Here is a 72,089-nt window from a genome sequence, read left to right as displayed (position 1 = left end):
TCTTGCATTTAAGGACTTTCCGACAGAGCGAGGTCGTAGAGTTGGCTTTTACATTTTTAGGAGAGCCCAATTGGGAGGACGAGGATTCGGTGTTGCGGGGAATGACTTTTTTGGCCATTACAGGAATTGAGGACCCTATCAGGGACGAGGTCCCCGGGGCCATCGAAAAGGTCAAACAGGCTGGAATTGTCGTCAGAATGATAACTGGGGACAATTTGAACACTGCAAAATCTATTGCCCTCAAATGTGGAATAATCATCTCGGGAGACGATTCTCTGGTCATCGAAAGCAGCGAGTTCAACCGCAGAATACGTGACTCTAACAACAAGGCAGTCTTCTCCCATGACATCGCAGATCAAGCAAGAATTATTGGACTCCATCTGGCCCCAACTGAGAGTGCTGGCCCGGTCTTCCCCCACGGACAAATACACTCTTATTAACGGAATAATCAACAGCGAACTCACCAACAACCGGCAAGTGGTTGCAGTGACTGGCGACGGCACCAACGACGCCCCAGCTCTCAAAAAGGCAGACGTGGGGTTCGCCATGGTATTCTGGGAGTGACTCAGGGCAGGGAATGGCCGGCACAGATGTGGCTAAACAAGCATCCGACATCATTCTGACGGACGACAACTTCACAAGCATTGTCAAGGCAGTAATGTGGGGACGGAATGTGTATGACAGCATCGCCAAGTTCCTCACCTTCCAACTCACAGTCAACCTGGTCGCTGTGGTTGTAGCCTTCATTGGATCTGCCGTGTCTCTGGTCATGTCTAATTTCCTGACTTGGTAGGATAGTCCTCTCTCAGCCATTCAAATGCTGTGGGTTAATTTAATTATGGACACGTTCGCCTCACTTGCTCTGGCCACCGAGAAACCGACGGAGAAATTGCTTAAACGACGCCCGTACGGACGGACGAAAGCTCTGATCTCTCGGAATATGATGAAGTCGATTGTAGGACATGCAGTCTACCAGTTGATCGTCATTTTTATGTTCCTCTTCCTCGGTAGTGATGTCAATCCTTACTTTTAGAGAACTACTTTTTGTCGTCTCCATCCCCCTACAAAGACTACACTGCCATCTTCAACGTGTTTGTGATTATGACTTTGTTCAATCAAGTCAATTGTCGCAAAATTCATGGAGAAAGAAACGTGTTTGAGAACATTCTTAAAAATCCAATGTTTCTGGCAATTTGGGGGTCCACATTTGTCGTCCATGTTATTATTGTCCAGTTTGGCTCGATTCTCTTCCAGACGAGACCACTTCCCTTCGTGGATTGGATGGTTTGTCTGGGATTCGGGATTGGGGGGCTACTCTGGGAACAACTCCTGATTTTTATCCCTACTAAAAAACTGCCCAGAGGACTTGCTGTCGGACGCATGCAACAAGACGAAATCACGTTGATCACGGAAGACCGTCAGAGCGCGGCAAACATACCCTCAGCCAAAATATTGTGGCTTCGTTCTGGATTGCGCATTCAGTCGCAGTTGCGAGTAATTAAAGCATTCAACAATATGGTCGCCCAACGAAGGGAAGGCAATGCAGTTCAGACACCCTCCGTGACCATCCTGTAATTTATATTGCCATATAACTAATCAACATTCACTCTCTTTGCAACCAGGAAACACTAAGTTATGCCTAATTTGAACAAAGTTGGCTAATTAGAACTAATAGTATTCGTTACAGCTTCAGGCATCCGAAAACTGACGATGTAGACTTGCATCTGTCGAATAGTCTTAATGAAGTACCCTCGAGTCGCCGTCCTTCAAGGTCGTCAGCGGAACTATAAACCCCTGTCCAGGCTCGTCCAGTTCTGCATCTTCACTTGTGTCAACGTGATCTTTCCAAATAGAGGCAGGACAGGCGAATTCGAGATTCCAAGAAAGACAGTTTTCGATTTTTCCCAGAATCTGAGACATTTTGACGACACTTCCCCAAACGGGACTTTGATCGGGAAACTCCTTTGAGCATGTGGGCTTGAGGTTTATTTCAAAGACGAGTTTTTCTATCAGAGTTTTTGAAGACCTGTCGAGCAAAATAACAAAAAAGAAAAATGGTTTCTCAAACTCGACGAGACTCAGAAAATCTTTGACAACCGACTTTATATAACCGACAAGTTGTTTATCCCCACATTTCTAGTGCAATTGGACTCACTCATTACGTAGTACTGTTGCTTGTGTAGTCGGAATGTGTCCGCATATATTTCTCGAAAATATAAATAGTTCTGTATTGTATGGATAAGAGTCTTTTCATATTTTTTTACTATAATTACGTGAATACACGAGACTACGCAACAATGATTTATTCATTTTAAATTATTTCTCTAATTTATCACTGCGTTCGAATCTTTTTGTATTCGTAAAATATATTGTGACTAATTACAATAAAATTTTCAAATTAACAATTTCCATATTTTATGCAATTGTAGATCGAATGGTCAAGTCCCTGATAAGACGACTGTTTAGACTATCAAATAACACACAAAGTAAAATGAGCAGGAAATAAAAATAGTTAACCAAATAATAAATGGGACAAAACATTTAATTTTGGGAATTACAAAACTGAATGAAATTTGCGAATGCTACAACACACTGGGTGCACTCTCGACTGAAGAAAAGGAGGCAGTCGGGCAGTTCCTTGGACGAGTCACACTGATTTGTGTCAGAGCGGTGTGTCTACTGACTAGTTATACGACGATTCGGACGAGCGGAACGATTTCTACAACGTGGGAATGTTCCCTAATGTCTCGACTCTCGAATTCGTCCAAATTGACATCAATTTTATTCACAGTTTTGATTTAATCCAACCTGGAATCAAAAGTCTTGTTTTCTACAAATGTCCGAGCAATATTTGCGTTTGCCTCACTTTGTCTCCTCTAGACCACTCTCAGACACTATTCCTGGCCTTTCCTCGAGGAGTTGAGCATCACTCAGTGCACCGATGCCTCCATTCTGTCTTCTTTGGTTTTATTTCCCAATTAATTCTCAGAGATTCCTCAATTTGAAGAAACTAGAGCTGGTTTTCTGCTCCCTCAGCTGCCTGGGCGACCATCTTGAGGTAGTCTTTTAGCTCTCCTTTAGCACATGAGTCATCTGGAGATCCTCGACTTGTCCTTTAATAAGTTGGAAAGTCTGCCTAGTCTTGTCGGGCCAGTTAAAATGTTAAAAATGAGAGGAAATATGCTCACATCGTTGGAAGGCATAGGAAGACTGCCCCTTCTGGTGCATCTGGACGTCTCCCTTAACTGCATTGAGCACATGAGCAGAATGGAAGACATCTCTCTTCTTAAAAACCTAAAAAACGTGTCGAGTCTTACTAGTTAGTCTAGTTCGACTTTTCGGGCAATCCGTTGGCCTATGTGCCCCGAATTCGCAGAGTCGTTCTGAAATGCGTGTTTTGGGGGACAGTCCAGCAACAAATGCCAATAACTGACTTTGTGCTCAACGGACGGCCAATTTCCCGTTGGGATAGGCAGGTTTCTGTCAAAATAACCCTCAGGGCATTTTACGATGTGACTATCAACTCAGTCTTCGAAGCAGTATTCCCCACTCCTTTATTCCACAGCCAAGAAAACCATCACACTCGACCTCAGTGACGCCCCTCTGCCCACCACAGACCAGCCTAGTGCAGATCCACCAAGGAAGATACCCCGACGGAGGTCATCAGCTTAGAGGAATTTCCGTCAAAAGTTTCTGTCGAGTCAGAATCTCTGCCGAGTGAGATTCGGCTTCCTCAAGAGGAGAGTGTGGATGAATCTGATGTCTCTGATATTGAGTTGGCTGCTCCATTCAAGGTCTTTGAGTACACTCCTGGGAGGAGGTCGAAGGAACTGATCCTTTCTTTTAACGACTGTCACTCTCTGTCTGTGCGAGATCGACTGGGGTCATATGAAATAAAGATTCCACTCGATGATGTCACGGTCGAAATGGCTGATGACGTGGTGACCATAAAAACTGACCCGAAAGTGGCCAAATTCCGTGGAGAAGAAAACCTCGACATGTTAAAACTGAGTTTTGAAGGAATCCGAGAACTCCGAGTTATTTGTGATTATTCATTGCAGAGATTTGAGAATCTGATTGACCTCGCCCAGGATTCTCGGAATAAGTGCCCCAATGTCCAGTCCACCATTGGAGTTCATTTCTCGAATTTGCCTTGTTCTAACCAAACCGAATCTATCCCTGAGTCATCTCCTCCCTCAGTGGTGTGCGTGAATGTTATTGGAGTGTCTTTCCTGTCAAAAATGTGGGGCGACAGTGTTGGGGGCAATTTGGGGGATCTTGAAGTTGTCAGACTGGTTGAATCCATTCTCCGAGGAGAGAAGGATGTCCCGATTTCCGTGGCTTTGGGGTGTGGGGACAGACTGGGGGATTCGATGAGGGAATATGTGGAAAATAATGTGGTCCGTTTTGGGGAAAAGTACATTCACGGAATTGAGACTCCTCTGCTCAATTGGGAGAACGACCTGCTTATCAACGGGTGCCTCATTTTGACGGACCGACGGATCCTTCTGGCAGAAAGACTGCGTGGGTTGATTCCACTTTTGTATTTGCTAGTTCGACTCGGTTGAGGCAACTCGAAGACCATTCCGTCGATGAGGTCATTAAATTGGCTGTTGGATTCGGGGCGGCCAGTTTCTACTTGTCTTTCTCTGGCACATCAACAAAGTACACAATCTTTACGGGCAATCGCACTGTGACCGGGGAATTCACAGATTCTATCAAAAATGGTTTTTTTATCACAAGAGGGTAGTTATGGAACTTTTGGTCGACAAGTCTCTCCGAGTGGTTTCGATGAAGAAGCACCTTATCAAGGCATATCTCTATCAAAAAGTAAACTTGCGGGAACTGGTTGTTTTGGGTTGTCATTTCACAGAAAAACCCAAGTGACTTGATCAGTGTGTACAGACTGTGGGATGGGCGAGGGAGTCTGACGGACGTGTCTTTTTTCTTACTTTTGCTGACTGTTTCGTCTATCACGTTGCTGGCGGAGTCGAAACCTGTTCGGCCGGAAGGAGTGCAGAGTGTCCCTTTCACGAGTTTGCGTCAACATTTCAAGACAACTCTCTCTTCACTGACAGGGCTCATTTCTTATCCGACGGTGAACGACTTGCTGCTCAGTGTGGAGTTGGTCTGCTCGCAATCTGTGCTTCGGAAGAAGGATTATTTACATTTGCTGTTCACTGGGAACGAGGATGCCGATGCTTTCTTGGAATATATCGACAAGGCTACTATTGAGAGTGCTTTGCCTCGTATAAAGCGATTGGAAAGAAACAGCTTTTTTTGAGGACTATTTTGTTATTTATCAAATATATTATTTTCTCAAGAACATTACGTTAAAAAGGCTTTTATTGAACACTAGGTGGTAAACCATTCGAGATCGTAAGTTTAATTTTTTCGCTGATCTGAAGAGGAATCAGATCTTTTTAATTTAATTTTCAAAACGTACAGATTGAAATATAGGGAGATATATTTTTTAATCGAAAGAGTTAGTTATATACCATTGGAACGTGCTCATGTCTTGTAATTCCTAAATTTGTGGAATGCTGAAATATGAGTTAAGTGGCATTTTCGTATTTTACTGTAAACAATGGGAATTATGTCACATCGGAACAAATAGAACCGTGGAATGAGATTTCCAACCGAGCCACCGTTTATACTGTCCAATTAGTCTTTAAAATTATTCATTTAAAAATTGAGTTTATTGAATGAACAGATCTTGAGGACCTATTGTCTGATCATTGGAAAAAGTCAATACATAGATAGATATATTTTCTAGAATGTTATAGTTGTTAATTTTTGTAGTCAATACATTATTATATTTTCGAATAACTCAACACGTTAATATTTATTGATTTAAAAACATTTGGCATTTTAAAATGTTCATAATTTTTGTTATAGATTTTTAAATTAATCGATTCTCAACTACAGGATACCCCCGATATGGACTGCGGATATATGACCAATAATAATTCTCCCTTCCTTGTTCACTTTAAAAGAAGTTTGTGCACAGATTCGACTTGGAAAAATCAATTAATTAGTTTAATAGACCAAGATTATTTGAATAAGTTGGTAAAAATAAATTGAGATGAAAAGATTTCTACTTCAAATGTCAATAAAAATAAATTGACGTCTAATCCCATAGAAGACTGAATTTTAAGTAGAGTGAATGGAATGAATTTTAAGTTTTATTAATAAAAGGACTAAAGAAAACTGGTCATTGGCAGATAGCCAGAGTATTGCCTCTGACTGTGGCTATTCGTTCGGTTAAATACCGGTGCTCACACGGGTCGCCGTTAATCCTTTCCATTAGTGAGCCAATCCGCTGGGATAGGCTCAGAGTAGAAGGCCTCTGCATTCCTGACGTCTCGACAGCCAGGGGGACAAACACTCTGCCATTCCCAATTCCAGCGAATTTCTCACTCTTTCTCTTCTCAGCCCGTGAATTCACGTCTAATCCCATAGAAGACTGCTCTGTCGAACGCGGAATAAAAACTAGTTAGTGTGAAGACAGATTAAGTAAATATTAGTTAGTAATGAAATGATCTGTAAGTCTAACACCCGAGTACATGACACTCTCACTCCTCATCTGCTTCTTGGACAAATAGGGGACTAGAATAACCGACCTGACTTACCATATCCCAGTCCTTGCAGCATCAAGGTGAAAGACTCCAATACTTTCAAAGGCTGTTCCTCCAATGGCATTCCCCCACAGTCGGAAATCTGCCGATCACTAAGCAACACAACCACAAACACTGAAGACAGTTTAGGATCCAATAACTCACTATTCAGACTAATTTGCTCAGACAGTGGGGCGAACTGTCCAGTAGCAAACACAGTGGGACATTTGAAATTAACCCCCCCACTCGATCTCTCCAACTGAATGCAGTTCCGTCTACACATCAACACACCGAATTAACGCGTTGAAAGTAGCAGAAAAAAGTGCTAAATTTTTGAACTTAAAAGAACAAAAAAGATCTCTGTAGAAGGCCACAAGTGGTTCCTTGGTCCTCTGCGTGTACTGCAAAACTTATAAAAAAATCACCTCTCCAAACCAATAGTCCATGTACGAATCAACCACAAATTTACTGGCCTGTCCAGACCTGAGATACCACTGGTTGTACTGAGAGTGAAGGAAGGGACCGCCTTACTCGACTGACCAGCGACTCTTTCCAGGAACTCTCTCCGATGTCACAATTTATGAGGTACAGTCCGTCCACACAACCAGGCCAACACAACTAAACACTCACAATATCAACTACTGCAAAACGAGCGAGAATGTTGGCTCCTGCTCCTACTCCGAACCCCACAAAAGAACGAATCCTTGGAACAACACCACAACCAACCCAAAAAAGTCAAGAACTGAGGACAGTGAGCCAGCAATCTCGTCCAGAGTGGGATATTGAGAGGAATCTTCATAGTGACTGCAAATTACACCAGGACTCACTATGCATCTCTAATCTTGAAAAAACTGTCTAAAAAGGAGGGGGTTCTGAAGTGAAATGAGTGGATTACTGTTTGTAGACTGTGGCTGCTCCCTGGTGTTGAGAAGGGGCATTCACGTGGTAGACACAGAATCTGGCCAGGAGGGGTTGGACGTCGGCGAGGGAGAAGAATCCCTGGAAGCAGGATATGTCTGATGTTAGAGGAAATGATTACGATTCATTCCAAGGTCGTGGAAGGTTAGAATTGCAGGATTTTGGACGTTTCCTTGAATGGCTACTCTTATAGGCCCATATGATGTGAGAACGTCGTGTTCCTGACTGTGGTTAGCAGTACTTACGTCTAGTGGCCAGTAAAGAGAATTTCCTTGAAATTGGCCCCCGTTTTGTTCTTCGAATGTCATTATTTTCGTTAAATCGTTTAATTCAATACTTGTCATCACCAAGATACTTGAGTTTGATCAATAACTATTTTATTACAATTTTGTTTTTGTATGAGTCGTCATTCTACTTTAAAAAATTAGCAATATAAAAATGAATATTAAGCATTTGGATTTATAAAAATCCTTTTGATAATAGATCCAACTCCGGACAAGGCTTTACAATGCCTTTGTGAGACTCGTGTTAATCTATGCGGACCTCGCTAAATCAAATCCTGTTTCAAGACTGGTGATGACTTGGACAGGCTGCGGCTCACAGCGCTTAACCGAGGAAAATGGAGGAGACTCGTTACTAACATTGTTTTGGTTGTTGCACAGGTGGGACTATAATTATGGCCCTACAATAAGTGCTTAATAATAATCATGTTGTTTACTGTGTAATATGTCATTATCAAATAATGCAATGAAACCGCCCAAATTGTTGGATCATCTTAGGATTAGATATTAGGGGGGTGAAAAAAATCAAAAGGTCGACAAATAAAGAAAGACTATGGATTATCATATTTCCAACTATTAGCGACTGTTTAGTATGCTATGTGCGTCAATAGAATCGTCACTTTTTGAATACCAAATTGAATCAATAACCTGTCTAAGCTATCAATGATCATGCCCTGTCGTTATACAATTATTACATAGTGATCATCGATGTGGAATTAACGGAGTTTAAAATTCTTGATCAGAACGTAGGTGGAATCCAAGTAAATTGTCGGTACATCTAATAAAAAAAGAGTATATTTATCATATTCCAACTAAAAACAAGATTCGTGTCAATGACACACAAGAGTGAATGGATATTTGTTTAGTAGAGAAAGCGGGGGAAAAGATGCTTTATTGTGAAATATTGTCGTTAAGTCAAAGAAAAAACATATTCCTACAATTGTAGAATATTTTAACGGGAAATATAAAATCGAACATTTTAGGAATTTATCGATGGGTTTTTTGATCAAAAGAAAGTCGCCGCATTCAATACTTTTTAATTATCTAATGGATACGAATGTGAACCTTACGGAGTCTTCCCGGTGGTTTAAGTATCTAAAATATTATTTTTAAGTTGAGGAATCATCCTCCTCGAAGTGAGGGAATGTTATGTCGTGTTTAATAGTGCAACTTTTTATTTGATACGCCCGTAGCTGAACCAGAAAAGAAAAATAGATGGAGCAGAGACACACTTCTTTGTTTGGATTAATTAGTTTCTTAATAACATGTTCTCTCTTTGTCTTGATCTAATGTGGCTGATCCAAGCGAGATGTTAACATTTCGTTCTCATCTTGCAGCAGGGCTTGTTGTTATACGCCCGTAACTATAAACTTAATTGAGACTGGGATCACTTACAAAAATAATTGAAATAAATTGAAGTCGAAGAGATGCATAAATACGACCAGTGATTTAGCAGTGATTTACAATGCGAAAGTGAATTTAATACCTTTGGTGCAAACTTGAAATGGTAATGTAAACAACTTTTTACAAACATCACCAAAATACTCTCAAAATAGATGACTCAATCAAAGTGTAAGTTCAAAACACTCTAATAACGAGGATCCTAGAAAGTATGCGGGTTAAGTGGATTGACAAAGACGACTGTCAACAGATTGAGATCGATGATTTGAGTAAAAGAACGCTCTAAAGAGATAACTACAAGAAAAACATTGTGAAATTAACAAGTGGGCAGGAAGACTCGGATTAAATATGATTTTACAATTTCTGATAAGTTATTATCTGTTGAATCTTTAAAAGACACAATCTGTGTAAATTTGTAATAAATTTGTGTGTGCAGGAATGCTGGTTATAATAGAATAGTTTGGCCAGCATTACCGCAAGATGGTGGCCCTGTTATGACGAAAAAAACCAAAGGAATGATTAGTCGGTTACGAAATTTATCCTTCCGTGGCACTCGAGGCATCCGGAACAGAGAGGCCCTCTAGCTTGGTTACTTATGGAAGGAATTACCGCCGACCAATCCAAGTAATTTCCTAACTATCCGGCAAGAATCAAACTAATCCAATAAACCGTTAAGAAATAAATAAGAAAGGTTTATTTTCACAAAGAGATACTAGACATAAAATTAAGGGCCAGTAGTAGGCCTTACGCACTAAGTCGTCAATGGCTATTTCCGTCTTTTGTCTATAAACTTTAGGAATTGGCTTTCGACAAAGTCACCAATCATTGGAAAAGTTTCGTCACAGCTCGATATTTTCTCTCAGATTTACGCCTAAAGCCACCTTGAGTGCTAATCTCGTTTTTCAGTAGTTTTATCATTCTTGCCTTAGAAAGGTAAAATATCCACCCTTCTAGCCCATACATCAGTGCAGAAAGAATAGCTACCTGGGAAATCAATAACACAGTCTCTGGGGGTGGGCGAAATGTGCAGAATCTCGTGCCTTAGATACTATCGAATTCAGTCGATAGATCCAGTTAGCGCAGGTCCGTAAGAGAGTCCGTGATTCTTTTCTATATGCAGTACTAGCCTTCTATAAATGATTTTCTTCATTATCTTTGATGAGCAATTTAGGCTTATAAGCTCGAGGCTTCTTTAGGTTTCTTAGGATTTCGAAACATTCGAACTTCAATTTTGGAAGTATTAGAATCTTGTCATATCTTGGGGCCGCATTTCTGGCTGCCCTTATTGCTTCCCGAATATCAGACTCAGTAATTGGGTAACGTTTCAATCTGCTTGTGTAGTTTGGTGGAGGCCTTGATAAGGAGGCAGGTGGATCTGCTTCAAAAACAGCTGCAAGCTGATTGCGAATGAGTTCAGTAGTCTTCTCTTGCCTTGACAGGCATTCTCTCAGAAGTCGCAAACGAATTACTTCAGCCTTTATTTGGGTTCCAGTTATTTTACTGTAAACTGTCAAAATTTGGAGTGTTTTTTTTTCGCGTAGGTTTCGCGTAGGAGGGTCACCATTTCCCGTAAATATCGCTCTTTTTCGTTAGAGGTCACATCTTTTAATAAGCACAATTTAATGATTTTCGCCTCAATTGACTTAAGTTACCTGTCTATCTACATTTGAGTTTCTTTTTAAGGAGGACTTCTTTTGAGATGTCTTCCCATCGTTGGTTTTTTCTTCAGAGTTGAATTTGAGACTTCTGATGCTTCCAGATCTATAGTCTCAGTCTGAGTATAGTTATTATTATATTTTGAGTCAATAGGCTCATTCGTTTAGGTTCCAATAGATACACTGCTTTTAAAGAATTCTTTTGGCAGAAAATTTTTTTCAGATTTCTTGAAACGTTCCACTCTAAACCTCGGTAGGAGTATTGTCGAAAGATACTTTTCCAGCACTCCCCAAATAACAATGCCTGGAAGATACCCTGAATGACCGTGTTTGTGCCAAACTAGCCGAGGGTGACGTCCGGGCTGTCGTTCGCACAGTCTCAAACGAGACACAGTGTTAAACTCTCAGTCTCAATCAACCAACTGTCCTTGCCCACCTGAGATCAAAACACCCAAATCCTCCTCCTGATATGCGGCTTCTTACTCCCCCATCTGTGTCTTGCACGCTTAATCCATCAGAAGATGAAATCAAGTTCACAATTCAATCTTTTGGCAAAAGCAGCTGCGGCGGACTTGATGGCCTTCGCCCGGGCCACATCAAGGACCTCACCTCTCCCTCAACTGGTGAGGCAGGCAACTCTCTGATATCGGCTATAACCGCTCTAGTCGGTAAGATACTGAACTTGGATATCCCCTACTATGCGAGGAACATGCTCTTCTCAGCACATCTACTTGCATTCCGGAAGAAGGATGGCGGAATCCGTCCCATAGCAGTTGGAAATTACTTCCGCTGCCTGACTGCTAAATTGGCCTCGAGGTCGTATGTCCCCGCCTATCTTTGGTAACGAAATCGTCTTCGCACTTGGATGATGCCTCGGTTTGTGGATCTATCGAGGATATATCCAGCGACCTCTCACACCTAATCCCTGCCCTCGAACACCTTGGGCTTGAAGTAAATGAAGAAAAATGTGAGCTCATGAATGTCAACTACCCGCTGGCAAATTTTCTCGACTCGAAAAAGTCCATAACCGATCTCATCCCAGGCATTCAGACTATCAACATGTCAGAAGCTACATTCCTTGACTGCCCTCTAAGCCCATCTGGCCTAAGGGCCCATCTGGCGAAGAAGGACATGGAATTCTGTAACCTCACAGAGGGATTGGGACGAGATCTGGGCAGCACACTCGTTCTCTACGCTCAAACCGGCCTTGGACCAACACCGCCAGGCGTCCTTGCTTGCTGCAGCACACGAGCATAGTGGATCCTGGTTCGACGCTTACCCAACGTCATCGACGGGTTCCCTATTAGACAACGAAACACTGCGTATCGGGGTTGCTCTTCGGCTGGGGCTTGATTTCTGCGCCCCTCATTAATTCAAATAAAGATGTATAATAAATTCTCTTTGAATTAAATTCACTTGTAATAAAAAATTACAATGATTCCATTTGCTCTCTTTTTAATGACTTGAAATATTTTTTGAGAATGGATTTTTTCAAATTATTTATTTTACCGACTGTGAATTCAATAGAGAAAATTTTAAGAATCATTCACGCTTAATTGAAATCGAGAGTAATGTTACATTCTAAAATGAAGAAATATTCTCAAATTTAACCAATTTGGAAAAATGTTAATAAACTTTTTTCAATAACATTAATTGTTGACAAAACTCATTAAGGAGAATACTAAACTAGCTGAACGCATTCCCGACTGCATCCAATAAAACCGAATTTAATTTAGAATTTGAGTTTAAGAGGTAAAACACAATTTCAATTCTTTTTAACTGCACTGTCACTTTATGTGATGGACAGTTGTCCACAACTAATAAAACTTTTTTAAAAATTTCAATCCCAATTTAACAAACAAATATCACTTAGTTCATCCAAGGTTTAGAAGAATGTCGCTAATCAGCCAACCTATTAAGATTGGGTCCTTTAAAGTACTTGGGGAGTTTTGAAATTTCCGATAACCAACTTTTTAACCGAACGTGTCATGTTTGAGCAAAATTGATAACTGTCATCAATAAATATTGGAAAATTATAGATTTTTGTGAATTTAAAAATTAGTGTCTTTTTGAACTGACAAAAGAATTGGTTAATTGCATACTCTCATAGGGAACATTTACTATTTTTTATAAAAATTTTCGCATAATTTAATAATAATAATTCGTAATTTTAAAATTTAATTATTACTACACATGTTATTTTTATCACGCTGATTCTACATTTTCTCAAAAATTGGAAATAATCGATTTTTTTATTTAAGGAAGTCAAAATCAGGTAGTTCTATCTGGAAGATTCAACTGATATCAGTGTCAAGTTTCACGGATTTTGAAGAATAGCGAAGAAATTATGCTATCGGTTGAATCTAATTGTATCAGTTGCAAAAGAAGACGGGTTGGCAAAGAGAAGAACGTAGTAACTTTATTGTCCATCTGGTTTGCTCAAACCAGGATAAAAAAATGTATCAATAAATGATCCCATAAAAATCCACAAAGCTATTAGCTTTTCTAAAACTATGCAAATGGATAACTCTTTTATCCTACTGGAGGTTGGCTTCAGAGCTGGAAAGAATCAACATATCTATGGGGAGAAAAATGATTCCGATCTAATTGCTGCTGAATAATAGTGCCAATGGACATTTAAAGATCTTTTCAAAGGTCGTACACCGGAAAACATTTATAAATATGATGAAACAGGACTCATATTCAGAGGTTCACCGACCGGACTTTAAAAATGAAATACCGATTGGGAGTAAAAAATGAAGGATAGAATAATTGTGATAGTATCCTGCAACATGACGGGTTCGGACAAAGACCCATTTATGTCATTGGGAAAAGAAAGAATTTTAGGTGCTTCAAAGGAATAAAAACACTTACAGTTATTTAGAAACTGGTTGTCATGTTTTGACCTGAAAGTGAAAATACAAAAAAGAAATATAGTCTTTGAAAATTGTGCTGCGCATTCAAAAGATGTTGGAGAAAATTCATCAAATGTTAGATTGTATTCTATCCACCAAACATATTCACATGCATTCAGCCATATGATATGGGGATTATAAAAGGTCCACAGCACAACTACAGATTTGCATTTTTACAGAGTGATTTCCGTAATTGATTCAAATGACGCGCTGTCTCAAATTCGTTGTGAATTCTATCACTTTCTTAGATGGCTACACATACTCAAAATGGCTTGGAAGGAAGTCAAAATAACAACAATTTACAACTGTTTCTGTAAGGCTGGATTCCACGAGGAATTGGGGGAAAATATGTTTAGTGACATTGAATGTGACGAAATAACGATGGATGTTGCTAATGAGGATGACGAATGTATCGGAATCATGTCCGATAAAGAAATATGTTTAATGTTAAGCTATTTAACAAGTAAAATGAATATGGACAACTTTTATTAACTAAAAAAATGCGTTTATTTAAGACATTTATTTAATGACCAAAAGACGAGGGTAAACCAGTTAATCCTCGTGATCCTTGCAAGCGATGAAGATCCTCCGGAAAAGTTCGATCCTGCCGACAGTGATCGACCTGGGACGACAATGTCCCCCGGGGTCAGAGTTCTAGAAGTTCTTTGTAGGTAGGCATTAGGTGCCCCCTGAGCTTTTACAAATCCAATTGAAAGTTCAAAATAACATGGTGGACCACATAAAGCCACTAAAGTAGAAGATCCCCATTCGCAACTTTGTCGTACCAGGACGACTCGTCGCCTCACGGGCAAGGGAACGTTAATGAAAATTGACCCACAACTAAAAAGTAGCCTCCATCGGATTCGGACCGACGACGGTCCTGATTTAACATCCAAGCTCACTCTTCAGGTAACGAGAAGACTAGATAGTCAAAAATTAATGATTTTTTAACGTTTTTGATTATTTTCTTTTCTTGCATAAGATTTTCCGTGGACAAATGTTATGCAATTAACCGATGTTTACTTTTTTATTTAACCCAAGAATCACAAACAGTTAATTAGAGTAATTAATTAGGTGTTTCCAACAATCCTAAAGATCTTTCTCAGCTTTTCCAGATGTTGGACTCTGGACCCAACGCAAGTGCGGAATGGAAGGGGAACCGTTTTCGTAAGGAATTGGATCTGGGTGATGTGCTTCTGGTTTCTAATTGACATATGATGGTCCTTTGACAGTCATCTTTCTTAATAAGGTGGTCAAGCGGACTTAGAATAATATTTTTCAAATTTGAGATAGAATGAAAATTAACGAAATTAGCGTCATGTGGTTCACCAGTTTTTACAACTCTGGAGGCGCATAGAATGCTTCTAAAGCATTCAAGAAAAGAACCATTTGCTCTTCCCAGCTGAAATTATCCAGACAATCCCGGAACCTCAGCCCCCGATGGACTGTATACGACTAATTTTGTAGGCAGCTATTGTGACGGATCTTGGTAACATGGGGTGTTTAAACAAAATAGTTTGTAGTTCGCGATTTCATTTCCTAGGTAGAAATTTGACTTTTTAGTTCAGTTAAAAAAATCGTATTTGGATAAATGTTTTATTAAATGCCTCTCGACATTACATGAATTTAGACAATGTATAGCAAAATGACGAATCTGGCAAAGTGCATTGCCATTTTCTTTAAAAGAAAAATTTGTTTCTTCTCTTTGGGGTTTTAAATGCATGATTTTCTCAAATAATTTTTCTACCTTTTTAGTACGTTTCTCAGACATCACAAAGAATATTAATAAAAATTTTAGACAATTTACAATCTCATTGTTCATAAGCTTTGAATATTTATCTTATAAATCTCTGTTTTACTCAAAAACGTTTTTACAGTCCATTAACTCCGAGATACAGAAAATAGTCGAAATTAGCGAAATGAGTCGAAAGTCGAAATTAGTCAAATATTGAAGAAGTTGACATTTTCCTCTGGTTTCTTAAAAAGTTTACCTTGGATAGACAAAGTACGACTCAGTTTTGAAAACTAAAAAACTATTTTTGGAAAATCTAAAAACTTGAGTAGATCCACTCGATTGTTCTTGAATCGGAGATCAAAGTCTCCAGCATCGAATTTAAGAAACTTATTTCTCGAAGTACCTACCCAATGTTGTGACCTTTGCTTATTGAAAAATACAAAGAATACATTTGTCGATTGGATTGGGCTCAAATATTTATTTATACAATATGTATATAATAAATAATTAATTTTTTTATCGGTTTGCTTCTTAAAATAAACTTTCGAAAATAATCCATTAATCTAAATGCAAAACCAAGCCGTTCTGAACACAGGATCTAAATTATTAACACAAGTCCTCCAAAGTCGTTATACTTCGGCTATAAACGGGTCAGTCTGTGTGTCTGAGTTGTAGAAACAAACCTGAATTCGCCAACATAACTGCACATGGTCAAATCTCTGTGTTTTATTCGCAGATTTCTATGACATAACATATGAAATAACGAACGTAAAAGAAAACCGATTCGCGATTATGGTATTTTAGATCAATTGTTTTGATGATACAAACAGTTACTAAACATATTTAGATCTCAATGAATTTTCCGCTTACTGAGAACTGCAAACAGACAGTCCAAAACGTGAGAAATACTGTTAGTTACATAATAGTCTCTGAGAACATACTACGGGGATAAAGTGTCGTTTTCACCAGGTTAGAGAGTTCAGATCAAAACCAGGATCGACCGCAGTGTTGACGTACACTCTCCCAACAGAGGCGTCCGACAGTTATTGGGAAGAGATGTCAAAAGCTCAATACCTCAAAAGAGTCTGCATCCATGGTCTAATGGACGACTACTTCCAAGCACTGCGCAACAAGGCCCAAAAACCCTGTCTTGTGCTTTCAGTGGGGCGACAGGATAAACTGTAAGAGTATGAGTACTCAGTGCAGGTACATTCAGTTGAATGAGGGGGTCTCCCTCACTTACAGCATACACAACAAGGACGACGCACAATTTTTGTTTATTAAAAATTTCGCTCAGGTTGATCTTTCCTGCCTATTCCAGGAGTTGGGAAATCTACAAAAATATAACAGTTATGCTCCGTCCTGTTTCTGTTCTGAACGGGACCCACCCAAGGAACTCGCCCAACAAAGACTGAGGCCATCCGAGAACACTTATTACATAACTATTTGTAATAGTGGGCCTTAATTCCCCTCTCTAGTATTCAACGACCGGTTCACATCTGCGAAGGAAAAGGAGAAGGCCGTGGATTTGGTGACATTGATGCCGATGCAGTTATACTACAGCATCAGCAGTTACAACGTAAGTTAGTGTGCGGAGTGCAGATGTTCTTTCTCGCACGGTTGAGAGAGCAGGGAATTGTCCTTCTCAAACACATCAACAGAAGCAAGCTCGTCAAACCCATCGAAAGGAAGACCATTTCGTATATCATTTTCACTCACAATAGGGGACGCTCCTTCATTAACAAATAAGGATATTACAGATTATTCTAAACCGATTAACTAATTATTGTTGACTAATAGGCTAATGATATCTTCATTCCTCATCTTTTGTCATTCTTTTTACGACATTGTCTTTAAATAAACAGATTGACTGAAATCTCCGAGGACGCGGGAGATTGCCTTCGGCATTTTAATTAATAAAAATAAGGACTCTTTCGAGAAAAATAAGGACCAAGAATGCTGCTTTCCCTCTATAAGAAGGACTTTCTTCCTGATCTTCAAAAACTTGAGGTAGTTTACCTTTCGCTTATTCATCTGAAAAAAGAGAATCATTGACTTGAACCTATTGTTTGACGCTCATAAGCCTATATCTGTCATAGTCGTTCATATAATGAGACATGTTTCATCGAAACTTCATTTTACGATAGAACGAAGAGTTCTCCCACTGACTGTCAATGTCCGCCAGTTCCCAGCTTCTCTTACCACTTTATTCCTCCCACCGAAAGTAATGTTGATTTTCTAAATGGTTAGGTACACCCATCTGGATTGGACGGTTTATCTGCGAACATTCTGTCCAGGGGCGTCAACAACATAATAACATCATAAGTAGTATGTGCAGTGTTATGATAGATTATATTTGCTATAGTAAAGAGTTTTCTTTTTGTTTTCTCTGATAAATCATAGACAACTCTCCCAACTTGAATTAATCTATCCTCAAATATTGCGCCAAAACAAGAAAGGGGTAAGACCATGTTAAAATAATATACTTTTTCATCCACAAATGGAACACAAAAACGAGAACAGATAAAATCACGTGATTTTGACATGCTTCAAAAGGGTCCTCATCTTTGCCTGATTTTCATAACGTGAGCCTGCGCAAGTGCGTCTTGGACGTGTAGCCCTGGTCTTCGGGATTGGATTATATCTTCGTTCGTATGATGGAAGAATGCTTCCATGTTCGTAGAAGCTGAGGACTTCCTTCTAGACCAGCGCTCCGTAAGTGTAAGGTCCTTATCAAAAATTGAATCATTGAATTGCCTAATGAGTCACCCTCCTTCTATAAAAGTAGCTTATTTAAGTGAATATCACATCTACAAAACAAAAATATTTTATTGGGGTCAAGGACATTCAAAATTGGTGGTCACGTCTGTAAATAGCGAATAGAGTCCAAAATACCCACATTGATAGACTTGTATTGGGACACTGTCGTTCTTTAAAATCCGTCCCTGAGTGGAATACAGCGAGTACAGTGCTTGCTCGTCAGTGGCAATCAAATTCATGGACAAAAGAATTTCAAAAAACTCGCTATAAACGTCGCAGAATTTGAGTAAGGTTTTGAAGTGTCCTCCAAACATGCCCCCGCCAACCCATACTTGGGCATTCTTGGTGATTTCCTCCATTGAAATATCGTGGAACCCAAAGATCTGAGTCATCGTGACGCGTGTCTGATCCATGTACTGTGTAGCCCTCAGTTCGTGATTGCCCACAAAAGTGGTGTGTCGGAAGAGTCCCACATCAACCCAAACAAAGTAGGAGGACATGTTCTGATATTTGTGAATGGTTCTGCGGAGCAAGTCATGTTTGGAGTGCATTATGGCCGAGTAGTCGGGGTTGCCCGTTTCGAGAAAGTGTTGGCCATATCCAGGGAGAGTGAAAATGTGTTTGATTCTGTCAATGTTCATAAATCCGACTAATTCTGATCTATTCAAAAAGATAATTGATGTTCGATTTCCCATTCTTATTGTTTTCATTTTATTCAATACTTGCATGCTGTCTGAGTAAAACACCACATGATTCGATATAAATTTAAATTTTTCCATCCACCGAAAATAATCAGATGAGAGTCGTAGAACGTCTTTTTCTTTCTTGAAGGGGTCAATGACGTAGTAGGCAGTGACTAAAACCATGCTTTCCCCTTCGAGGGATTCAGTGATGTTAATCTTTTGAATACTTTTGTATAACAATACCGTTTTCTGGTATGAGATGAAATTCATGATAAGTATTGTAAACATTGCCAGTCCTAGAATGCATTTTAAAATAAGAATTGATTTTGAATTCATGAATTCCAGTAACCAAACACAATTTAAGTTATTTTATTTATTATGGCGAAGAACAACTAAACAAAAAATTTTCCACACTTATTTTGGAATTTAACTGTTCAACAAAATGCACTCCAAACAATATATCAATATTCTTAAAGCCGTGAGGATTTTTGAATTTTCTGATTACCAACAGAGACTCTTTATCTCCTTCCATATTTGTGCATAATAACAGTGTTATTCGTTCCTGAAGCCCTTGATTCGAAGTCAAGAACTAATGTTTTTTCGAGCACATTTGAAAAAAGGCCAATTTCATCGCAGTTGTAAAAATTTTTCGATCGATATTTTTTTAACATGGCTGCAAAGTCTTCATATGATTCTATAAGCAAAACACTAATCGTTCTTCTCCAGAAATCATGAGTGTTTTTATTTTATACTCTTCCTTAAAACGTGAAACCCATAAGTGAGATCCTTTGAAATTTTCAATAAAATAAAATCGTTGGTCAAAGGTCGAAAATGTAACCGGTTGCCCATGTGTATCCAGTCGCCCATGTCACATAATATGTCGCGACCCACGCTGGCGACCATCCGACCTTCAATTTGACAGGTTATGACCTTCAGTGATGTATTTTTGACATTAATTGCGACCATCAGTTTGACAGGTGATATATTTTAATCGATGTATTTTTGTATTAATTAAAAAAACTAACGACATGTTAACACTTAAAAAATTAACACTTTTTAACTCTGTTCATAGTAACTATCCTAGCTTCATTTTGGAATTCGATCTTAATGTTAGGAATGGTAACTCACTAGTAGTCTGTTATTTGACATTACTTCTTTCACTGTTCCCTTTTCTTCATATGGGGATTCAAATCTGTGTAGCTTCAATGACGGATTTGTCCCACAATCTTTCAAGATTCGAACCTAAACTGTTATTATTTATTTATACCTCATTCCCTATTTCAAAATCATATTTTGACCTGTGTACTCCCATCTTTGTATTCATTCTTTTAAAATAAGATGAATTCATGTCTGGAGGAGTGAAATTAAAAATTTTGTTATTCGTTTCTAAAATAAATACATCGTAAATTTACCACTAAGTTCATCTTCGACAAACGATGCCTCATTATTTTCATCTAAATTATAAATAAGATTATAACCTGGTATTTCATGAATCACAGTGTTAATTCCAGAAATACCCCTAAACTTTTTGAAGGGGGTCTCATTGATCGCCGAGTGGTGTGTCGTATTATAAGAAAAAGTTACTTTGTCTAAAAATTGTTTCCAATTTTTAGTTCCCTCTATTTCCATCATTTTGGCCAGAGCACGAGTTAAGGTTTGGTTAAACCTCTCAATCACACCCTAAGTTATATAAACTAACAAACTTGTGACTGAGGATGGTTTGGCCTTCCATAAATATGCTTAATTTTGTTTTACTCGCATAGTTGAGCCATAAGTTGGTTTTTGAATTCCAACCCGTTGTCCGTTTGCAAGATCTGACAATATCCAATTTGATAAAACAAATTTTGGAATTTATTCACCACTTCTTCAAATAAATTTTAAGTCTTACCAGAAGCAGTTTTATTTTTTAAAGATTTGCAGACAACAAATTTGCTGTGGATGTCAATAATTGTAAGTATCCAATTACATCCATCATTAAACTCTTTATATCTTCTTACATCAATAAGATCCGCCTGGAATCTTTCATTGGGTTTTCCTGCAGTTACATGGTAATTAGAATCCGACACCTAGGTATATTTTTTTAAAATACTTTCAATGGTAGGGCAAATTTACAAATTTCGCAGTCTTTTATAATTTGTTCGATGATTGGACGTTTTACAGTGAAATAGAATTCACTGCACTTTTTCTGAAGCTTTCGTATTCCCCAGTGGGATTCTTGGTGAATGGCGAATGCTAGTGTCCTCATCTCCATTTCATTGTCCAGACAAATGACCAATTTGTGTTTTTGGTTATTCTCGTCCTTTAGATAAAGACTATGAGTTAGGAGTCGCAAATATACCGATCATTAATAATGATAAATTGAGTCGCTTTTTCATAAGTTTGTATTTTTCTGACTTGGATGTAGTCATCACTGGTTGTTGAAGTAGTACACTTCTCAGATTTTGGTATTCACTGTCGTTTTTCACGTAGCCTAAGAATTAAGACTATATGAGCTAACATCTTTTGAGAGAAACCATAATTTTTTTCTAAAATGACGCTAAACCATTTCTTAAAATGAATTTTTTCCGGTTTAAATATCAAACTAATCACCTGTCAAACTGAAGGTCATAACCTGTCAAACTGATGGTCGCCAGCGTGGGATGGTCGCCAGCGTGGGTCGCGACATAATATATATGACCATTTTGGTAATTAGGATTTTTGAAGTGGTATAATATTGACACGATATTTCTCGCCATTTTGGTATTTAAGATTTTGAAGTGGTATAATATTGCCTCCGCGAGTATGATCAAAAAGCACTCAAGTCACAATCTCACGACAACACCAACCCCTGACAGGAACATCAAAAACACATTAGCACTCCACTACTGCCCTATCCTAAACTTATTTTCTATAAAAAAAACCATCGGAAATAAAGGAACTAATAACAAAATTCTCCTTGAACGCATTAACCGCAAACAATATCCTCAACAATCCCCTCAAAAAATAAACCCAGCTGACCTCAAAATGGCTATTGAAAAAGATGAAATTGAAAGTGTTATGCATAATATTTGAAAAATTAAGGGGAATGTTTAGAAATCATTGCAGACGCAGCACAAAATAGAGACGAAACGGGACGCCAGATAAAGAAGTTGCTCACAAGAAATTTATGAATGTCTTAAAAGTTGAAGAGTCTAATAAAGCTGAAAAGAGACAGGAACGTCCTTCTAAAGGGTAAGAAGAAGGTGATGAGAACGTTAAAGAAAAAACTCTTCCTCTTCCCCCATCAAGTTTTTTTGCAGAGTTCACGGAAGATAAAAATGAACTTGACGATCTTTTCGATAGCAGAATCTTCTGAAATCCGTAGACAACCAGCTTCTCAAATTTCCATTCAACCGCCTGTTCATAAATTTATTTCTACCCAAGGCGTCGAATTAGAAGAAAGGCCAAAAGCATAACCGCACGTCCAAACAACGGTTGAGAAACCACTCACAAAAAAGGCTCCTCTTTAGCAGAAACAATGTTTTCCTAAACAAATCTTAATCTTGGATTTATAAGAGTTCATCAAGAATAGAGAGGGTTTGCAATGGAGAAAACTGGTAGCGATCTGAGGTGACAACTGAATGCAATCTAAGCAGTGCGATGTTTTGATTTGAGCACAAAGTTTTGAGAGAGCATGCAATCAAAAAGCTTTGAAATCTTTTTGGGAATCTCTTTTTAAAACCTCTTTGCTGTAAATGGCTAGGATTGTTTAGACGTCTTTTTTCCAAAGATATTTTAGATACCTAACAATTAGTAATGTTTATTAGGGGGTTTACTGAGTAGACAACATCAACCACGGTATGAAACTGACCTCCAACGCCTTCAATTTTGACTTGATCGAGTAACATGGTGATGAGCGCTCTAAAATTCTTAGTCGCTTCTATCATAGCAATAGCATCATGAGACTGTAGTTACTTGCGAACAGTGGTTTTTCCTTTGCCCATCACCCCAAAGAGGATGGCACAAAGTGTATGAAATATAGATGTGGAATCTCTAAAAAGCCTTAAAGACAGCTCTTTTGATGCGAAGGGCCCATTTATTTCCTCTATTCATGGTAAAATTCTGCAACCATCTAACCAAGAGTTTCCATTAAAAGTGTTTCATTGATTTTTTTGCAATAAGCATCTTTAAAAAAGATTCAACTTTTCCTATCCCATCTAAAATGACAAAGCGAGGGATTTGTCCTTTAGATTTTTTATCAAAGCGCATCACATCGAGAATTTTTTCAGAAGTTACTCGATGGGAAAAGGTAAATTTATACTACATGGATTGAAGTAAACGATAAATTTTGTCAAACTCGTTTTCTTCAAATTTCTTCAGTTTAAGAGCAATCATACTTTCAAAAATTGTTAAGGGGTGGTGAGTAGCTCAAATTAGATTTTTTACAAATGCCACAACAATTTCTGTTTTTCCTCCGATGTTGCGTCAACCATTGAAAAGTAGGGGATTCCTCGGCAAAAAGTTGCAGCGATGTAGCCTAGTGGTTCTCAACGTGGGCGATATCGTCAAAATGAGCTGATGAACTTTTAATTTAGGGCGTTCGATTTGGGATAAAATTTTAAATTCTATTAAATTTTAATTAATGTATTTGTCATAGAACATTACAATGAGGTATAGAAAGGAACTCGTTTATACTTGAATCTTTTGAACAAGCAGCTGCGGGCACTTGAAAGCGGCTTGTGAGAATTATTAATCAAATTTATATCAAATTTGAATTTTCAAAGAAACACAATTCTGGACCATTACCAGATTGTAAAAATTTGCAAGGTCCATAAGTAAACAAGTGGTCTTAAGTTGTTATATATTCCTTTGTTAAAAAGTGCTCTGATAAATGCAAATCTGAATAAATTGTTTAAAAACCTGCCAATGAACGTTGAAATCTATTTATAAAAACTTGTTTAGATCTACAAGATTTAGTTGAAACTTTTGATTTGTAGAAGAGATAAAAATATTCATATCAGCAACGTACATTAAAAATTAAAAAATAGATATATTTGTAATGAAAATACGTCACAATTTCGAATGACTTTTCTGATAATGTCATTTTAATGATAAAGTATGTTTGTAAAGTAAAACACTACAATCATTTCAGGGTCCAAAAATAATATTTTCGTAAAAATGTTTTTGAACTCAAACAAACTTTCCAATCCTTCGAATAAACTCTCAAGATTGAAAGTACCTACTTTGAAGGAGATCTCTACAAATATCTGAAGAAACTATTCTTAAACGAGTTTTGTGATCTTCAGTTGGGGAGAAGTCTACCCACGGCAATTCCAATAATGTAAAGTTGCTGCAAAGCTGGTATGCTAATAAGACTACCTCAACAAAATAGAGTGCTTAAAGCAAGCATTCAGCTTAAATATTTCAAAATGGAATGATCTAAAATAAGGGTAGGATAGTGATGATAAACAGAAAAAGGCGGGGGATCTGTATTACTCCGTCCTCGAAATTTGCCAGAAATGTTGTCATTAATCACGAAAGTTAGACTATAGTTAACCAACTAGCACACTCTTAAAAAAATGTTAGTACACTGAATGAATATGGTTGCAAAACTGAAACTTTAGGGAAGTGACGGAAAGACGCCATAAAAGTTGATATTGAGATTTAATTAGACCCAACACTGAAAAACTCACCAGCACCAAAAAAGTGTAGCCAAGCTCAATCTTCTGAAGACTTTGTGTCAAGTCCCTGATCTTTTCTGAAGCTTTTATACAGGGTTTCCCTTCCTAATATTCACCGGGAGAAAAATCGGATTCACTGGGGATTCCCGACTCTATAAATAATATATTAAGAACTATGGACAATAAAAGTCAATTAATTATATATCTTAGTTAATTTTGTACAGTGAATAAATTTATAAAAAAAATAAAATAACAAATTTAAATTTAATAATAAAAATCGTGAGTTCCAATGCAGTATGTTGTGGGTAATGATTTATTCGTAGACGTCCAGACACAAGCGAGATATTCTTCACACACAAAACAAACCTACGAAACTTTAAGGTAAAACTATCAAAAATATTAAATAGGGGAGAGAACGGTTCATTCCTCTTTACCTGGCCAAGGGTGGATTAATAAAAATGCAGATCAATTCATTTAACTCCTTCGTTTCGAGAAATGTACATTTTTCCCTCTATTTTAGCTCCAAGAAATCGTGGACGCCCATAAAGATCATTACCTCACTTCAGACGGCCGACTATTCCTTCAGTACTTCCACATAACCCAGCAGATATCACAATATCCGGGTGGGCACGCCAGACATCTGCGAGGGAGTGGGGACGACCAGGGCAGTGTTCCCCAACGAGGTACCTCAGTGGCATATTGTAGTGCCGCCTAAGGGATCTCACATACGCAGCCGACATATACGTCGACATTGTCTACCAGAGAGGGGAGCCTGATAATTATGTCAGAAGGGAGAATGTTCTAATTGGAAGGTAAGCACACATCGATACAAATTTTAAATATATTTTATTGATAAAAATTTATTTAATAAACAATAGAAATAAAATATATATTTATTGATATAATATATATTGTAGACTTCCAATAATGATTCATTCCAAAAACTGCAACCTGACAGTGAACAAGCTAATAAGGGACTACCAACTGCACAGAGTGGGAGAATGTCCCCTCGACCCCGGGGGGTACTTTGTCATAAAGGGGGCCGAACGTGTCCTCATGATACAAGAACAAATGAACAGAAATCGGATTATTGTGGAGGGAGAGGGAGAATTGTTGACGGCCTCAGTCCTCAGTTCTACCTCTCAAAGGAAGAGCAAGACGACATTATTAATGAAGAGGGATGTGTTCTATATAAAGCACAATTCATTTAATGATGTAAGTGATTGAATTAGTCCTAGTTGGTGCCTGCCTATGTCCTCATTAAGGCACTGGGCATTGAGACTGATCAGGAGATTTTCGACTACATTGGTCACACCCCAGACAATTATACAATGTTGACTCCCAGCCTCTATCACTGTCACGAGGTGGCATGTGTCCACATCACCACTTCTGTATTATTCTACTATTTCAATATTTAAATTAATTAATAATTAATTAATTATATTATTTAATAAATATAGTGTTTGGAGTACTTGGAGGACAAAGTGAGGATCAGTGGACATGAACAAGGAATTGGAGAAATGAGCAAGAAGGACTTGCTAGGCCGAGTTCTGGCGGATGTGCTCCTCCCGAACATAGAAGTATGTGTGGTGGTCATTGAGTAGTGCGACGGGAGGGATTTGCGAGAAAAGGGGATATTCCTCTGTGTCATGATCTACCGATACATCTCGGCCAAGCTGAGACCAGAGACAATGGACAGTCGAGAACACTACGGCAATAAACGAATGGAATTGGCTTCCTCTCTTCTCTCACTTTTATTCGAGGATTTATTCCTCACTTTCAACTCTGACTTGAAAAGAGTGCACGAACGGATGTGCAAACATGCGGGATATGACTTGTACACTTACATCAGTCCACGATACATCACCGATAGACTTGAATTGGCACTCCTCACTGTACTCCCCCTCACTATTCAGGGCAATTGGGCCATCAAGAGATTCAAAATGGACAGATCTGGAGTGACCCAAGTACTCAGTCGGTGCTGTTATTTGGCCACGATAACCCACATCACCAGAATTGTCTCACAAGTCCCCTTCCCTACCCAATTCCATAGTTTGAGAAAACACGGAAATCGGTGGGACCACGGTCAATTCACGGAACTCAGTTTTATTTGATTTGTCCATGTGACACACCCGAGGGGGAGGTTAGTGTCAGTTTGAGTGTGGTAGAGTTGTGGTCTCGTCAAGAACCTGTCCCTGTTGGCGGAGGTGTCGGGGGAATGCACGGAATCCGTGATCGCGGACACTCTGCGGAATTTCGGGACTTTGCCGTTGGATTTGGTGTCGGGTGACCAACTGACAGCCCCCTGCAATTATATTGTGTTTCTGAACGGTATTGGAGGGTGACTACGGACAGGGAGGGTAGTGGGGATATCGGCCAACCCCAGTCAACTGGTCAGTAATATCCGCGAGTTGAGAAGGCGTGGGATTATTCATTTCTACGTGAATATTAACTTGGATGAGACCCGTCGGTTTGTGGTGGTGTCCTGTGATGGTGGGAGACTCATTCGGTGGGTGTTTCCGTGTATTGGTAGCCCGTTCTTCCGGGTGGACAACCAGCAATGTCTGTTGACGCCTCAACTGGAGGAAGAACTGGCCGACAAAGCCACGTGAGTAGTCCCAGTCAGTGGTAGGCCGCTGGATTGGCTGTGGAGACATGGAGTCCTCGAGTTTTTGGACGCCAACGAAATGGAGGACGCAGTGGTGGCTTCCGACAGGGAGAGCATTAACGAGTTGTGTGTGGGGAGTAATATAGGCATTCTACTCACATGGATATTGCTAATTTTGCTCTACTGGGTGTGTGTGTGAGTGTAGTGCCTTTCTCCAATCACAACCAGGCACCTCGACTGACCTATCAGTGTGCTATGGGCAAACAAGCACAGGGTTGGAATGTCCTTCTATTCGTAGGGCTGATGGCTGAAAACCACTATAAACGATTTGATTCAGTCATTTATAATTTGAACTACCCTCAACGACCCCTTGTTTCCACCAAAGTGATGGACATGGCTTGTTTTGATCGACTTCCGGGAGGACAGAATGCTCTGGTGGCCATAATGAGCTTTTCGGGGTACGACTTGGAGGATGCGTTGGTCTTCAATAAAGCATCCATCGACCGGGGATTGGGGAGGTCCACGGTTTACAGGAAGGAAGTGGCATATTTTGATTTCTCCACAGTGGAAGAGGGTCAGCCACCTCCAGTCATCTCCGAGACCGACAATCGGGTGAAGGATCGGTTCAAGGCCATAGGAAATGACGGAATTGCGGAGATTGGTGTTAAATTAGTGTAAGTGTAGGGGCGTTGGTGAAAACGGGTGACAGTCTGTTTGTGAAGAGGATGAGAATGCAGGACGAGTCAGTGAGGAATGTGATCACCCTCAGGTTTGTCCAAATAATGAAGGGCAGTTACCGGGGAGTGGACGATTGTCATGTAGACCGAGTCATGTTGACGTGTAATGAGCGAGATAAGACGATATTGAAAGTAAAGTACAGAATAAACCGAATCCCGGAAATAGGGGACAAGTTCAGTAGTCGGCATGGACAGAAGGGGTGTCCTGTGCTGTCATTTGTAGTGTTATTGGCAACATTGTCTCCCCAGAAGATCTGCCCTTCACGGAATCGGTAGTTGGTGGTGTGAGATGGTAGGGAGTGATTCCCGACATTGTAAGGAGGGGTGGTTATGGTAGATTATGAACCCTCACGGATTCCCCTCGAGGATGACGGTGGGGAAGATGTTGGAAATCATCACCGGGAAGGCCGCGGCGGTGGGAGGTCAATTTGTGGACTCGACGGGTTGTGTTGGTGAGGCATGGCAGTCTTCCAGGGAGACAAACGCGAGTTGACTCAGAAGATATTGGAAGAGCACGGATTCAACTACATCGGGGAGGACATAATGTACACGGGGATGGAAGGGTATTCGTGTTGGGGGAGTGTAGGAATCCTCTGCAGTGCCAGATCTATAACGGAGTGGTGTACTATCAGAAGTTGAAGCACATGGTGGGGGACAAGATCCACGCCCGGTCGACTGGGCCGGTGGTGAATCTGACGAGACAGCCGACGGAGGGGAGGAATAGGCAGGGAGGACTGCGGATAGGGGAGATGGAGAGGGACTGTCTCATTGCATATGGGGCCAGTCAGCTTATCCATGAGCGGTTGGTTACGTCCAGTGATAACTTTGTTGTGGATATTTGTGGCAAGTGTGGGGTGATGGGCATGCCCAATTGGTATTCCTTCTTTGTCACTGCGAGGTGTCAGAATTGTCGGGATGGGTCAGAAATGGCTCGAGTACAGATGCCTTATGCCTTCAAATTGCTATGTCAGGAGATGACGGCTATGAATATTGTCCCTAAATTCATTCTAAAGGACGTGGTCTGATATTTTTTCTTATTTTTTAATTTTTGCATATTTTATAACAGTCTTAAATGAGTTGAACATACACTTAATGCAGAAAAAAAGTGATCACTTAGAAATAATGCAATTTATCATGGTTCTAATCATTTTTAAAAAAATTCATAGCTAACAATCTGTTATTTCTATTGATAAACACATTTAACTCAAAAAATTGAGTATTCGCATTGTAAAATTTGTCTTGATGATTTTTTGAAAATCTATTTCTACTAATAAAGTGACCACCTAAATATTTCCTTAAAATATTAAATTTTTTATCATTGCTTAAGCACTTGTCGAATTTATTAAAAGACAGTTAGAAAAGGGAGAAGGATTGTTTAAGACTACGCAGGTTAGGGCGCCCTCCCAGCCTCACGGATTGCAAAGCAGTTGCCGCGGATTACGGCAATGGAGAGGCGTTGAAGAAGCCAAAAGGACTCTCTCGGGTCGTTTCTCCTTTTGGCGATTCTTCTCTCCAAAGATTTAAGGAACGGACTGTCTTAAAGACTTATTGCCCTAAAATACAAGATTTCGAAATCGACGGTGCAAAAAATACATTCAAAAATACAAAATAATGAATCTTTGTCAAGAAGAATAGGTTCTGGAAGGCCATTAAAATTATCAAAAGACATAAAGCACGATAGCTTTAAATATCATGATATCGATCACTTAATTACGTTGAGACAAATTAAGGATAAAATTGAATACGATCATCGTATCACAATATCAACATCAAGTATATCAAATACGTTACGATCTGCCGGTCTTATTACTAAAACACCAGTTAAAAACCACTTTTAATACGGGTAAACATTGAAAAAAGAAAATCATTCTCGGATAAATGTTTGAGTATGTCAAACGAGGAACTTGAAACAGTAGTTTTTTCCGATGAGTACAAATTTAACTTATATCAGAGTGACGGACATTAATATTATCCATTAGAACATTATAATTCAGATAAAATCTCCCTACTGTCAAACACGGTGGTGGGAACATAATGTTATGGGGCTGTATTTCGTCTAAAGGCGTTGGAAGAATTGTTTTCATCGACGATAAAATGAATAATGCATTTTATAAGTAACATTTGGCCCAAAATCTATTTCAAAGAGCTTCGGAAATGGGACTAAATACTTTCATCTTAATGCATAATAACGATCCCAAGCATACCGCTTGTTTGCAAATGGACACGCAAAAAAATATTAAAACTCTTGATTGTCCTCCTCAAAGCCCTGACTTGAATCCAATAGAGCACATCTGGGCTTATATAAAGTATAAATTACGAGGGTTTGGACTAGTGAGCAAATCCCAAACAAAAGCAGAAATAATAAGCATCTGAAATAATCTTTTACAAGAGTTTGTAAAAAATTACATAAAAAGCTTCCATACTCATTTAATTTACCTCTTAAAAGGAGGGTAGGAAAGGAAATAACTCTAGATGTATAATAAAGTAACAAAAATCCTATTTATATAAACAAAATTGACTCTACATTCATCTAAACGTAAACCCGACCGTCTTTTTTTCTGGAAGTCTGGCATACTTAAATCTATTAAGTCTCTTAATGAAGAAGACACTCTGATCACGCAGGCGAGATAGGAAGAACATCTACACTCAACACATTCAAATACATTGTAATTGGTCACACTGTAATACAACTGCATTGGCATGATTGTCAGCAAATCTGAGATCACGTTTCGACCCTGCTTTGAAAAGTGTCGTTCTTCCACTTCTGAGCACTCACAAGGACAGTTATACTTATTGTGATGTAACAAGTGTTGGAGTCCCCCGAAGGTTGAATTCCTTCAGCTCCTGTGGAGGCTCGTCGTAGTAGTTGATGGACGGGGCTTTGGAGTTGTATTTTCGAATATTCCCAAATCCTGAGCAAACTGTCGCAGAAATAGGAAATAGGCAGCGTCGTCGCTGGAAATGGCAAAATTGCCCAAAAATAGTTCCATTCACTTGGAAGTATCTAAACTGGTATCCACCAATACAATTTGTCCGTTCTCCCCAAAGACAAAGTCAGACTTTCCCTGGAATCTGACATATGGGCTCCTTGGATGTAGAAATCGACAAGGGCGTGAATGCAGGTTCTTTTGAGGTATTGAGCCTTCCTTATGTCCTCCAAAGTGTCTTCGATCAAGTCATAGTCGAGGATGGCAGTGCTTTCTGTGGTGAGACTGGATGACCAAACCTGAGTTGAAAGACACGTTTTTGGCATAAAAATCGACGAGGGGCTGCTTTATTATTTTGTTTTGATCCTTCATGAGAGGAAACGTCATTTCGATCTACATCGAGTGATAAAAATACTTTTATTCGGTGACGATTGTTTTGTGGGTTAGTTATTGTATATGTAATGTCAAAAAAGTCTAGATTTAATATATTTGGTTATATTACCATGTGCTGTGCAATCAATTATATCTGGTTTTACCCTGAAAAATAGTTTTATAGTGGTTACCCTTTAAAATTTGCTTTATGGCGGGATTCGAGAATTTCGTTGAGCACTTTTGTGCCTATGCTCAAAAGAGCTTGATTATTCGACTGCATTAAAAATATTTTATTGCCTTTTAGAGATTTAACTTTATATTTTTATTTATTCTAATTTAATTTAATTTATTTGAATTAATCAATTATATTTTAACAATAAAAAAAATAATTTTAAATATCACGTCTTCTGATAATTTATTTCAAAATCAAACCTATTATTATTAATAATCAAACCTATTATTTTGTTTTTTATCCTGGGGCCAATTCTCGTTATCGTTCCCTTGCCCGTGAGGCAACGAGTACTTCTGGCACGACACAGTTGGAAATGGGGATCTTCCTGTCTTAGCGTGGCGTTATGGGGTCCACCATGTCAGTTGGAAAATTCCATTCGGATATGGCAACGCTCAGGAGGCATTTAATGCCTACCGAAAAAGGACTTTTAGATCTCAGACCCTGGGACATCGTCGTCTCAGGCCGATCATGCCGGCAGGATCGAACCTTTCAGTAGGATCTCGTTCGGATTGGCGATCACGGGGATAATTATAATTAACTGGCTTTACCCGTCTTTGGTCTTTAATAAAAAAAAATAGTCTGTGATTTGCCTTTTGTAATCGCGCAAAAATCCAGTTATTGGATTAATAAAAAAGAGAATCATTTGCTCATCCTCCCGTGATTATCGTCAGTCCGGCGCGGCCTTCTCTGTGGACCTCACTTTCCTGTTTTGCTCTTCTTGCTATCTGTCGGGATGTGGAACCTAATCCCGGTCCAAAGGGACACATATCAATTCTTCAACTAAATATCAACGGAGTTATCGGAAAATCAACAGAACTAAACTCTTTCTTGATCATGCATGATATTGACGTATGTGTACTCCAGGAAACAAAACTCAATCCATCTTCGAGGTTCCCATGTTTCCCTAACTACCACTGGATCGCCTGGACAGACCCTCTGACCGTGGAGGGGGTCTTATTAAGAAGGGAATTACTTACCAGTCCGCTAATTATAAAAGTCCAAGTCAAATCGCCCTTCAGAAAGAGGTTCCCCAACCTGAAATACGACTACAACCAGATTGGGTCAAATTTGCCCACTACATTGACAAATCACTGATTAACTTTGATGTACATGATTTCGACTCGGTCGACAACGCACTCAAGCATTTCAACCGAACAATTTGATGGACGAATTATTCTTGAATGAGGAAAATTACCTTACGACAACCAGATCGATAGACTACTGAATAAAGTATAGAACAGTCTACAAAGGACAAACCGGGAGGGTGAAAAGTCGCCAGAGGACTAAATACGGGTCCCTTCAAAGTATGGGCATTCTTAAGAAGATTCACAAACCCGGAGAGATTTAAGTCGGGTGAGGATAATGCGGCTCTCTTCACCAACAAACTGATAAAGTTCTACGCTGAGATCAGAAATATGATGGACCATGCTTGAAGTCGTTGAAACCTCGAAGATGTCGGGACATGATAATCCTCACCCATGAGGAGGTGTCTCAGACTATCAGAAATTTAAGAAGCACTGGCTTTTGTGGACCTGACGGAATTCCTACTATTCTGGCGAAAAATCTAGGACAGGTGGCAATATCAGCTCTTTGTCAAATTTACAACTTCTCTATAAAGAACAACTCAATACCCACATTGTGGAAAATGGCATACATTCGTCATATTCTGAAACCAGGGAGACCAAAAGACACCTGCCGTCCTACAGGCTAATATCTCTCCTCTGTGTCCTATCCAAAGTTCTGGAAAAACTTATACTCAACCACACTAAACAATATCTCTCGGAATTGGATTTTCAACATGGATTTAAATGTGGTAAATCAACCACTTAGCACCTTGTCACTTTGACGAACTTCATCTCAGGTGGCCTATCTGCCAAACGTATAACCAAAAAACGGTTATGTGCTCAGTGGATATCCATAAGGCTTTTGACTCCGTTCCCAAAAAAATATACCTTAGTGAAATTTACCTAAGACTGAAAAAGTGGCTAGCTAACTTCCTCGGCGGCTGAAGAGGCAGGATCCAATAAAACAATACAAGATCGATGTCAAGATATTTGCCAAACGGAGTCCCTCAAGGCTCACCCCTTTCCTCAGCTCTCTTTAACTTATTCTTATCGGACCTTCCGCTGCCAAACGACAAAGACTCAATCGTACCCTCATACGCTGAGGATATTGTGATTGCTACTCAGAGTCGTGAGGTTAACACGGCAAGTTCAAAACTGCAGAACTACCTCCACAGTTTCGAACGTTGGCTTTCGATAAATCGACTATCAATGAGTCCTGAAAAATCAGTCACTACGCTTCTGACTTCAGTAATGAAGCTTGGGAAAATGGTGGTGAACTTATATCTAAACAACATGGAAATCCCCTTTAAAAAATCCCAGAAAATCCTCGGCGTGACCTACGATAGTCATATGTGTTTCTCCCAACAAGTTGAAAATGTTACAACTAGCTGCATGAAGAAACTGAACATCTTAAAAGTGTTCCTCCGAAAATGCAAACAATGGATCAGCTTCCCCACATGCGAATCAATCTAACCGCAATACATCGATATTTCTTAAACTTATCTATGTCTATCAAACAATATTAGTACAATTCAAACAATTTATATTCCACTACCAGTATTTTAAACTTTCAATATAATCAGATAAATTAGTCAAACATATCGGCTTTTGCACTAATAAGCTTTCAGTGAAACTTTTATCGTCCATAAACAAAACTATTAAGTCCCAAAGAGAAACAAAACGATTCAGACAATTTCCCTTAAAAGTCATCTTACGGCTGTGTGTAGAACTAATGTTGTCAAATCTTCATCATTTTCTTCACTTAAATATGAAAAAGACTATTCTAAAGTGAATGAGATTTTATTTAAATATGCCAAACATCCTCTTTACTTGGCAAGCCGTCAGTGGCACATGTTTGCAAGGAAAATGTTATTCTGACAAAAGTATGCTTCAATTTCATTATAGAGTGACACCCTCTCAAATCACTCGTAATCAGGGTTGTTTTATTTAAATCATTTTATTTATCAACAAAAAATCAAAGATTTGGCCTCCAGAGCATACGAAGTTAGGTGAATCAGATAATGTATCCCAGCAGGTTGATTCATCGTCGAGGAGAGTGCCAGATGGGGCGTTCGGGAATGCGCAAAGCCAAGGTCCACTGGCCGGGGATGCTGCCGAAAAAAGGCAAGGGCGGCGGTGTTGGTTGGACGACTCGAGCAGCAGATTGAAAGTTTGCTTGCATCCTATTCGATCTCAGGCTCTTTGAGACATTCGATCTTCCGGAAAGTCAAGACCTTGTTCCCTCCAGACTTCGCCGAAATGAGCCACATTTGTGTCCAAGGAAAATTCAGAAAAGGAGCTTAGAGTTTCCATGACAAGTGTGTGGCTCGAGGAGAGGGACGAGAGAAAAGCAGGGAACGATAAGTCGGAACATTCGAAAACTGCCTCGAGAAAGAATTCCTTTTTGCGTAGAGCCACATTAATAGAATTGCCAGCCACCAGAAAGTTTGTTAATGGGAGTAGATTGCACTCCCGGAATAAGATCTCGGAATAACCAAACAGCGTTTTCGAAGGTAGATTGCGAACACCCAAAGTTAGAGATTTCATATTTAGAGAAATTTAAACTAAGGCCAACTTTCTCCAGAGCCGGAATAATTTTTATTATGTCCTGCAGTGGGGTTTCTGAATTTTCCTGTTCGTCTTTAGACAAAATCGCAGTGTCAATGCAAGATGATAGAGCATCGGCCGCAGCAGCTCATGGTGCCTTGGGGATCTTCACAGGGATGATGCGGGATTTGCGTGTCTCCGAAATGAGCTTCAACGTGGAAACAGGGTCGGACGGCGCCCGGTCGGAAGGGTTTGGAAGACATACAGGATTGCCTCGGACTTTGCCCAAACATGAAGAACAGTTCCAGGTGGAAATAGCGTTCTTGGTCATTTTGGCACAGGACATGTGGGAGGGATTTGAACAAGTTGCGCAGTAGATTCAACGTTTACAAATGTTCGAAGTATTGCAAATGATACACATTTTCATTAGTTCACGAACACCACGTCAACCAACCCCACTGCAGGACATAATGAAAATTATTCCGGCTCTGGAGAAAGTTGGCTTTAGTTTAAATTTTCTAAATGTGAAATCTCTAACTTCGGGCGTTCGCCATTGTATAAATTGATTAAATGTCTGGTAGAAAACTCGATGGAATAATTCCAACATACGAATTCGCCCTGTTCACATTCCAACTCCAAAACAACCGAATTTACACATTTGGGGGTGCCAACACCCGATGTAACTTTATGCTCTCCTTCTCTGGCATCATCTACGGCAGAGGTTTCCAAGCTTTTTTTTACGCGCCTCCCTTAGGAAAAAGTACAATCTTGCGCCTCCCTTTAATTCCATAATCAATTATTATTTTATCAAAAACATTTTTTAAAACAAAGTTAATGAGATAATTTTTTTCCATCTGGCGCAAAGTCAAATCTTGTGTCATCGCAGAGAGTGCATCGCAGAGAGTGCTACTCCGTAGATCTACGGAGTGGTCAGTCTTCTATTGAAACGAGAAGCCATCACAACCCGATAACGGTGAAGATCAAAAGAGAAGTTGTCACCAGGAAAGTTCCAATTCCATACAATTACAAAGCGGCCAACTGGCCACGGTTCCAAGAGATATTGAACACGAGACTACAAAATTGCAATCTGTGCAACTTTAGCTCTCTCGACAAGGCCATTGGCTTCTTCTCGAAGATCATTCTGGAAGCAAGAGAAATGGCTATTCCTAAACGTCCACCTCACGCTGCTTGCAGTCGAAGGATATCCGTTCTGGCCAAGGAGAGAAATCGCCTCAAAAGGTCAAACCGGATGTCTTCTGACATAATTACCCGCATCCGACACTTAAACAAGGAATTGAAGTCCAATGAACTCAGACACTCCTATTTGAAATGGAATCGCATTCTTTCTACCGTGAACCGCAATCGTTCAACGGGTGAAGTGTGGAAAGCCATTTGGCACGTGGCCAGGGGGGACGCTCCCGAACCTTTCGAAGATTTTGATAAAAAAGACGTGAACAACCTCATGAATTTCTATGCGAAAAATGCACATAAAGATCACAGGAAATCTGACTCTCTCCCCTCCAACAGAAGCCTAAAAAACGGGCTGAACCGCTCCTCCTCTCGGTAAAGGAGGTGGAAGATACCTTGCACTCAACAAAACCTTCTTACTTTCACGGCCCGGACAAAATCCCGGTGATCCTATTAAAAAACTTTGGCGTCGAAAGTGTCAGATTCCTAACAGCAATTTTCAACCATTCTATCAACAACAACGTAATTCCGGCTTTATGGAAACAGGCCTTCATAAGGTCGATACTGAAGCCTGGAAGACCAAGAGAGGACCCGGCATCTTTCAGGCCGATTTCCCTGTTATGCTCGATGTCAAAAATCCTGGAAAGACTGGTTCTTGGCAGAATAGAAGCTTTCTTACCCGAAAGACATTTTCAACATGGTTTTAAGAAGGCAAAGTCCACGTCTTTGTACCTCCAATCCTTGTCTAACTTCATCTGTACCGGTTTTGCCAGCAAACCGAGGCACCAAAAGACAGTGCTCTGCTCTGTCGACATCCATAAAGCATTTGATTCCGTCTCGAGGAAGCTCCTCTCAAAGAAGATATTCCAATCCGACTTTACTCTGAAGCTAAAAATATGGATTACCAACTTCCTAAGTGGACGAAAAGGAAGGGTGTGCCTCGGTGGTCTGAAGTCCAAATCTCGTCTTCTACCCAACGGAGTACCTCAGGGACCCCCCTTATCCCCGGCTCTCTTCAACCTATTTTTGGAAGACCTCCCTCACTCCCTCGACAACAATGACATTGTTCTCTCATACGCGGACGACATCGTACTAGCCTCACGGGACCGGGACATCCAGAAGGCCTCTGAAAGGCTCCAAGCTAACTTGGATCGGCTGAACCTATGGCTGACGGACAACCGGCTCGTGGTAAACGCGGCGAAGTCCGCCACGTCTCTCTTCACCTCGGATAAAAGATTGGGAAAAACGTCAGTCGACTTAAACCTGAATAATATGTCCGTTCCCTTCTGCAAGAGTCAGACGGTCCTAGGGGTAACCCTCGACATGCACCTCTGTTTCTCCCCTCATGTGGACAACCTCCTTCGCAAATGCGAACAAAAATCGAACATCCTATGAACACTATCTGGAATATGGCAAAATGGGTCGCACCCGGTACTGGCGAATATCTACCGCCAGTACTTCGAACCTTGTATTGCCTACGCCTGCGGATCATGGGGTCCCCGGCTATCGTGGTCCAACAAAGGGCCCTCAGATTAACCGATCGTTGGTCACATGATAGCCAACGCCCCGGTCCAGCCTCTCTGGAAGACCTCATCAAGCTGAACCTGGGCCCGTCAGCGATTGCTCCGCCAAAAACGGCCTGCCGCCCTGTGCGATCTTGTGTGGGCTCGTGGAAAGATCACCGAGCGAGAATGAGGTCCCTGGTTGAGTGCATCGGGATCACGTGATGTTTGTTCGGTTTTTAGCGTGGTGTTGGTGATTTAATAAATAAATAAACACACACGGAAATGTGAACACCCTCCAATATCTCGACCTCACGACCAAAGATCTTGTTTGCCTTGACAAAACGTACAAAAAAACCAAGTGACAAATCAAAGTTATATCGGTCGATTCATCAAACTGGATGCTTATCGGAGAAGAACTGCAGTTAATACGATCAACAATCTGAGACAAGATATCACCAGACATATCATGAATTCTTTGATAAACTACAGTGCGACCTCGAATTGGGGAAAACCAAGTAGCGGGGAAACCCTCTTTTTTGGGGAAAACCTTGCTTTTGGGGGAATATTTTTGCCATCCCTATAAAATACGATGATTTTTAATGAAATAAACCCCCTACCGGGGAAAAATTTTATATTATCATAAACGATTCATTAATATATTTGTATAATTTTTGATTTATTATTATTTATTTATTGTAACCTGTTTTTCCAAATTTGTAATCAATAATTTTAAAATTTATTTAACCTGGTAACTTAGTTAGTTAGCTAATTAACCTGGTAAAAAATTGAAATTATCAATTTTTAAAGTTATTTTATAAATTTTAGAAAGCCAATGCCTAGAAAACTAAATCAAAGTGAAAAGATCAGAATTTACAAGGATATACAGTCGGGTCATAAGGACAAAATGATTTGTGAAGGATTTAACATCTCTAAAGGAATGCTATACCGACTAAAAAAGAAAAGGGAAGGAATCTTAGCTCAAGGTTTCTCAACGAGGAAATGAGAGAGAAAAGAAGGAAAATAGCATTGTTAATTGATAATGCAACTTGTCATGCTGTTTCTCTCAAACTTTCAAACGTCGACGTAATATTTTTTCCAAAAAATACAAGTTCCTTAATTCAGCCATGTGACCAAGGGATAATAAAGGCATTTAAGAATCATTACAATAACTGGATTATGAAAACAATTATCTATGATAAAAATCCTGCAGGGAAAATAGATGAAGCAATAAAGGGAATCACAATATTGGATGCTATTTCATGTTCGAAATTGGCATGGGACGAGATTACAGACACTTCAATACAACATTGCTTTGAAAAAGCTTTGGAATATGACTGTCGGGAAAAACAGGACATCGAAGAAAGTCTGATTAATTCCGATATTGTGGAAAATGCGATTTTGAAGAGTTTCTGAGATGATAACAGTAGTGATGAAGAGGACTGCAGCGAACAATTTATGGAACATTTGGATGATCAACAAGTTATAAACAATGCGGAATGCGCATTCACAATGCTGCTAAATGTTATTAAGCAAGAGACTCCGGAAAATGTACTTGATCTATTCAGATTCAAAGCAAATATTATGAGTTCGATGCGAAAAAAACAAAACACTCGATTAAAATTAACTGATTTTTTATTAAAAAATAAAAATTGTAGTTATCCGTCTCGGTTATATTATTAAGAGAAGTATCAAACAGGCGAGACCTAAATTTAATGAAAAATCTTTTTTTGGGGGAAAACCTCAAAATTGGGGAAAAATTTCCCCAATTCGAGGTCGCACTGTATATCATTTGACAAAGAAACCTCTTTGAATCCGAATACAGAATCGGCGCCAAGCAAAATTCAAGTTTATATAAATATATAAAACGACCCGGTTTGATGTAAACTTATTCTAACGCCTGCTGATAAAAAATGTTTGTCGTTCGTCCTTCCACGGCAATATATGAATAAATTTTCTCTTCTGCCTACCCTTGAGCATCCCACATACAGCTGAAGACCATTTGCTCTCTTAGAAACCTTTAATGACTGTCCCTGAGACTTGTTTATTGTCATTGCAAAACTCATTTTTAAAGAAAATTGCAGCTTAAATCTAAACGGTAATTTATCAGAAATAATTGGCAGGATCTAAAATCACTTGCCAATACAACTATTACACCCAAACAGCAGTTCGTTACAATTAATCTACAGTACCGCTCAAATGTTTCGGACCACCCTATTTTTCTCAATTTCCAAGTCAATCCTAAATTATTTTTATACGGTTCTTTAGAGAAACTTATTAGATAAGCTTAAACACATTTATTCTATTTTAAAAACTTGGACAGATATTCATGTTTGGCGCAATTTTAAAATTATCGATTTTATACTCGATCATATGTTCCGGACCAGTTTAAAAAAAACCGAAAATTTATTAAACTTATAAAAAGTTAATAATTAATATTTCCTCCGTTGTTCGTTATAACAGCATTTATTCGCTCTGGAAGTGAATTGTATAATTTTTCAATGTACGAATTATCAATCTCGTACCAAATTTTTTTGGTCAAATTCCAGAGCTCTGGAAGATCTTTTGGTTCCAGATCATAAAGTTTTTGTTTTAGTACCGACCACATATTTTCAATAATATTCAGTTCGGGTGACTGGCTCGGCCAAGTTTCTAAGATTTTTATTTGTTTCCTTTGAAAAAAATTCATTGTCGACATGGACCGATGGGAAGGAGCGCCGTCTTGCTGGAGATACATGGTCTCATCATAAAAATTTTCGAGTCCAACATTTATAATTCTCTGATACTCTGCGGAATCAACATTTTTAATGCATAAGACAATGTTTCTCCATCCATTTGCAGCAATAGCTCCCCAGACCATAATGCTAGGAGAAAATTTTCGTGTTTTTAAACAATATTTTGAGTCAAATCTAGAGTTTGGTGGCCTTCTAACATAATTTTTTGTGTTTGAATGCAAATTTATTTTGCATTCATCACTAAAAATAATTTTACCCCAATCATTTTGGCTCCAAGTTAATTTCTCAATGCACCAATTTTTTCTAGCCTTTTTATGGCATATGGAAAGACTTGGTTTTGGGCATTGCTTTCGCCCATTCAAATTATTTCTTTGTAGGCATCTTTTAATTGTATTTGTGCTTACAATAGAATTTAATTTCATATCAAATTTAATTTGATTTGCCGTTTTTGTGGGGTCTGCTTTCGAAATTCTCACTAATTTGCGTTCAGATCTTGGGGATAACAATCTCGGTCGACCAGATTTGGGTCTGTCGGAATATAGTACAACGGATGAATATCTGGAAATTGTTCTTTGAACAGCAGTTTTGGATATTTTTAATTTTTCGGCAATTTCTCTTTGTGAAGCTCCATCTTTAAAAAAAGTGATGATAGCGACCCGATCAACCAGTGAAACACGCGGCATTTGTTATTTATTAGTCTTTTGTTTTTAATTGAATCAAAAATTATTTAAATTTAAAGAGATTTAACTGGTTCGAAACATATGATTGCAACTGGTCCGGAACATATGATCGAGTCAAAAATCAATTATATTCAATTGGCGCCAAACAAAAATATTTAAAGAAAATTTTAGAATAGAATAAATGTATTTAAGCTTATCTAATAAGTTTCTCTAAAGAACCGTATAAAAATAATTTAGGATTGACTTGGAAATTGAGAAAAATAGGGTGGTCCGAAACATTTGAGCGGTACTGTATTATGCGAAACTGAAGATAGTACCCATTGTATTAACATGGGATGGGCTGGTTGTTATATGTACATTCGCTTAACATCAGTGAGAGAACGTACGCATACATTTAATCGCTCACTATAAAGAAGACCCTTAGAGCATGATTGTTTCTTATAAAAACAGAGTTGAATTGTGCGAAAGAACGCTTGAACTGGACAAAATAATAAACGATATTTATCACCAAATTAGTATGTCTTTAACATCGCCCCTGCCTGTCAGTACCTCGAAGGGAAAGAGGCTGGCTTGCCTACCTGAATCACTTTGCGAATAGAGAGTGTAGCGACCAGAAGGATAAGTTTAATTAATTAATACAAAAAATCAGCTGTAAATCAATACACTCAATAATGTAAATGTGAGGAGTCAAATATCGACGTATCTACTTATTTGCAATGAATCTAAAAATGGAACAATGGTCCACGGGGCAAAGCATTGTACTGTCTTTTGCAAGATAGGAATTTGTTCTTTGCATAAAAAGGATCATGGTAAAAAGCAAGCAGACTGTTGACCATATAGCCACGCGATGCGGTAGGATTCTAAACAGTGATTTCTCGAAGACATAATGAAGTTGTTAAGTGTATCCATCTTCACTTATGTCGAAGTATGGAATTAAACAAAACAGGAAATTGAAAGGACATTTGGTTCTGTCGATAATATCGACCCAAAATGTAGAAATCAGAGTTGACACGTTAATTATGACTGAAACGAAAGTCCGGTTCAATAAACATGACATTTTTGATTACGAAAAAAGAAATAAATTTAGTAATCAAAGTGGACATTACCTCAAAAATCGTTTAAAGAAAGTTCAAGTGGATAAATTTCACAAATACGACCTCTTTGCAGACAAACTATCGATCCTCTTTAAAGCGAAAGTAAATATTATTCCAATTGTCTCGAAATGGGATGGAGTTGCGTCAAAATTCTTTAAAATTCATAAGGATAAGTTATCCATTAAAGTAGGAACATAACCAGTCGGTTGTGCTGAAGAGGACGCTGGAGAGTATGCTTATTGAACAGACACGGAGTGAAAGTAGACAATGAAGAGTACGCCTCTGCTGCCAATCAACTTGCGGAGGTAGCATGTCGCAAAGACACGCAACTAAACAATTACTTTGAAGCAGAAATGGAAAATTAAGGGAAGTTGTGGAAAACTCTTCTTCCAAGCAAAGAAAAAAAATCACTGACGATTTGGATTCTTAATTAAATAATTTAAAATAGAATTTACATGATTAAGTCATAATAAAAAGTTTATGTAAAACTGGTCCGTTCAAAATCGGTGACATGTGTAACCTTGAATGGCTTTTTCAACGAATCGCGATATTACGTGGGGATTGCCTGTCCATCCGTACGGCGACTAATTTAAATTAGAAATAGTTCTTTCATGTAATAAAATATATGACAAAAAAATCTACGATGTGTATTTTACTTTCATTTTCCAATGCTTTTTTAATCTAAGAAAAATGTAAAGACAACCCAGGAACGGACAAATGGAACAAGATGAAGTAAACTTTATAGTTATTTAATCTTGAAAGTAAATGCTCTCCTCAGGTTGATGGTCATTTATTAAATTTAGAGAATAACCCCCTTAATAATCACCTCAGATGTGCCTACAACCTTTTGACGTAATCAGCAACACCACAAAGATTGAGCAATTTGTATACAATCAAATAAATTTAATACATTTGAATACATATAATCATAATTTTTTATATAGACGGCCAATACGCTTCCACCCATCACCCCGCTGTTTAATGGGGGATGACTGTATTGACACATTCCTCACAACACGCGACAACACTCCAACATTCTTTGTCCCCTCACAACAAGAGGCACTCATAGACTTTGAAAACCTGGCCAACATCCTCTCATTCTCCTTCTTACATTGCTTTCCCATAAAACAAATTACTAACCACATAATATTCTCGCCAATTCTGGTCCTCCTTCTTTCCGCGACTGGATCGAGTATTAATTCTGGCACAATGATCTCTCCACAATGACTGTGTGTGACTCACAAACATCTACAAGTCACCAAAACACACAACAGGATTATAATACTCAATCCTCGCCAACTGCTCGGGAGTGCACTTTTCCAAAACGGGCCAGAACAACTGCAGGGGGACCAATCCGACATGTTCAATCTCTACAACACCGACAATACGAATACTGTTGATATTCCCTAACAAATGTTCCAGACACAGGGACTTTAAGGATGACACGTCTGTCCACATTATTTAATTCCTTACCCTTATTCACTCTTTTTTGTCCTGAAAAAACCCTCGTTTTTGATGTTTTTTTTGAAAATGACAAATCTTGGACTTGGCTTGTCCTCGAAGGCCTATCCAAAATCGAGTCCACGATCTACACTCCCAGTCACTCAACCACCTTATTTACTGCCTTCCGAGGGATCCGAGTCTTGGCCTCACTACACGTCCTCATTGCATCCTCGAAGGACAATTTCCCGCCACTACTGAAACCTCCCTCGTACCGTCGCCGTTTTTCGACACTATTTGAAACCATTCCTTCCTGTGCTGGCTGTCTTTTGGCGGGAAATGTATTTTTGGGTGAAGGCTCAGTCATCTCGGGAATAGCACGGGCGACGGTGTCTGAAACCACGACTTCCTTGGCGGGAATTGGCTGTTTTTTGGCGGGAAATGCATTTTGGGGAGAAGGCTCAGTCATATCGGGAATAGCACGTGCGGAGATAAGTTGGCGGGCTTGTTGTAGTTTTCGTTCTCTGCGGCGTTTAATTCGTTGGAAATATATTTTGTTGAGGAATTTGGGCTTGTCGGTGGGCACAGGGAGACCATCATTTTTGTTGATCAGATCAACGTTGGGGACAGTTGCCAGGATTAAGGTCTTCCAGTCTTGATGAGAGCACGGGCCATAAAGCCCACCGAGCCGGGGTGGTTTCGGAAGAGAGCGACCGTCCTTCCTATGCCTGAGACTGCGATTGTAGAAAAGTTAATGTTTTTCATATTTTTGAGTTTATTTAAACAGTTTTTGATCTACTTTTATTACTAAAAATATACTCGACTGGAGTCAGGGAAGTCATTTAAAATTCCTTTGACTACAAGAACCTCATCAAGTGACATTAATATAATAATTTATAACTTTCCTCCCACATTAACATAATAAATCAAAAAAATACAAAAATCTGTTTAATTAAAAAATAGTCCTTTCAACCGAGGGGTATATTCTTGCTCATACCATTAATCTCCAACAGGGCCACATCCGGGATTATACAAGCCCCAGGCCGTAGTGAAATGTCGTTTGGAGTGTGCTATTTTAGAGTTTCCATGTTCTTTTATTTTCTTACGTTTCGGGGAACAGATGGTCAGCTTGTGTTGTTCCAGATCTCTTGAAGTTTTTGGTACACGAGATTGAGTCTTGGGATAACAAGCGTGAGAAAGACATTTGTGCAAAAGAGGGACCTTCACCACCTCACCAAAAAACTTTTCTTTCTCCTCGTAAATCACGTTTTTAGGTTGAAAATAAACATTTTCGAATTAAAAATCACAATAACGCAGAATTTATCAAATCTATCAACTTTAAATAGCCATTGGGCACCTTTTTCTGTCTCTAAAATAGAGAAATGATGTCATCAGTAACAGTCCATTGAACTTGTCGTATAAAGACATAATACAGTCAATCCTTTGCGGAGATGTCCCTATGGACGCTGATGACTAATCAACCCTTAGAAGAATGGTCGAGGAGCATGAATAGTTAGTTTGGGCATCACCAGTGAACAACATTCGTCCATATACTTTTCAGATGTATCCCTGTCTCAGTGAAGGAGATTTAATTATTTCCAGAGGCACCAAATAATCGAAAATATCCCAATCGTATGATCAAATCGATTCAACTATATACCAAATATCCCAAGTGGTTAAAGATACGTGCGAGCTTAAAGATATCAATAATTTGACTGATGATAAAAGAATTCGTTGAGAAATCAATTATTATACAATCTATTAGGTAAAATCTTTGCGGATTTGCCAAAGTTCAAATTTGAACTCCTAACAAAAACAAAAATTATGTGAAATTAATATTAGAAAATAACTTTTCTCCTAACATCAGTTTGATCCACAGTCAAAAAACTTTAACAATTAAATTATTCAAACTACCTTTCTTATTTGAAATTAAATTAATTATTTTGTATATCTAACGTTGAGCTAAAATTTCTACTATATAACTCCGAAGGAAGTTGAGGCCCAAAAATTTCGAATAAGTTGATAATTGCTCGATTACTCAATTTATAAAATGTAATGTAACTCACATAATTTACAAATAAAAGCATTCCATTAGGTGTAATTAAAATTCTGTGGGATATTTTCACAAATATTTTTTCAGCCCGACACGGAGGAAAATTGCGATACTTAAAGAATTCTTGTCCACCAGATCCCGATGGAAGGCATAGTCTTTGAGTGTTGATTGGAGACAGAAGATCGTATATTGACTGACAAGAGACTCGTCTCACTGACGCTGAATGAATCGGGCAGCCTCGAGCCAAACTGAGAAACCCACTGACCACAAGCAACAGAATAATTGTCGTTCGGTAAGGTTTCTTACAACGATGTTCGTGAGAATACTTAAAGCAGAGTGAGGGGATAGGAAAGCAGGAAGAACCAGATCTGGATCAAATTAAATTGCCTAGGAAAGTGCTACGATCAAATGGAAAAAAATATTGTACTTTCAAAAATAAAAATTCTTATACAGCGTTAGGTCAGTCAAAAGGTTATTCAATACAGATTAAACAGGATTTGACATTTCTGTATTATGACATACATGGTAGTGGGACCCATTAGAGCAGTGCTTCCTGATTGGGGGTGCCTGAAATTGTTTGGAGGTGCCTGAAATTAAAAAAATAAATTGTAGAGTTAATTTTTTTATCTTTACTTTTTTCCATTATTTCAACAAATTATTATTTCACTATGGAATGCAAAAATATTTCCTAGAGATTATTCGTCTCTTTAAAACTATCAGCAATTCTTAGCATCTGTCGAATGATGCTTTCCGCAATTCATGAGTTTCTTGAGGTCGAATAGAAACTTTAGTACGCAAAATCTGGAAAATTAGGTTATGGGAATTTTCAATAAATAGTCTTTAAAATAATTTTTATTTGCTATTGTCTTTTATAAAAGTTTAAACTGAGAACTGATTATTCAGGTCTCGGAAATTATTAATCTTCTCTAAAAATAGCTTTTATAAAGAAAGGTGATCTACTGATTTGAATCGCTATTCTTTATTTATTGCCTCAGTGTAAATTTAAAACAGTGATGAACGCTCAATTAAAATTATATCACCTCCTGAGATTTGTAACAAAAACAGCAAAAAATCACTCATTCAAATATCACCTCAATAGTCTTGGAAATTTTGCAATTTCAACGATAAAACGAACTTAATGTGTTCGTATACGACATGAGGGAACAACTCAACAAACTAAATATTTAAATATACTCTAGATAACTTTAAAAACGAGAACATCTACGGAAGCCCAGTGACGGAATAGTCGTCACATAAAGTTCCTGGTTCGTTGAATCATTTACGCACATGAACTTTCTATTTTATGATGCGTTGTTGCGCGTTGTTATTGTTGCTTTTATCTTTTTCAGCGTTCGTAGTATTCTGCCTCTCTGCCATTTATCAATGTAACTCCTATGTTCCTACCATAAACACTTTTCTTTCTTCCCCCACGAGGCTGCAGTTTACAATGCTTTCCATCTTCCAGTTCTTGCACAGGAAGAACGGAATTTGCTACGTTTCTTGCAATTGTTTCTTCAATCTCATGTGTCTTAAAATCACGAAAAAAGCGGCCTTCAAATTTACGCGATGAATATGTTCCCTCATCCGGTTGCCGAGGCCACTTTCCACCAGGATTTCTTTTCCGAAATACCGGCTTCTCCTTTTTCCACGGAATTTTTTTAGCCCCCTTGGCTGAAGACTAAGCTATGGATAATGGATTTGGACGGTCGTGAGTTCGATTCCGAAGGAGGCCAGTTTTCATCCTGGGGCAAATTCTCGTTATCGTTCCCCTGCCCGTGAGGCAACGAGTACTTCTGGCACGACACAGTTGGAAATGGGGATCTCTTACCTTCCGGACTTAGCGTGGCGTTACGGGGTCCACCATGTCAGTTGGAAATTCCTCCGGATATGGCAACGCTCAGGAGGCACTTAATGCCTACCGAAAAAGGACTCTTAGCTTCTCAGACCCTGGGACATCGTCGTCTCAGGCCGATCTTGCGGGAAGGCTTGAACCTTTCAAAAGGATCTCCCTCGTTTGGATCGGCGATCACGGGAATAACTATAATTAACTGGCTTTGCCCGTGTTTGGTCTTTAAATAATAATAATGGAATAACTTAAGCCTTCCGCTTCCAACGTAATCTGGGCGATAGAGTCTTTGGCTGGCTCGTTTCCGCTGCAGACTAGTACAGTGGTGTGCTGAACGCATTTCCGACTGCATCTACTGGATCTTAAAGACAACTCTCTCAAGTATGTAGTCATTTGTCGGCTCGGTTCGAACAAATACTTACAATGAGGCAAATAAGTCATGGAACCCCTATCTTTTTTTTAATTTGATAAAGTTTATAATGATTAGTATTTTTGACAGCTTTAATAACTTTTATAATGAAATCGTGTATTCTTTTTAACCTATTTTTAATTAATTATTTTCACGAATTTCAAATAAAAGTCATTGAAATTGCACTTTAATTGAAAAATGTCAAATTTTATGTGGAAAAAGTGATGGGACTATCAAAGAAATATGGATTTTTTTCTGCAATAAAATATGAATGATTATATTTTCGTAGCTTCTTTTTTCTTTGAAATGAATGATTAGCCGTAATTTCAATAAAACTGATTAATAGATTCTTATTAGTATAAATATACTTTCATTTTTCACTCTATTGAAATTATCATGGTGACGAGAAAGAGCATTCTTGGGACCTAAAATAACGAGTTGTAACGGCCTACCAAAGAGGTAAAAGTGATTGAGAGATTTCCAAATTGCTGATAATACGAATAAATACTGTTTGTAATATTATTACCCGATGGAAACAAGACGGAACTGTCATTAATCGACCAAGATCAGGTACTCTAAAAAATAACTCAACGTTCTTGCTCATTAACGAAAAGAATAGTCGGTAAAAAGCTAAGAATTACTCGAGAAAAATTGGCTTATGATTTAAAGAATGCATGAGGATTAGCTTCCCTTAGTACAATTTCTTCTACACAACGCACTGAAGGCATCAATAAACAAAGGCCCTGTCTTGTTTCGTTATTAAAGAAAATACACATTTCTGCAAGAATTAAATATGCCAAATATATTTAAAATAAAGAAAATGAATTCATAAACAATATTTTATGGTCGGATGAATCAAAAATACAACTTTTCGGACTGAAATAAACGCTCTCAATTTGGCGTAAATCCAATCAGGCGTATAACCCAAAATGCATCATACCCACCATAAAGCACGTGGGAGGAAGTATCATGCTGTGGGGCTGTGTTCATCAACAGACGTCGGTGAATTATTTGTACTAGATGGAATAATAAATTCACTTAAATATTGCAAAATCCTGGAAGAATGCTTGTTTTGTTCGGTCCCTAAATTAAATTTATCACAACAATGGATATTCCACCATGACAACGACCCAAAACATAAGTCAAAAATGATTACTAGGGAAGAAAATAAATCTTTTGGAAAGACCAAGTCGATAACCAGATCTCAATCAAATCGAACATTTATGACAATGTTAAAAATGGAAGTTGGTTTAAGGAAACCGAAAAACATTCACGAATTAAAAACAATTTGCTATGAAGAATGGGAAAATATTACTTCATTTGAATGTCAGAAGCTTCTTTATCCTTCACAAAAAATTGAAAGTAGTACTTCTAGCAAAAAGGAATGCAACTAAATATTCGTTTGATTTCGTTCCATAACTTTTTTCTTTCAATAAATTGACTTTTACAAAAAAATCGCTAATTATTGCAGTTTAAATAACTCGAGTTAGTATAGTTTTTTGAACAATCAATCTAAAATGTCTTATATTTCTAATTTCTTTTTTAAACTACCGTATTTAATATTATTTTCGAGGAGAATTATTAAATTTAATCAAAATATGCAAGCGTTCCATGACTTTTTGCCCCACGTACTGATAATATTGCGGCGGAACTGCACCCTCTTTTCTCATGCCGACAAAGCGTCGGCCCTTTTCCCCGACACGCAGCTCTGAATGATGTCGTCTCTCGCTCGGTTCAGACCGCAAAATTCCCCTCCATCTTCGACCGTGGTGACTGCAAAAGACCATACGGAAGAGAAATCTTCCCATTTTGAGAAGACCGATCATTGGTGTGGGATGCCACTTGTACAAACACGTTCTTAAAGTCAAATCTTGGCGGTCGAATTCTCTAGCCACCCAGACAACAAAACCAACAAATATCAATCTATCCCTGGACACCACCTTATGACCAAGTCACCTGAGGAGTTGGTGAATATCTTATGTGAGCCTTCATGCACGACATCGGGAGAAGAATTGTTTCTCGTAGATGTCTTCATGGAGAATTTTGATTGCTATCCTTAGTGAGAACAATTAAGCTATTCACAAATGATTCTTCCTTATTTTAAATTTTTTCCGAAAAAAAACTTGATATATAATTTCCTGTTTGTGGATAGACAGGACATTATGCCTGAAAATGAAAACTCGTTTTGCTAAATACCGAAAAATCGACTGCAAGAACAAACATTCCAGCGATCCCAGACCCCAGCGCATTTTTCAAACTTTCTACCTCAGCCCGTTCGGATGGAAATCCAGTTGATTATTCTAGGAGACAGTCATGTAATTCTTTTTGAACACAGTTGATTGTTTTTTTACATAAATTATTATTTATTCAAACTTCCTATTTTGAAAATGTTTAATCACTTTTATGACATTTTAAAGAATTTTATTTAAAAATAATAATTTTCTGATGAATTAAAAAAATTATTTGTGTATAAATTAATCCGATTACAAAAGCATAAATACTGTGTCACGTGTAATGTCGAACAATAATGTTTTTAATTTTGCCAAGTCAGAAGAAGACATCCTCGAATACTGGGACTCCATAAATGCCTTCCACAAGTCAAACGAACTCCATAAAGACATGCCACGGTAAGAAAAAAATAATATTCAAGTTTCACTTTTTTCGACGGCCCCCCTTTTGCAACCGGCCTCCCCCACTACGGGCATATCCTCGCGGGAACTATCAAAGACGTGGTCCCTCGTTGGGCACACATGATGGGACACCAAGTCGAGAGAAGATTCGGCTGGGACTGTCACGGGCTGCCCGTGGAGTACGAAATCGACAAATCCCTGGGCATAAAGTCATCGGCAGACGTGGCCGCAATGGGCATAAAACAGTACAACGACGAGTGCAGGAAGATTGTGATGAGATACTCGTCTCAGTGGGAGGCCATCGTCCGTCGCCTTGGTCGCTGGATTGATTTCAAGAACGACTACAAGACAATGTACCCCTGGTTTATGGAGTCCGTCTGGTGGGTCTTCAAAGAATTGTTCAACAAGGGATTTGTGTACAAAAGTTATAAGGTCATGCCCTATTCAAACGCCTGCCACACTCCTCTCTCCAATTTTGAGGCTGGGCAGAATTATAAAGAGGTCGTCGATCCATCCAGTCCTCCTTCCTTCTCATGTTCTAGTCTTTGTCGAGATCCCCTTGGCAGAGGAGGATTCCCTTCTCCTTATTTGGACTACGACTCCGTGGACTGTCGTATCTCTCCTGCTTGTGTGTGCTCACCCCACACACGTGTATTGTCGTTATATTGGTTTTTCCCTTATTTGAGTGTTCCAGATGGGAAAACCAGCAAGTCGTACATTCTGATGGAATCGAGGATAAAGGACGTGTTCGGGAAGGATTCTGGCCAAGTCGTCGAACGGTGAGGAGGGAGTTGTTATGATAGTTTTGAGGGGAAAACACTCGAGGGAAAGAGATTTGTCCCACCATTCAGTTATTTCAAACATGTTTGTGATTCGTGTCAATTTGCAGTTCGAGCAAAGAGGGGCATTCCGAGTTGTGTGTGACGAGTACGTGACCGAGGATGCTGGCACTGGGCTCGTCCAGCAGGCGCCATTCTTTGGAGAGGATGACTTTAGGATTGCGTCCAAGTACGGAGTGATTTCCCCTCTCCATGTGGCCTGCCCTATCGACGATTCGGGCATATTCACGACCCAAGTGCCCGAACTGGCGGGGATGTATTTCCAGGTGGATGTTTTATTGCTGTATGTAATTAGGACGCTAATAAAAAAGTGATCAGCATGTTGAAAGAGAGTGGCCTACTTCTCAAAAATCAGAGTCTAAAACACAGTTATCCCTTTTGTTGGAGGTTTTTATTGTGTACATGGAAGGTCGGACACTCCGTTGATGTACAGAGCAGTGTCCACCATATTTGTCAACGTCGAGTCCATAGTCCCCCAATTGCTTCAGTCGAATGATCAAACTTATTGGGTTCCTGATTTTGTGAAGCATGGCCGATTTGCTAATTGGTTGGCCAATGCCCGGGATTGGGCCATTTCGCGAGATCGTTATTGGGGAACGCCCATACCCATGTGGACGAGTGAGGACGGAGAGGAAGTGGTGGTGGTTGGTTCGGTCGATGAGCTTTATGAACTCTCTGGAATACGGGTGTCGGACATGCATCGGGAAAAGTATGTTTTCAGGAATAACAATCAGTGTCGATTGTATAACAATTCCATCCAAGCAGGGGAAGGGCCAACTGAGACGAGTCCCGCAAGTGTTTGACTGTTGGTTCGAATCTGGGAGTATGCCCTACGCACAGTCACATTTCCCATTCGAAAACAAAAATACATTTGAGGAATGTTTCCCTGCCGATTTTGTGGCTGAGGGAATCGACCAGACCAGAGGGTGGTTCTACACGCTGATGGTCCTCTCAACAATTCTGTACGGGAAGGCTCCTTTCAAGAACCTGATTTGCAACGGATTGATATTGGCCGAGTAATGATGTTTTGTCATTGTAGGGATGGACAGAAAATGTCCAAGCGAAAGAAGAACTACCCCGACCCACTGGAAGTCATCTCCAAATATGGATCGGATGCCCTGCGCTGTTACCTCATCAATTCCCCTGCAGTCCACGGAGAGAACCTCCGCTTTAAAGAAGCACATGTCCTGGAATTCCATAGAACCTTTTTTATCCCCTTCTATAATTCTTTCTCGATACTGAGGGATAATTACTCGGTTGTTGGACTGAGTTTCGAGAACTACGAACGAGTTGTGGGGGAGATGAGATTACAAAACATTCTGGATCGTTACATAATCAGTGCAACCTACACCCTCGTACAGTCCGTGCACTCCGAAATGGCAGGTTTAAGGTGATTTGATTATTGTAGAGTATAAACTGTACAAAGTGATGCCAAAGTTCTTAAAACATGTAACTATTTTGACGAATGTGTATATTCGGCTTAGTAGAGGGAGATTAAAGGGAAAGGGGGAAGACAGTCGGGTGGCATTGACTGTCCTGCTGACTGTGGTCATGACTACAATCAGACTATTTGCCCCCTTTGCTCCATTCTTTACTGAGTTTATATTCCAAGAACTGAACAAGATGATGATGGGTGAGTGTCCCGAGAGTATCCATCACACATTACTGCCCCGTCCAATTGGATCACTAATTGACGCTGGCACGGAGGTTGTGGTATCCGATATGATCACAATCCTCGATCTTTCTCGTCAAATCAGGACCAGAATGAACGTGCCATTGAAGTATCCAGTGGAGAAGACATATATTATCGACAAGCAGGGAAGACTGGAAGAACGATTGAGACCACTAATGCATTATATTCACCAGGAGGTCAACAGTTTCGACATTGTCTTCACTCAAGATTTCACGTCTCTCAACATAAGGAGAATTGTCAAGCCAGACTATCGAAAATTAGGTCCTCGTTGTCGGAGTTGTCTGCCGGATATAACCAGAATATTAAGCGAGCTTTCCGACGCCGACTTTGATAAGATATGCGAGTGCGGATATTTGGATATGCCCGGAGATATTCGGGTACTTTTGGATGAGATGTCCGTGAGTTATCAGTTGGGGAGTGGTGACATGCCCGAGTATTCAATTGCCTTCGACAATTATGTAGTCCTTCTTCTTGATTTGTTAGATTGGGGTTGTTATGAAATGCTCGCTGTCGGAGGTGTGTAAAATGCAGGGAATGGCGAGAGAGATTTCGTCACGTGTTCAAAAGTTAAGGAAACAGGCCAATTTAAAGCCCGGGGATGATATATTTGTGAGTGTCGTCACGTCAGACGAGAGGATGGAGACTGTCTTGAGGGACTATCGTACATTCATCCACAACAGGATTGGCCGACCGATATACCTAGGCTGCCTTGTGGAGTCAAATGTGTTGATATCTCAGTCATTCGACGTTGTCATGTGCTTTATTTGGTAGTTGTGTTTCCACGGTGACTGCCACAAATGCAGTGTTGTTGTTACCATTACTAAGCCAGTCGATCTGACCAATGGATATTCATCCTTGTTTGCAAGTGCCGTTCGGCAGAATGACCCCTCAGAGGAGTATTTAGTGCAGCTGTTTTATCCGGAGTACAACAGGGTGGCTACCGTTCAGGAATTGAATGTCCAGGTTATATGAGTAGATAGTATTTTAGTTGTCCTGCCTCTTTTCTGATTACAAGAGTGATGCAGCTGTAAGGTATAGACATACGAGTGACAGTGCTTGGGATATTTTGACTGATTCGGATATTCCCCAGTTACTACTTAATCAAGCCTATTTGCGGTTTTAACATTTCTTTCTCGATTCTTTAATTTTTACATTTAATTTTATTGGGGCTTTGGTAAAAGTCGAATTTTACTTGGCAATGGATGCGGTGAATAATTTTTAAACTTGTATAAAATTGCGTACTTTAAAACAGAATGTATTCTTAAAGGCGTGCCGGAACAATTGACAGTCGATTAGTGCACAATATCCAACACGTTCCAGCGTGTAATAGTGGGCTTTATTCGAGCAGATATTTAATCAGTTATTAGTTGACAATGAGCCTTCATTGTGAAATATGGGTATTCATATATGCTTATGCAATTGGTGTTTAAAATAATAGGAGATTTCTACTTTAAGTCACCTGAGATTAATAGTGTATTTGATTGTGTCGTGCAAGTGATTCCAAGTTTTTCATTGTTCTATAACAGTATGAAAATTCAAACATTTCAAATGAAATAATTGACCATTTAGCTACGAAGTGTGGGAGTATGATGTACTATGATTACACATGAAGGCATTACTAGATGGTGAGGTCCCTCCATCTTCTGCTCTGCAATAAGTATGGATTGAAGCGGTCCAGAAAGTTGCGAACCCATCGAGTTCAATCGGTGTGTGAAAACTCGAAGGTGTGCATTAAGGTGGATACTTTCATCATTCCGTGTGTGATGACATGGGATGGACTGGTCACTACCACAAGCGGTACTTAAGACAGCTGATAAGTCTCTATAGGCTTATATACAGTCAACTGTTCTTAAGAGAACTCTGGAGAATGTCTCGTTTGATGCTTGCCGATCCAGCCCTTTCCTGATGTTTAGTCAGCGAGAGGCGCTGGACTGCACCTTCTCGGAGATCTACAGTGCCAGAGAAGAGGAGGAAGAAGGTGCATGGAGTTGCATCCTCTGTTCATTTCGAAGGCTTTTGACTTAGCAATTAGTTTTTTATGAAATTCAATTATTTATGAGTTGAGAAGTACTTTTAATTGTATTACAGATAAGTTGGGAGGCACGCTGAATTGTATAATAGACCAAGACTTCCTACAGCAGCGGTTCCCAACCGGGATGCCGCGGCATTTTTGGTGCCAAGAGATCTGGTTTAGGTGCTGCAAGATCTTACAAAAATATGTTGACCTCAAAGTCTTTGGAATTTAAAAAAATAAATATTTGGAAGAATCATGTTAAACTTGAAGATTTAGAAATGTTAACCATACTAGGTATTACATACAAAAATGATTATATTTGAGCTAGTTAATGAGATTAATTTTATCTTATCTAAAGAATTAGAAAAGAGCATTAATCATTATTTCCCATCTCTTAATCGAAATATATGATTGGATTAGAAATTTATTTTCAGAATCATCCTCTAAAACTTAGCCAACTTCGATTTGACCCCACATTAAAAATGAAATTTGCAGAATTGTGGACAAATATGTTCTGGGCAAAAATTCTCTAAAAAACTTAACATCTAATGGGGAAATATGGAATTCCAAAATTTAATAACCAAATTAAGAGTAAAGGGACGGAGAAGGGAGATCACTTTTGGTATACAACCACGTAGAATGTAAAGGCCAAATACCCGAAGAGGACAGTCCCCACCGCACAAAAAACCTGTTTAAGTGAGCCGATGGGATACTGTGGTGGCGATGATTGCTCCTGGCCCAACTCCGTTGTAGACCAGATTGGAATTGACAGCCGAAATAATGAGGCCTATCAGGTAGAGTATTGTCAGGCCGGCATTAGTGACCATTTCAATAAAGCTCAGTCGGGAGGACTCCACTTTTGTGTTCAGTTTGAAGAAGTAGGACACAAAGTGCAGAATGCTGTACACCAGGGACAACACTCCACAAAACTGGACGAATCCTCCTCCATTCAGACTAAATCCATAGTTGATGGAGGATGAGATGAGGACGATGATTGAGAATATCTAAATGGATGAGGACAGTTACAAGAATGCAAATTTCCACGAAGAAAGTGCGAGTTTTGGTGTGTTCGGTGTCATACAACTTGGGTTGTTGTTCCGTCTCACTCATAAGCTGCCTATAATAAATCAATTGTTGCGGTCTATTAATTTACTCAAATTATAAACTTACTTGTTATTAAAAATAATATACAAAATATTAGAATAAATCGGAAATAGAAAGGGAATATCAGTGGGACAGTCGTAGAAGTATTGACAGGACAGTCACCTCCCCCATTGGAAACACCTCCCCACACTGTATATGTGTTGACTGCCATTTTATGTTTAATATAAAATGATATTAAATCAATTGTAATTATAGATAATAAATAGAGAATTACCGCAAATGCAGGAAAGCAAGACAACGCCGGGATATGTCAGATTCATGTTAGGAGGGACGGCAGGGTATCCCTGAGTATTCATTCCCATTAAGAGTATTGGCCACAGTGGTCGTCCAGCCAATGGACGTCCTCAAGAATAGAATCCAAATGAGCGGTATCTACAAATCAATAAGCAGGTTCGGGTACTAAGCAAAAAGAGTTCTCCTCCACTTTCCAAGCTCTCCGAATTATATCGAAAACAGAAGGAGTTACTGCATTATACTCAGGGTACTATTCGGGATGTTATTTCAGTCTGTCTGCCGGAGTACTCCGCCAAGCTTCCTACACCACAGTGCGATTGGGACTGTATACTTATTTGTTCGACCAGTTCCGTCGCAAGTTGGAGTGTTTGGTTGATTGTAGTCACTGTGGGGACAGTCCTGGGTTTCTGTCCAAGTTGGGGATGGCCATGCTTTCGGGGGGTACGGGGGCGTTGGCCGGGACTCCGGCAGAAGTGTCCCTCATTAGGATGGCCACCGACGGGAGACTTGTCATGGAAAAAAGACGGAATTACAAGCATGTGGGCGATGCTCTGTCGAGGATCATCAGAGAAGAAGGAATTGCTACTCTGTGGAGAGTATGAGTGTCTATCTATACCAGGGGAGTCTCCCGACAGTTATCAGAGCAGTCATTGTGAATGCCTCCCAACTCACTTCCTATTCACAAATAAAGGAAGTGTTGGCCAGTTTTGACAAGGGTGAGTAAACGGACATTTATTGTAGAGGCATTGCGGTCGGACTCTCTCTTATGCCAGTTGGTTGCCAGTGCTCTCAGTGGGTTGATCACGACTACTGTCTCACTCCCCATCGACATGGCCAAGACGAGATTGCAAGGAATGTCGTCTGGGGAGTATAAGGGGATGATGGTGCACTTAACTAATTCAGAATAGGACGTTCTGCTGCGTGTATGTCGTGATGAGGGGTTCCTTTCTCTCTGGAAAGGATTCACTGCATACTTTACCAGGCTGGCTCCTCACACCATCATCACATTCCTTCTGGTCGAACGCCTTAACAGCTTGTACAGACGAGTTGTCTTTGGAGACGAAAAAGCTGTCAGCCAATTATAATTTATTTGTTCAATATGTACTTGTCTGGCTTATTGTTTGACATTAAAACCAGCCAGGCAACTGTCGTGTTTTTTAAAAAGCGGCCAAAATTAAAAATAATCAGTTTGGGAGACAGATTTGACAGTCTGCCAGTAAAGCTGCAAATGTGACTCTCCCAAACAGACCAGTTAATTAGTAAATGGGAGTCGGCAACTCTAAAAGGAACAAATGTGGGAAGCGCAGGCTACTGCACGCATGTGATGGACTACTTGCTGCTGGGTCAATTGGCAGGTGAGTGGAATACTTATCTCATTGTGACTGACTAATATAACAACTCTCTCAAATGCTGGGAAATGGGGAAATGACATTAGTTGACAATCACGGGAAACGGTTTTTCCAAAAAATCAGGTAGATTGGTTGCACATACGTGAAGAACTCAAGAATTGATCTACTGGTTTTTATAGTAGCTCTCGAATCTTGAGATGAAGTATCACGAATCCATAGTTTAAAATGGTCGGAAGGCTATAGAGAAGGTCGAAAGGATCAATATAGTAGACAAACACAGGGAGACGGTTTTCCTGAAAAAATCAGGTCGGTTAGTTGCACACACGTGTCGAACTAGAGTATTCATTTTCTGATTTATGACAGTTGTCATCAATGCAAATCCTTGTCAAAACATGATAATCAAATATTTTTCAATAAAACATTAACTAATTATTTTTGAATATCTCTTTAAAAAGTTTAAAATGGACCTTCCTCACTTTTTAAAAATTTTAATTTGTATCACAAATGTCTAAATTTTTTTTTTTTTTTTTTTTTTATAGAAATAAACAAGACAAAAATTACAGATAGCTAAGTTAGTTAAAGGCCTCACGAGACACCCGACCAGCCGCGCGAATGGCGAAGACGTTCCCTCGGATCACAGCAATCGACAGACGTTCCAGGAGCCAAGAAAACTCTCTTGGATCGGACTAGTCCTTGAAATCCGTCGACCGAGCGAGCGAAGGAAGCGGAGTGTCTTGGGACCGAAGATCCCGGAGGACTCCAAGGCAATTGGAGTAAAGAGCAGCGAGTTGGACAGGTGGCCGTACTTGAGAATCTTTCGCTCCTCGGCCTGCCTGGAAGCGTGCCCAGGATTGGCGGCGGACAGCGCGAGATTTCCCAGCGAGAACGTGCCCGAGCAGGTAGAATCCCAAATAAGGGATTTCCCCTGCTCGTAGGGGAAGGTGGACATGCCGTCAGGGCGTTTGCCATCCCCTCTATCCAATCCAACAGGTTCAAGGATAGACGGGATGCCTGCTGAGGCGAGGGCTCTCTGTACGACTGAGTTGAGTTCACTGTGACGGGGGGCACGACCGGCACTCCGCCGGCAAGCGAGGGGATGCAAACCGTACTCGTCAACAGTTCCCCCACAACGGCATTGTGTGCGACTGGCAGATTTTCAGCCCGACACGGAGGGAGATTGCAATTCTTAGGCATTCCTTGTCCAACAGGTTCCCGATGGAAGGGAGAGGGAGAGCCTTAACCAGACACCGCTGCTTTCACAGCGACCTGCACGGAGGCAAGCGACACGGTGTTGATTGGAGACAGGAAGCAGGCCTTCGAAGATTGCCTGACAAGAGATTTCGTCCCATTGGCGCTGTACAGATTGAGAGTTGGGCAGCTTCGAACCAAACCGAGCCTCCCACCGACCACGGGCTGCAGAGTAAACTTCAGACAATTTCCGTTCGGGGAGGTTTCTAAGAACGATGTCTGAGAGAGTACGAGAAGCGTGATGCGCGGATAGGAATGCCGGGAGGGCAAGATCGGAATAGGATCTCAAGCCAAGGCCACCCCAGCGCACAGGCAGGGATGCCTGAGTCCAGCCTGGATCGTCGAAAGCCAGATTGCAAAGAGAGCTCGTACCGAGCCTGAGGATATTACATCAATTTCTGAACTAGACAAAATCAATATATTAATGGAGATGTAGAGCAATTTATTTTCACGATTTCGAATTGCCGGGACATAAGATGGACTGGTGGTTCCCCCGGGCGATCGCCAACGAGACTCTTTGGAGAAGATGACGAGTCTCGTTGAAGTTTTTACTTTTTTAGCGATTTTTGTCCCCAACCGACGAATGAAAAAAAGTGATTCCGGGCCGATGATCCCTGATGTCTCTACGGCTATTGGCGCAAAAATCTGATTTCTTGCCCAGGGACGAGTATTTTTTTGATTTTGTAAGTTTCGCGAGTTTTGCCGCCGAGCCGGGATCGGCAACTGACAAAATCAGATTGCTGGGAGAGAAAGTGTCGGAGTATGTCGTATCCCAGATAAGGCATTCCCCGTAGTCGAAGGGAAATGTTGTCATACCATCTGAGCGCTTTCCATCTCTGCGATCCAATCCGACTGGTTCCCTGGTTCCAACACATTAAGAATTCTGCAGATGTCATGGCACGGTTTGCCACATCATTAAGCCCAGAGTGGCAGGAAAAACAATCAGCGCTACGATGGTAAGATAGCGGGTGTGGTCCCAAGGTGTCAATCGTCTGACCGCAGCGGCATTGATGTTTACGGCAGATGTTCAATCCAAGGCGCAGGCATTCTTTATCCAGTAACGTCCGACTGACGCCATTGGGATAGCTGTCATCCAGGCTCCTGAATACTTTTGGGACCTTGCGAGCAGACAGGCCAAGCGGTGTTGATCGACACTTGAGGAGAGGGAACTTGTGGTCGGAAAAAATTGTGTCCCATTCCCGTTGTTTGGTCAAATCAACAGTAAATTTGAGACCAATAGCGGACTAGTATCTGACAGCCGAAGAAAACTCAGGATCCAAGGGGGATTCAGAAACGGATTGGAGAATCTCATGGACAAGACAGCTAGTGGCATGAACAGAAGAAAGGAATGCTGGCAGGGAAAGATCGGCGGCAGAGCGCACACCGATGCCACCGTGGCTAACCGAAAGGATTGTCTGCTCCCAGCCAAGGTCATCGAAAGGGGTGTTACAGATTGTTTCGAGGCATGACCTGAGAGCACGGTCAAAGGTGGAAAGGCCTACATGATTTTTGAAGCGGGGAGCACTTCTTAGAGTATATAGTAACTTGGGAATCGCGAAGCAGTTCTTCAATAGAAATAGGGCGGCGTGGGAATCGATTGCCGTGACTTTACTGAACATGGGATCGAAGGTGGTTTCGGACAGGTTTTGGTCTATTCCTGTGTTATGTATGGATACAAATTCGTCTGTTTGTAGAAAAACTCGTCAGTATAATATTATGTATATCTAATAATAAAATGGTATGGTGTGTGTCTGTCTGTCTGTCTGTGTGTCTGTCTGTCTGTGTGTGCAACACCAACTTCAAATTGGCAATACGATGTCCTCGACTTACATGATGAGGTCCTTAAACCTTCCCCCCAAAAAAAATAAAAAAAATTTTCTGCATTTTGGTTAAAATGAACAACTACGATGTCCTCGATCTACATGATGAAGTCCTTAAAACCTTCCCCCAAAAAAAATTAAAAAAAAAATTTCTGCATTTTGGTTAAAATGAACAACTACAATGTCCTCGACTTACATGATGAAGTCCTTAAAACCTTCCCCCCAAAAAAAATTAAAAAAAAATTTTCTCATTTTGTTAAAATGAACAACTACAATGTCCTCGACTTACATGATGAAGTCCTTAAAACCTTCCCCCCCAAAAAAATTAAAAAAAATTTTCTGCATTTTGGTTAAAATGAACAACTACAATGTCCTCGACTTACATGATGAAGTCCTTAAAACCTTCCCCCCAAAAAATAAAAAAAAAATTTTCTGCATTTTGGTTAAAATGAACAACTACAATGTCCTCGACTTACATGATGAAGTCCTTAAAACCTTCCCCCCAAAAAAAAAATTAAAAAAAAATTTTCTGCATTTTGGTTAAAATGAACAACTACGATGTCCTCGACTTACATGATGAGGTCCTTAAAACCTTCCCCCCAAAAAAATTAAAAAAAAATTTTCTGCATTTGGTTAAAATGAACAACTACAATGTCCTCGACTTACATGATGAAGTCCTTAAAACCTTCCCCCCAAAAAATTAAAAAAAATTTTCTGCATTTTGGTTAAAATGAACAACTACGATGTCCTCGATCTACATGATGAAGTCCTTAAAACCTCCCCCCAAAAAAAATTAAAAAAAAAATTTCTGCATTTGGTTAAAATGAACAACTACAATGTCCTCGACTTACATGATGAAGTCCTTAAAACCTTCCCCCCAAAAAAATTAAAAAAAATTTTCTGCATTTTGGTTAAAATGAACAACTACAATGTCCTCGACTTACATGATGAAGTCCTTAAAACCTTCCCCCCAAAAAAAATTAAAAAAAAATTTTCTGCATTTTGGTTAAAATGAACAACTACAATGTCCTCGACTTACATGATGAAGTCCTTAAAACCTTCCCCCCCAAAAAAAATTAAAAAAAAATTTCTGCATTTGGTTAAAATGAACAACTACAATGTCCTCGACTTACATGATGAAGTCCTTAAAACCTCCCCCCCCAAAAAAATTAAAAAAAAAATTTCTGCATTTTGGTTAAAATGAACAACTACAATGTCCTCGACTTACATGATGAAGTCCTTAAAACCTTCCCCCCAAAAAAATTAAAAAAAAATTTCTGCATTTTGGTTAAAATGAACAACTACAATGTCCTCGACTTACATGATGAAGTCCTTAAAACCTTCCCCCCCAAAAAAATTAAAAAAAAAATTTTCTGCATTTTGGTTAAAATGAACAACTACATGTCCTCGACTTACATGATGAAGTCCTTAAAACTTCCCCCCAAAAAAAATTAAAAAAAAATTTTCTGCATTTTGGTTAAAATGAACAACTACAATGTCCTCGACTTACATGATGAAGTCCTTAAAACCTTCCCCCCCAAAAAAATTAAAAAAAATTTTCTGCATTTTGGTTAAAATGAACAACTACAATGTCCTCGACTTACATGATGAAGTCCTTAAAACCTTCCCCCCAAAAAAATTAAAAAAAAATTTCTGCATTTTGGTTAAAATGAACAACTACAATGTCCTCGACTTACATGATGAAGTCCTTAAAACCTTCCCCCCAAAAAAAATTAAAAAAAAATTTCTGCATTTTGGTTAAAATGAACAACTACAATGTCCTCGACTTACATGATGAAGTCCTTAAAACCTTCCCCCCCCAAAAAATTAAAAAAAAAATTTCTGCATTTTGGTTAAAATGAACAACTACAATGTCCTCGACTTACATGATGAAGTCCTTAAAACCTTCCCCCCAAAAAAAATAAAAAAAAATTTTCTGCATTTTGGTTAAAATGAACAACTACGATGTCCTCGATCTACATGATGAAGTCCTTAAAACCTTCCCCCAAAAAAAATTAAAAAAAAAATTTCTGCATTTTGGTTAAAATGAACAACTACAATGTCCTCGACTTACATGATGAAGTCCTTAAAACCTTCCCCCCCAAAAAATTAAAAAAAATTTTCTGCATTTTGGTTAAAATGAACAACTACGATGTCCTCGATCTACATGATGAAGTCCTTAAAACTTCCCCCCAAAAAAATTAAAAAAAAAATTCTGCATTTTGGTTAAAATGAACAACTACAATGTCCTCGACTTACATGATGAAGTCCTAAAACCTTCCCCCAAAAAATCAAAAAATTATTTTCTGCATTTGATTAAAAATGAACAACGCGAATGTCCTTGACATACCAGAAAGAAATTCAATTCATCCTATGTTTTTCTCTTTAAAATTAAATGCATATATCATTATCGACCATGAATCAAAATAAAGCTATTATCATATTGACTTTGACAGAATGTGCAATCACAGATTGCACGACTTGAATAGAGTGTGCAATTAACAGATTTTGAAAAACCACTTTGATAGTTGAAACCACATTAGCACAATCATTAACACAATTACCACCAATTGACGCACGACCTTGAATAGAGTGTGCAATTAACAGATTTTGAAAAACACTTTGATAGTTGAAACCACATTAGCACAACCATTAACACAATTTACCACCAATTGACAGCGCAATCAGAAGAATTTGCGTAAAAATATTAACTATTTACTTGAGTTTTTCGTAAAGATAGAATTTATTTTCGGTATGCCTCTTTTCCTAAACTTTTTTATTATTCAAAAATAATTTTTTAAATAGATAACCGAAGGAGGAAAACGAAGCTGAAGAAAAAAAACGGTCAGCTTAATAAGGTAATTAATTAAATCTTTTTTGTGTGTCGCTTTTTTGTGTGTCGCTTCTTGCCTGCCGCATTTCGCCTGCCGCATTCCCCCGCCCCATTTCCGCCAGTAAAAAACAAAAAGAGAAAAAAAAGGAAATTACAAAGGAAAAATGAAAAAATTAAATATAAAAAAAATAAACCACAAAAAATGAAAAAAAAGTGTGCAATGACAATAAACAAGGCCCAGGGACAGTCATTAAAGGTAGTTGGGTTATTTTTAGAGAGTGAGTGCTTTTCACATGGACAGCTGTATGTGGGATGCTCGAGGGTAGGCAGAAGAGAAAATTTATTCATATATGCCAAGGAAGGACGGACGACAAAAATCGTTATCAACAGGCGATAGAATAGGGTTACATTAACCAGGTAGTTTTATACATCTACATAAACTTATAGTTGTTTGATGAAACAGGCCCTCCGCAGGAGCTAGGTCGCGGTGAGCGAAGCGAGCTGCCGAGCTAGGTAAAAAATACGGTTTCACTAACAGTCCTAATGATGAAAAACAACCTTTTTTTTTGATATGCGAAAAGTCTTTTTCTAACGAGGCTATGAGGCCTTTTAGATTAAGTCAGAATTTAAAAAAGGTTCATATTTATATTTTATGAAAATATAGGTTCATCCAAATTAATCCAACCAGCCCCTTGCGATTTTTAAAGGACTACTCACAAAGCACAAAAATCAACAGAAATGGACAAATATATTTACTGCTGATCATTAAAGGAATGATGACGGTCTTATTGCATCATATAATATTGCTTTACTCATCGCTAAATCTGGTAAACCCCACACAATTGGCGAACAACTTCTAATTCCATCAATTCCCAAAGCACTGACAACGGTTATGCACTAACCTCATTAGAATATCATTAAGTCGATTCCACTGAGTAAAAACACGGTACAGAGACGTATCGATGACATGACATTGTTCTTGTTGTTATAAATTTATTTTTTTCTTTTTGTTTCCATGTACATTTTCATGGTGGGCGATATTGCTAAAAAGTTTGCTAAAGGGGGCGACAACAAGAAAAGGTTTGGGAAACACTGATATACATTATGACTCATGGAGCATTGAATCGTCAATATTTAGTTATTATTTCAAATAATATGAATATTATTGTGAACCAAAATAATCACAGATTATCTAATGATAGCATTCTACAGATTATATATGAACTTGAAAGATTTTACTTTGAATGTTGCTTCAATTTGTTAATTTTGGAATATTTAATGTGGCCGGCACATTAATGGACCCGGCATAAATTGCAAAATGAATTATTTAAACCTCGGCCTTCATCAGCGACATCGGGAGAAAATTGGCCCACAGGATGAAAGAGCCACGCGAGGTTTTGTGGCTATTGCAGAGGATATCCATCGCTATTCTCCGTGGCAACACGCATGGGGTACTTTCCGCAGGAGGGTGCGTGCTTAAGCTTCCCGGGTCAATTGGAGAACAAAATCAATAATTTTTTAAAGAAACTACTTTAATGTTTCTTCAGTTAGCATAATTTTTTTAGATTAAAGAAAATACAAAAAATCTTGATTTTTTTATTTGAAATGGTATGCTGCAATACGTCTCCCATTCCATTTTAACAAATATCACAACATCCTACCAATGTGAGTTTTTTTCTATGAACTATAAACGGATATTTCATGATGTTCTAATAAATCCGTTAATTATGCAAGTTTGTGCTTATTAAAAAGCGTTTTAAGATTTTTTTATGATTCCCAGGTCTATTAGCTGGACCAAGCCTGCGGTATAAACATGATTTCAATATTAGACAAATTTTCTGGTATGCAATGGGAAGGACAGTTATCCAAAATAAGCAAAATTTGTTTTTTTCTGTAATTATAGATTTAAATCAAAGTTTATTAGCCAATCTATGAAGATTTTTCCAGTCATCCAAACACGCTGGGAGCTATAATATGAAATAAATGAATCTTAATTGTAGTTTTTGAAACATCGGGGTTTTTTTGGTTTTGACATCATCACAGTTTTTAATTTATGAGTTCTACTCATATTAGTGCAAAGCATTATGTAAACACGATCCTTGAAATTTTTGTAATCTTTAAATCAGTTACGACAAATGGATTTTGAAGGAATGATTTTATAAAACAATCCAGTTTCATCTAAGTTGTAAATTTGATCATTATTGTATCTCTGTGAAACTTCACAAAATTTAGAAAAAAAAGACTCGATGTCAACGGGATCGTCTGTTTTCATTTCTCCGTGCAATTTTCGCATTCGAAATCCATGTCGTTTTTTAAATTGCTGACAAGAAAAATGAGGATTCTTCTCTTTATAAGATAAAATTTCTATTTTCTGATTAAAATTCAGAGTATAATTATTATTACGAAAAGACATATAGGACACATTTTATTAATAAAATTCAAATATATTAAAAAAAATTTTGAAACATACAAATTATAGTACAAAAAATCAAAATTTGTGGCCAATTTGAGAGGGTTAAGTGTATTATTTTTTACTGAAAGATGAACCAAAATTACAGTTCTATGCAATTGAAGATAAGGAACTTAAATTCAAGATAATTGATATAGTTTATCTGCTTTATTGAAATCTAAGCATAGTAAAAACCATTTTTCCTAAGTTATCTTCATTTTGTAAAATTTGCGAATACAGTCCGATCTCGGATGAGCTTTAAAAATTTCATCTTTTTGGTTAGACAAAAAAGAGTTAGATCAAGATTTTATTGAGCGATGATAGAATGAAGTGGATAAAAAATAATTTGCTTGGAATAAAAACTTCGGATAAGGATTATTTCAATTTAACTGCATAATTTCATGATATATATTAAAATAAAGAAGATGGTAAATTGTATTAGCTTATTCGACCTCTTTTTGAACCTTCGTTCATGCCAAACGAAAGCCTTTTTGACAAACACGCAATTCTTTAGTATCTCAATAAAAGAAATTTATTCGAATATGTATTTAAAATTAATGAAAAGAAATTTGGTTGATAATTAGAGTGGATTTGGTTGATAAAATTTTAACAAATAAAAAAATTAAAAATGTATTTAAAAAACTGATAATTGTTATGTCATCAACTAACAAAAATTAAAAAAAACATTAAAATTTTTTTTAGTCCCTCGTTGGGACGCTGGAGATGAATTTTGGCAAACTCGAGTCTAGCTTCTAAGATCCCATCACCTCTTTTTTTCTGCCTTTCTTTATAAAACGAAATTAATTCTCTCTTCTATTTTTTTTATCTTGGACGCGGAAATAATATACTCGCGGAAGAACAGTGGGGTTTTAGACCTGGTCGATCAACCGGTCACTGTTTCTCGCTTCTTGAGGAAGAACTGTCTCGGGCCAAACTCCATAAAGCCTGCCTAACGGCGGTCTGCTTGGACGTCTGCAAGGCCTTTGACAGTGTCTGGCACTTGGGGTTGTTAGATAAAGTAGCGGAGTTGGGTGCTGGGCGAAAAACTGTCAGATGGCTAAAGGGCTTCTTGTGCGAGAGAAAATCGTTCATTCGTTGTGGAAATTTGTTATCGAAGGCCGTGAATCTGAGGAGAGGTGTTCCTCAGGGATCGGTTCTCAGCCCCTTGCTCTTTAATATATTTCTGGCCGACGTCCCGAAACCACATTTTCCTACGAGCAGACTAATTATCTACGCGGACGATATCTTGGTTACGGATGTCTCGATGTGGGGACCCCGACACAGAAGAAGGTTGTCCTGGAGCAGACTAGAACCGTACTTGGAGGAACTTTAAATCTGGTGCAATGGTAAAGGCTTGAATCTCGCTCTGGACAAAAGTACCATTTGTTGGATTTCAATGGGTCGTGACAAAAAACCGACTTTCGAGGATTATGGGAACCTGATTATATCGAAGAACCTACGTTACCTGGGAGTAACTATAGACCCCACCGGGTCATACAAACCCCATGTGCATGCAAAGCGGAAACAAGGAGCAAAAATCCTAAAAGGACTGAGGCGTTTTTGTCTAAGCGCAGAAACGTTTCTACACATCTACCAGACTTGTGTTCAGCCACTAATAATCTATGGTTCGGAGGGCTGGTACCAAACTGATGAAAGGGACCTTCTAATCGCCAAACTCGAAAAAACCAGACGATTTGCCATCAAACTGGCATTCGGCCTGGACCTCGCTGGAGGACCTGCATGAGCAAAGTGTTGACACGATAGACGCGATCCTGGCAAAAACTCGAATTCGCTGAGGGAGATAAGACAGTCTCCCGGGGCAAAACCGAAGTTGAGACCTTCGTGGCTCTCGTTATCAAGCCCCCTAAGCTCTAATTCCTCGGCCACTTTTCTTTTGGAGCTATTGTATTAAATAAACCATATTCTTCTATCTTATTTCATTTTCTCTCCTAATTTTTCCTCGACTCCTAATTAACACTTTTCATAAATCTATTATCCGGGAAACAGCCAGCTTTTTCTAATGCATATACTCCTAATTATCGCAGTAAATGTTAAACAAACTAGATATAGCCCGATTTAAATGGTCCCATCAATTTTTTTAACTGTTATCAGAGATTTTTGCGCAAATTTGGTTTGGACTTGGTTTATTTTGGTATTTCACTTCTTCCCACTTGGCTCGGACTTGGATTATTCATGTAGTGCTTGATTAATTGTCCAATAATAACGTTAGATAGACAATATAGCAACTAGATTTCACTCCCTGACCCGTCATAAATAATGGTAGAAGCGTCCGACAAGCGGACAAATTTTAGGCAAAGGGATGGACCTTAGTAGATCGCCACTATACGTTGTTTTCGTATGTACAGTTCTCAATCCAATATATGTCGTTTGCATATAATTTAGCACAAAGCTCAGTAAAAATGCAAATCAACCATTCAACTACGAACTTTTCAACAGCGGAAACTTTAGTATACACTATTGAAACATAAATTACCGCGGCTAGACTACAAATTGCATTCGTTTAAGCTTTTACAGTTATTTCATTACGACCTTCTTGCAAAACCCGGATCCTTTATTTATGATCACTATCTCTTTATGCCAAAAGTGGATAATTTACGCACCTGTGGAAATCCATAAATCTGGCAGCCATTTCTCATGCTCCCTTTCCGAAATCGAACCATGATTTCCCGTTAACCGTTGTAACCACAGTAAGCCATTACTTCACCGTCCAAAATTGATTGTGCGGACATTTAATTGATACGTCGCAGGCACTGCCTGTGAACAGCAAGTTGATCCAGAGTCAACTAATTCTAATAATTGCTCTTCGAGAAGTTATACGCATGTATTAGCTCTAGATTTACAACAGTTATCCACCTTCGTGTAAGATTATCAAGTAATTTATGTCCGATTTAATGAGTCGTTCGCTGTTTCGCTCATTAGAAAGCATGAACTTATACTTGCATGGCTTAATCTGTAAGATAAGGATATGACAATTGGCAAGATCAACCAGCTATCTATTACTTCGACTAGAATGCCAAAAAAGACGTTAAAGTGCAATTCAGCAAATACCAGCCTATAGCTGCTCAAGTCCACATGCAGAACATAGCCACTCAGTCCAGCAGTTGCATAGTAACAACCCATAAAGCGCAATACTGCTACACAAAATAAATCGCCATCAGCAATAAGCACAATAAGAAATACCAGTGACAATTTTCACCGTAAGAAAAAACTGACCATCCGGTATAGTCGTTTAGGGTTATTCTATAAGAGATCTGCAACACAAACTTACCAACATAACCCATAAAGCGCAATACTGCTTGGGACAAAATAAATCGGATCTTGTAATAGGTCCATTAAGAACAATCAGTGCCAACTCTGACTGTAAGAAAAAGCTGTCCATCTCGTATACAGGTTCAGATTTATTTTATTAGCTAACCGTAACTTACACACGTTGAAACTTTCCACAGATAAACTATAGGTCATATAGAGTAACATAGTCGGCTTTGGAAAAAAAGACACGAGAGAACAGCCAGCAAGATCCTCTGAATAAGGAATATAGATTCCCTGAGATCTCTGGAGCGATGGTTGCACAGACGCCCAAGTTTCTTTGGATGAGCAAGCGTCTTGGCCCCAAAAACACAGGAAGTCTCGACGGCAATTGCCCAAAAGCAAAATCGATCGCGCACATCCTCTTATTTCGTCAGTTTCATGGATTCGACCTTCTCGGCCAACGAACCGGGTCGACAAGGCGTGGAATTTAAGGCTCCCTTGGCGAAAGAGTCGGCACAGGTGACGTCCCAAACAAGCTGCCTCCCGGATTCAAAAGCGAAAAACGTACAGCCGTCGGGATGTTTTGCATCTTTAAGGTCAAGACCCGTCGGTTTCAGAACTGAATGGAAACCAGGATTCGTGTGTTTGAGTCGGCAAGAATTGGTGACCCCAGAATTTCCAGATCAGAAAGGGATGTCTGTCTCTACCGATGAAGGAGTCCGCAGAAAAGAGAGAAGGAGTTCTTAAACAGAGATGGCTCAACAGAGAGATTGACAATCTTAGACTTGCTGGAATTAATAACCAGACCAATGATGGATAACGCCGGAATTAGAGGGCTATGTCCCTCAAAAAATATCAGGCGGACCGGCCAGGATACAATCGTCAAGATACCAGAGATTTATAGACGATTCATTTATCCGGTCAATAGAATCCACGGCAAAGGAAAACAATAAAAGGCCCTAAGGATCACCCTGTTGGACTCCACGAAAAGAAGAAATGAAAGAACCGCCGGCGATTAAAAGGGATGGAAGCGAGTATGAAAACGAGATAAAGGGAATGTGGAACACGGGCTTGACAGACCTCCTGGTCTGGGGAATTAAATGGATTAGTTACATCCAGTTTTAATAAAGTAAGGAGAATATTGGATCAAGTGGAGGCGTCAATAAAACAACGACAGAGATGGATAGAAGACTCGCAGCCGCCAGGAACGCCCACACCCAACTGAATAAGCTGCAGTTGCACACCAATATAAGGAATAACGGACTTACAACAGACTTTTGCGAATAAAGACATTTCCAACAGCCTGATGCCACTATCTTTCTTGCCCAGGGCTGTAAGATTCGGGGAAAGAACAGAATTCTAGCATAATCAGAAATTTTGCCACTTAGAAATAAATTGCACATGTTAGTGCAAGCATTCAGAAGTCGATTCCTGGTATTACCAATGGAGGAAATTAAGTCTATAATGATAGGGCGGAGACCGTCAATACTCCCAATACTGTTACCCCTAAAAGAGTTTAGGACATCCAGAAGTTGTTTGAAAGAAACAGAAAAGGACAAACAAAACGAATGCGCAATATCAAAGGTTATTGGTTATCCAATGGGGTGCTTTTCCCTGAGAATGCGAGCAACATCAGAAGTGATTGTACGGACAGAACCCGAAGACGACAAAGAACAGCCGCGTAGACATCGTGCGACATTAAACAGGAATTAATCCGAGACCGTAAACGTTTAGAAGCGTCCTTCAACGAAGGCTTAATTATTTTGATTATCGAACACAATAGCAAATTTTTTTAGTGCCAGTAAACATAATTAATCACTTCTAAAATAATAGCATTCATATTTGAATCTGCGTCTGTATTTCACCAAAAACGCGAAATCCCGACGTATTTGCAACCAATCGATCTGATTTTTCCAGGAATATTGCTCCCCATGATGGTCTACTATATTAATTTTTTCGACCTCCTCTACACCCTGTTTCCATCTCAAACTAAGGAACCTTGTAACGTATACTTGAGATGTGAGACCTATTATTTAAATGATCTACATAAAAAAATAGTTAAATATCACATAGAAAAGCTGAGAACCTTCCTTGTATAGATTATCTAATTAAATTATTTAATTAACTATTTGTGATTTTCAGTTAATAAAAAACGCGAAAGTTGTAAAACGTGAAAAAGACATATCCGTAACAGACGTTTACAACTTTCGCGACATCCCCCACGTTTTCACTTGGGAGCTTTAATACAAGAGGACTGAAATTCATTTACAAGCAGCACCAACTTGCACGGGATCTCTGGAATCACCATTTCAGTGTCTGCTGTCTCCAAGAGACGAAGACGACTGAGGAAAACATCACACTGGCCAATCAGGATCACAATCAGGATCTCAAAATTATTGGGAGGAAACTCGAAACTGCTGATGATCTCGACAACCTAAAAGAATTGGCAAAGAGGAGAGGCACCTGGAGAAGGTTATGGGACAGTATTGTTGTTCACGCGGCACAAGG

General features: G+C 39.1%; 3 protein-coding genes and 2 pseudogenes across 3 annotated transcripts; all 5 read left to right on the top strand.

The window, feature by feature from the left end:
- The first annotated feature begins 27,635 nt into the window (after positions 1–27,635).
- LOC115228961 (DNA-directed RNA polymerase III subunit RPC2-like) lies at positions 27,636–28,974 on the top strand. The gene is made up of 3 exons (XM_029799406.2): positions 27,636–28,395; positions 28,428–28,529; positions 28,568–28,974. The coding sequence occupies exons 1-3, from the start codon at positions 28,290–28,292 to the stop codon at positions 28,972–28,974; spliced, it is 615 nt and encodes a 204-aa protein (XP_029655266.1). The 5' UTR covers positions 27,636–28,289.
- Positions 28,975–38,783: 9,809 nt separating this feature from the next.
- Positions 38,784–39,197, top strand: LOC115228960 (tigger transposable element-derived protein 1-like). The gene has a single exon (XM_029799405.1). The coding sequence runs from the start codon at positions 38,784–38,786 to the stop codon at positions 39,195–39,197; it is 414 nt and encodes a 137-aa protein (XP_029655265.1).
- Positions 39,198–50,552: 11,355 nt separating this feature from the next.
- Positions 50,553–51,451, top strand: LOC115228958 (annotated as a pseudogene).
- A 1,483-nt stretch (positions 51,452–52,934) lies between these two features.
- LOC115228957 (isoleucine--tRNA ligase, cytoplasmic-like) lies at positions 52,935–54,157 on the top strand. The gene has a single exon (XM_029799404.2). The coding sequence runs from the start codon at positions 52,936–52,938 to the stop codon at positions 53,722–53,724; it is 789 nt and encodes a 262-aa protein (XP_029655264.1). The 5' UTR covers position 52,935; the 3' UTR covers positions 53,725–54,157.
- A 2,532-nt stretch (positions 54,158–56,689) lies between these two features.
- LOC115228956 lies at positions 56,690–57,714 on the top strand (annotated as a pseudogene).
- The last annotated feature ends 14,375 nt before the right edge of the window (positions 57,715–72,089 follow it).

Source organism: Octopus sinensis, unplaced genomic scaffold (assembly GCF_006345805.1).
Source record: "Octopus sinensis unplaced genomic scaffold, ASM634580v1 Contig11491, whole genome shotgun sequence".
In the NCBI taxonomy this organism is placed as follows: Eukaryota; Metazoa; Mollusca; class Cephalopoda; order Octopoda; family Octopodidae; genus Octopus; species Octopus sinensis.
Note: the sequence above shows the minus strand (reverse complement) of the source record. Positions and strands in the feature narration are given on the sequence as shown.

Bases quoted from the DNA above. Each gene is read 5' to 3' on its own strand.
- LOC115228961 (XM_029799406.2), top strand. From the start codon at position 28,290: ATGAACCCTCACGGATTCCCCTCGAGGATGACGGTGGGGAAGATGTTG. The intron at 28,396-28,427 runs GTGTTGGTGAGG...TCTTCCAGGGAG, and splicing joins ATTTGTGGACTCGACGGGTT to ACAAACGCGAGTTGACTCAG. The intron at 28,530-28,567 runs GTGTAGGAATCC...TCTATAACGGAG, and splicing joins AGGGTATTCGTGTTGGGGGA to TGGTGTACTATCAGAAGTTG.
- LOC115228960 (XM_029799405.1), top strand. From the start codon at position 38,784: ATGAGAGAGAAAAGAAGGAAAATAGCATTGTTAATTGATAATGCAACT.
- LOC115228957 (XM_029799404.2), top strand. From the start codon at position 52,936: ATGCCAAAGTTCTTAAAACATGTAACTATTTTGACGAATGTGTATATT.